General features: G+C 41.8%; 5 protein-coding genes and 1 long non-coding RNA gene across 6 annotated transcripts; 1 reads left to right on the forward strand and 5 right to left on the reverse strand.

Annotated features, from left to right (window-relative positions):
• Positions 1-757: 757 nt before the first annotated feature.
• LOC115689012 (disease resistance protein RPV1-like) lies at positions 758-8,400 on the reverse strand. Its single transcript, XM_056318025.1, has 5 exons — positions 8,282-8,400; positions 3,987-4,527; positions 2,811-3,897; positions 2,222-2,584; positions 758-2,133 (listed from the first exon to the last, which is right to left on the reverse strand). The coding sequence occupies exons 2-5, from the start codon at positions 4,490-4,492 to the stop codon at positions 847-849; spliced, it is 3,243 nt and encodes a 1,080-aa protein (XP_056174000.1). The 5' UTR covers positions 4,493-4,527; positions 8,282-8,400; the 3' UTR covers positions 758-846.
• Positions 8,401-16,910: 8,510 nt separating this feature from the next.
• On the forward strand, positions 16,911-17,414 carry LOC115689019 (uncharacterized). Its single transcript, XM_030614985.1, has one exon. The coding sequence runs from the start codon at positions 16,911-16,913 to the stop codon at positions 17,412-17,414; it is 504 nt and encodes a 167-aa protein (XP_030470845.1).
• A 7,351-nt stretch (positions 17,415-24,765) lies between these two features.
• LOC115689018 (disease resistance protein RPV1-like) lies at positions 24,766-28,848 on the reverse strand. Its single transcript, XM_056317920.1, has 3 exons — positions 27,875-28,848; positions 26,244-26,621; positions 24,766-26,157 (listed from the first exon to the last, which is right to left on the reverse strand). The coding sequence occupies exons 1-3, from the start codon at positions 28,619-28,621 to the stop codon at positions 24,766-24,768; spliced, it is 2,517 nt and encodes an 838-aa protein (XP_056173895.1). The 5' UTR covers positions 28,622-28,848.
• Positions 28,849-32,283: 3,435 nt separating this feature from the next.
• On the reverse strand, positions 32,284-33,028 carry LOC115689017 (disease resistance protein L6-like). Its single transcript, XM_056317924.1, has 2 exons — positions 32,496-33,028; positions 32,284-32,398 (listed from the first exon to the last, which is right to left on the reverse strand). Exons 1-2 carry the CDS (start codon positions 32,711-32,713, stop codon positions 32,284-32,286), a joined length of 333 nt encoding a protein of 110 aa, XP_056173899.1. The 5' UTR covers positions 32,714-33,028.
• Positions 33,029-53,058: 20,030 nt separating this feature from the next.
• On the reverse strand, positions 53,059-53,753 carry LOC130139989 (uncharacterized). The gene is made up of 2 exons (XR_008817997.1): positions 53,577-53,753; positions 53,059-53,491 (listed from the first exon to the last, which is right to left on the reverse strand). It is a non-coding gene; the product is annotated as an uncharacterized LOC130139989 (long non-coding RNA).
• Positions 53,754-62,649: 8,896 nt separating this feature from the next.
• LOC115688990 (probable LRR receptor-like serine/threonine-protein kinase At3g47570) lies at positions 62,650-65,971 on the reverse strand. The gene is made up of 2 exons (XM_030614960.2): positions 63,274-65,971; positions 62,650-63,071 (listed from the first exon to the last, which is right to left on the reverse strand). The coding sequence occupies exons 1-2, from the start codon at positions 65,969-65,971 to the stop codon at positions 62,650-62,652; spliced, it is 3,120 nt and encodes a 1,039-aa protein (XP_030470820.1).
• Between the last annotated feature and the right edge of the window lie 6,118 nt (positions 65,972-72,089).

Below are 72,089 nucleotides of genomic sequence, written 5' to 3' on the forward strand. Positions count from 1 at the left end.
GGCTTGCAGATTGCCTATTTGCACATGTCCTGGTAGAAAGAAAACACACTTTAGGATCATTCTAATCCAAGCCTTCCAAACAAATAAGAAGAAAATGGAAATTTCTTCGTATAGAGGATTTCCAAGATAAAACAAAAAAGACAGACGCTTTGTTTGTGTATGCAAAAGCCACTTTGCAAAAAAGGTTTTACAATCTACACCAGGTCATCGTACTTTCAAATCACCGTACATCTTATTTGGACAGTGTTATTCTTCTAAAATCACCGACTTGTGGTGGACACTATATGTGGGGCTGAGAGTTTACTGAATAATATAATCTTCGTACGTGCTGAGTCTGAATACTTTAGATTGCATGATAGGCAGCAGAGTTCTTGATTACCATGGCAAATCACAGTCATTTAGTCTGTGGTTAGTAAAATCAAACATGTATTCATTCTCATTGTACATTAAGAAGAGAACGGGGGGCAAAAAAAGAAAGACGAACTCCCTTCTTATGTCAACACAAAAAGGAACTTTTTACGTTCTTGTATTGACATGGAACAATTTTTCTATCTCATCGATCAAAGATTACTCATCCGAGTGATCAAACAAGAAAATAGAGTTACGTCAAATTACTTCTTTTAATCTTGTTAAAGCACGATTTCATCCATACTGAGTTACATCAATTAAAAGATTCTCATTCATTTTGTTGCTATGTATTACAGATTTATTTTTTGGTAACCAAAATCACATTACAGTGCTAGAGAGACATGGGCCTTAATACATATATAATTCGAAATACTCAAAAGAAGAATGTGCACATTACAAAAAGGAGTGTTTGTAAATTGTAAATAAATCAAGTCCATTTCATTGAATCAAAACTTTTACATTCTTGAAACTTGATGAATCAGGCAACTTTTGCAGATTTAAACAGTTCTCAATGTGAAGTATCTCCAAAGATCCTGGACAACCTTGGATCTCACTCAGCTTAGGACAAGACCTTAGATAAATTTTCTTGAGCTTCCTCAAGTTAGTCAGATTAGGCAACTTTGCCAACGATGGAAGTTTCACAAACTCTAATGTTCTCAGGTTCTCCAAACCTTCAAGGCCTTGAATCTCTATTAGCTCATCACAACCAGATACTTCCAAATATGATAAAGCTTTCAAATTCGAAAGATCATTGGTTGTTTTTATTCTCCCACAATGCTGGATAAGTAAGTATGACAAATTTGTCGGGAGCCTAGGTAGGCATTGCAAATTAGGGCACTGGAGCTCCAGTTGCTTCAGCTGAGAAAGAAGAACAACATCAGAAGAGAGGGTGGCGATACAAGGAGAACCCAAGTCCAAGACCTCTAGCATGTGTAATCTTCCAATCCACCAAGGACTTGGAGCGTTTTCAAGTTCAGAAGGATCCTTGAGATTACCCCACAATTGCAAACTCAAAGTTCTCAAATTTACTAGGTTCGAGAGGTCGGGCAACGTCTCCATTGAGTGTGTATAAAAACATAGAGTGATCAGACTTTCTGGAAGCCTAGGCACCGCTGAAATTCTGGTGGCAGACAGTATCAAGGTTTTTAGAGATGGTAGCTTTCCAATACTACCAGGAATTTCTCCTCCCAAATATAGACCCCCAGCCTCGAGCTTTTCAAGCTTCTCCAACATTCCAATGGTGTCAGGTAGTTTTCTTACAAGGCTGAAGTTCATCTTTAGTATTTTCAAATTCTTCATATTCACAATTGAATCAGGTAAATCCTGATTAGTGAAATTTTTATCCACAGATGAAAGCTTCCCTGTTGATGCTGCGAGACCTATGAAACTGTATTTATTAAGTGATTTCCATCTGACCAAGCTAAGACTTTCCAGCTTCTTCATCCTTCTCCATTCAGGGATCTCTTTTACAGATGTGTAGTCAAGAAGAAGTTCCCTTAAAGATTCCAGTGCCCATATCTCGTTTGGTAGCTTTTGGAGACTATTACAATACTTCAAGTTTAAGAAGACTAACTTCTTAAGGTTACTAATGGAGGGAGCAATTTGAACCAAACTCTCACATCTTTCAAGAATCAGACGCTCTAAATTCACATGAAAAGACAAGTCCGGAGTTTTATACAATTTTTGGCATCCAGTCAGATTTATGACCTTCAAATTCTTAGCCACCTGAAAAGAAGACAACACGTTGCTCTTCAAGTTAAATCAAGATAACCTACAACAAAACAACTCACATTGATTTCATTTGAAATCGTACCTTGATGTGACTCCATCCATCCCAATTTTCCGTAATGTCACTCATTGAGAGATCAAGGATTACTAGCTTCCTTAGAGAGAAATTGGTCAGGTTAAAAACCATAGGGAAGTAATGCCATGAAAGGTATCTCAACTCTAGGCCAAATTTGGTTGGAAGAAAATTTGACCACTGGTAACATAGAAAACGACCCACTTGAGTAAGGATAAACTCTTTGTTTCCATTGAAGTCTTGGCTATCCACTTGAAGGAACCTTAGATTTGAAAAACTTGCCAGGCATTCTTTTATCAAGGAGTATTGAGATAGTTTATCAAGCTTGAGACATATTGCTTCAATACTTCCAATTCCATGATTGTCCCCTCCCATCTGCCAAAATAAATAAATAAAGAAAACGAAAGGAAAAATCATGATTTACCATATTGATCTTCTTCATGGGGAAAACAATTATATCTTTTCTCCTAATATTGAAAACGACTGATAAACCACATATGTAAGTGCAGAGGAAATAAGCCAACTCTAATAGAAGAAGAAAACAAAAACGAATATGCTGGTGATTAATCTCCTTAAAAAGGACTGAAGCTGTACAATTTACCTGCATTTTCTCTAGAACCTCCAATGTTTGCCCATGAGTCCACAACCATTGTTGCTTCTCTGGTTTCTTACCACTTCCTTGTTGTATAAGATTTCTGCCAATGTCTCTCAACCAATCATGCATCCACAGTTCGTTATCTTCTCTAATCTTTATTAAAGATCTTTGCTGGAGGATTCCAAGAGATTGATGAGGACAAAGTTTACAACTTTCCCACACGTGAATCACGATTCTCTCATCCAACCCAATGAAAAAACAAGCAACATCGAGAAATATTTTTCTTAGATCTTCATTTAATGCCTCAATGCTAATCATCAACTTCCTTTGAACATCCTCTTGAGGAAATTCTTCTAGCTCCTTTAATATGGTATCCCACTCCTCTATGCTTTTTCCAGACAAAAGAGAACCTATAACCTCAAGAGCTAAAGGAAGACCGCCACAAATATTTACTGCTCTTTGGGAGTAAAAGATGTATTGCTCTAAGGGATAATCTCTTCTAAAGGCATGTTTGCTAAAAAGCTGAAGAGAATGATCAAAACCCATGCCAGTAAGTTCATAACTCCCATCAACAAGTGTAGGCACATTGAGAATCCCTTGATCTCTAGTGGTAATAATGATCTTGCTTCCCTTACCCAACCACTCACGCTTCTGCAAGAGCGCATCAAGTTGACTTGCTTCGTCAACATCATCAAGTAAAAGAAGCACCATTTTAGAGCATAACCTTTCCTTGATCACCTTTTTTCCTTCCATGATATTGTTGATATCAGGCCATCTTATTTTCAGAATATTCGATATGAGCTGATTCTGCAAGCGCGTAATCTCTGTTTCTCGGATGTTAGAAAGGAAGTAACAATTGACAAAATCATTAGAGAGTTGATTGTACACTATTTTGGCAAGAGTCGTCTTTCCCATGCCACCCATACCATGGATTCCAACAATCTTTGTTTCAGGGTCGTGTGCACCTATCATCCTCATGATTTCATACACATGATTGTCTACTTCGACTAAGCAATCAGATACTTCCAAGTAGACAGTTTTCAACTCAGTCAAAACATTGTCGATAACTTCTTTAACAAATTCACCTTTGCCTCTGATAGTATTGGACGAAAACACATCAAGACATTAGGTTCAGCTGAACAAAATAATGCATCTGGAACAACTAGACCATACTTTAAATACCTGTTTGGCATGCTTTGGAGGTCCCATCCCTTTAGTGCTCCAACCTCATTGAGAGCCACCTTCCACTTGTTGATAGACTCATCACCAAATCGCTTCTTGTTTGCATGAGATACAATGGCATTGCCGTAGTGGTCAGTCTGGTATTTTACCTCAGACGGTGCAACATCGTAGAAAATGGGCATGATCTTTTGTCTCCTTGTGTTCTTGCTCTCCACCATCTTGACCAACTCCCTAAGGCACCATGTACTGTCCGCATATCCTTTAGAAAAGATTGGTATTGATATCTTTGACTGCTCAATCGCTTGGAGAAGCTGGCTGCCGATCTCTTCCCCGGTCCGGAGCTCTTCATCGTCCTTATATGCCCTGATTCCAGTGCCAATCAAGCTGGTGTAAAGGTAATCAGTAATGTCCTTATGAGTATCTGGTCCTCTGAAGCTCAAAAATACTTCATAATCATATCCTGATGACTTCTCCATTTCTCGATTATCAGAAAAAGCGTTCAACATATTTATTGTTCTCGGTACACGCTCCCCTTGTAAGGCTGCATTAAGTATTAAAGACAAAAAATAGTAGCAACTACTGCCAATGCGAAGTTCAATCACAAAGATTGTTGCAAATTTCCTGTGCAATAAGTATGATGAGGCTGATTTCTATTAGAAGCAAATGTAGAGATAAGTTTTAAGTCATTGTAACTAGGTGTGGTGAGGCTAATTTCTATCAAAAGCAAATGTAGAGATTTGGTTTCAGTAATTATAACGAAGCACTATCCACAAAAGCACATGCTCTTTCATGGCAAATTTTTAGACCCTGTGGAAGCGAAAGTTAGATCTGTCTAAAATCTGCAGGAAGGAAACCGGAAAAAATGCTCAATTATAGGTTGTGGTTCACAAATCACAACTTTTTGTGGTGTTGTTAGCAGATCTCCGTGGAATTTATCTGGGGAGATAATGAGTGTCAATCTCTTCTACGTACAATTCTCCGTTTCTGGTCAACTTTTTTCTTAAATTCTAGGTCAAGTGTGTTTTGCATAGAGATGCTTCTAATGCTTTACTTGTTGCTTCACCATTAGTTTCTTCTGCCAGGAGAGATTGTCTTTTGCAAAAATACTCTTTCACGGCTATCTTGGCCTCTCTCTTTAGTTTCATCAATGAATATTTGACAAATTTCAGAAATCGCAGAAAATAATGTAAAAGTTTCACAATCGAAGATGTTATATTTGATGAACATAAAGCATTGATTAGTGAAATCAAATATCACTTTCAGCGAGCCAATTGCAGAATGGAGCAAATTTTTAGCAATCATGGAAGACCTATCCAACATGTGGCTCGGGTTTGAGTAGGTCGAACATGGATCCGACCAAAATTAATTCATTTAACCCATAATGATCCATTACTATGTAATACAATTATATCGGCCCATCCCAAACCACATTCTTCTTCTTCATCATCTCGTATTGCTCTTCGTCTCCATCTCTTCTTCACCCCCAAAGTCCCCCATACAACTCTCTCCTCCTCACCACCAATGTCGACTATCATCACCCTCCTCTTTTTCACACAAGTAACGTTTTTTGATAAGTAAAACTAATTAGCCGGTTCAAGGGCGAAAGTATGCAATTGTCCAATGAGACAACATCCATCCCTTATAGAACAAAAAAAAAAAAAAATTCCATCCCTTATATATGATTCACAAGCAGAGAAGCCAGCAAATAGGCATTTGTCTAGGCATTGCAATTCTTGAACAAGATGGATAATTATTAAATTGAAACAATAAACTCCCAAAGCATAACCCCTAAACCCTCCCACTTAAATATTTTTCAGAAAGAACATAAGAAAGAAATCATACGGGAACAGACTTAGGATATGTTTGGTTAAAAATTCTAGTCAAGACAAGATTGGATATAATAGGATATGAAATCTAGATATTTTGCTATATCCTATTCATTGTTCGATGAATCATAATAATAAAGCCTTATATATTGTTCGGTAGAAACTGCGTCTCAATGTAAATGGTAAATATACCCTCATGTACTGCCCATGAAATAATACAATTCTTATAATCATAAAAATACCATTCTTATGCACAAATATACTTGAAAACATGCACGATTAATTAAATTTTCAAATCAAGATATTTAACGTCATTATAATCTATTCATTGTGCCCAAAACTGGCAAATATTGCACTTCCTTTTTGTCAATCTGTCTACAAGAATCGTAAATTTCTTTGTTTTCAAACTCGTGTTAGAAATTAATTAAAGAGCCCAAATAGTGATTGCTCATTGTTGAAGAAATAAATTAATATCATAGTTAGATAAATAATATATTGCGATTTTCAACAAGAGGAACTTCTCTATATATGCATACTCAATGATCCAATGCTTATCGATACTAAAGTAAATTAAAGATTGAAATATATTAGAGATTTTACTAGACATTTAACTCCACATCATTGTGGAAAGGCAATATGAATAGATGGTCACTAATAGTCCGGAAGGGTTTTGATTGAATAATGCTACATATTCAATCTCTTTTAACATAGCTTATTTGCTGAGTGATATGTTTGTGCAAAAGAAAAGAACGAAAAAATAAACAGAAAATTGTTGCAAAGAGATTTTTGGCTTATTTGAAATATCTTGTATTTGTGCCGGATAAAATCTATTTCTAATCTTTGAAGTTTGATGTTTGTATTTGTCCTTTCTTTTTTCTAGGTAAGCAAGTGAGTTTTATACAAATAAACAGAGCAGGGGAATCCTACCACAAAGTGACAGAAAGAATTGCAACCAAAATCAACAAATACAGCAACTCAAGTCAAGAGTCTCCAGTTACTACAGATTTGCCTAATCAGAGGTTGAACTAAAGAATTATTGGTTTGATTCTGCCAAGCCTATACAAAACATCACATTTCGCACTGGACTTAATACCACTTCTAGAAACAAGAAAATTATCACCATGAAGCTTTCTATTCCTCTCATATCTGATGTGATAAGAAACAGCACACCATAGCAATCTGGCAAGCAACATTAGCTATACTTTCCCCTTCCAACTAGCACCAACCGACTGCAACTCATCACTCAAAGTCTGCCTAATTCTTTGAATATCACCGCAACTACAAACCAAGCTCCAGACTTCACAAGAAATAGCACATTCAGAAAACAAATGATTCCTAGATTCAGGGAAAGATTCACAGAGAAGGAAAGCATCATCCAAAGAAGGATTCCACTTCTTCAATCTATCTCAAGTAGGCAGCTTATTCAAAATAACAAGCCAGCTCATAAAACTGTGTTTTGGTATGTTTTAAGCAAATCAAACCGGCTTATGCCAGGGCAGTTTAGCAGGTGAAGATCGAAGTTTACCCCAACCACTCCTAACAGTAAAGTTTCCAGCAGAAGGAGGCATCCCAACAATACTATGAGACTGCTCAACATTTGGCTGAGTTCCACATATTCAGATTGAAGAAGAAGTAGGTCCTCAAGCCTAGCAGTAGGCCAATTACATCACACACTTTTGCTGTATCATAGACTACCCGGATAAATCTATTACAAATCTATGACATAATTCACGACTTCACAAAAAAAATATTAAACTATAGCATGTTCTCCTCAATAGATATGGCAGATAGCTATAAGAGCTATAAAATCATTTCAATTCCAGTGAAATGTTTTCAAAACAGAGTGGGTTTGTCCGAAGCAGAGGATTCAAAAGTGTTTAACAAAGTATGAGAATGGTCTGATTATGACCATTCATTATTCCCCATTTCTTCCAAGAAATGAGGTGAAAATCGCTCAAGTCACAAGCAATTTAATCAGATTTGATATAAAACAGGATCAGATAAACATAAGCATCCGAATGAGAGAACATGAATGTCACCAGTCTGTATATATAACATATACAGCAAGAAACGGAAACCCAATTTGGAATAGAAAGGAATGATCATTCTGAAATCACAATCAACGCAAGTAAGACTGTTCATCATGATAATACTGTGAAAATCAATAAAAGAAGGAAAAGAAAAATGAGCAAAGGATCTCATTGCAGATTCGTACTCACTTCTCTCAAACCAAAGTAAGCGAACTCCCAATACCAAGTAGTATGACCTTAGTAAAAATTTTAAAGGACTAAATCTTAAGGAGCAAAGGAGCTTGTTGCAGCATTCGAGAACCACAGAATCGACTACGACAAGAAAGATTAGCAAGAGAATGTTAGATCTAGTAGGAGAGAGCCTGAATACAACATGGATGAAAATAGGATTATTAAAGCTGTGTAAAATCGGAAAAATTTAGAAAGCATGATCATTCACCTTTGCGAGTCCGGGTTGAGATTAGCGTAGGAGCTTCGACTCTGTCGCCGCTGCGTGGTTTGTGAAGCTGCAGACTACAAGACAATTGTTGCTTTGCCGCTATGGTGAGTGAAACAAGAAAGCTGAGGAAAAGGAGGAGGAGGAGGAGGAGATGACTAAAGCAGCTTTTATATTAGGACATGGGAAACACTGTTCACCATCCCACTCTTCAAGTGGGATTTCTTTAATCCAGAGTTTATCCGTGTTCCAGCAATCCACAAGAAAACTACATGAACACTCAACTTCATGTGCATATAGCATAATTTATCACTGAAAAATTCCTTCTTTACACGTTTTGTTGTTATAGTTTCTTATATTTTTCCGTGAATAACTGTCTTAGTGCATATTTAGCACGTCTAGGTTGCATATCTATTTGCATGTCTCACTTTCATTTCATGAAAATCGAGTCCAAAAACAATCATATTTTTCATTTTAGTCATCTTAGATTGCGTATCCACAAAAATTTAAATATATTTAGCATTGCATGTGCTTTTAGGATATTGCATATTTGCGTCATTTATTGTTGATTTAATTTCCTCTTATGCACAATTTGAGAGCAATAAAAAAAAACAAAATTACCATTTTTACATAATAGACTTAGGATAGCATTACCCGTATGATATTAGTTATATTTTATTTTCATATTTAGAAGCTCATTTTAGGTGGGCAATAGTGCGTTGCATACCGTATATTTGTACTTCCTTTCATACATTAGTTCATTTCTATTTACAGTTCAGGGGGTAAATGCTTATACATACATTGTTTGTATTTGGTAACTTCTTAAATGTTTGATTTATTACCGTAAATGCATGGACATGTAAATGCAAGTTAGCAAATAAAAATCACTCAAGATTGGATGAAAATTTTTCCTTCTGGATGTTAGTTTAATCTTTTGGTTCTTAGAGGTAAAGCGCATGCTTTACCGAGCTCCTAGCCTAGTATTGCTGAGTCCATGCGAAGCGTAGACACCACTTGCGAGAGGATTGTTTGCGTCCACCAAATAATCCACTACCTCCATGGGTCACTTTGGGAGTTCGTGACACAAACTGTAAAAAGAAATTCAAAACAATCATTCATCTTGAATCAACCTAATCTGAATAAAAAATTCAAATTTGTTACAGCAATGTATCGGGATTAAACATGACAATGACATCTTACAATCAAAAACAAATATTTCCAAAATCCACAAGAAATTTTTTTACTTAAGTTCATGTACTCCACATGATCAGATTCAAACAGCAGATCAGCTGCGTAACAAAGGAAAAAGTAAAAAATATCAGTCAAAATCGAAAACAAATATTTTCAATTACAACCAAAGGAAAACAGGAATTTTTCCAATAGAAGTACTGAACATTGCCATTCTAGCAAGGAGGATCCGTTCCATAAATGCAACCACACTTCCTAACACGGGATTCACGCATTATATCTATTCTAGAGTCATTCGAACTTTTCTTATCTATGGAACTAGCATACATCTAACATGTCAAGTTGTCAAAGCATCATGTCTGAACCCAAGACACCATCAGCTGACTTTAAAATGTTCTATTGTGTTTTTTAAGACACGTAAGTGCTTAAAATGTAAAAGGGACAAGAAGCAGAAACTCTCAGTAACCAAACCTTTATTTGGAAAATTCAAAAACATGAAGGCTGGAAGATGATAATTACCAATAAAAGAAGAACGATCATTGCCCATCAATCGTGATACACTATCAGCAAAATTGATTAATTTTCCAGAATCAACAACGGATAGAAGAGGCACAAGAACTTGTATATCAGTTCAAAGACGACAAATACTCATGATCACCCAAGAGCTGAAACGATTATCGTAGACTTCAGGTAATAACGGTACTGGCAATAAAATGAAACTAAAGAGAGGGTACAGAGAGATAAAACTTGTTGCGGAAGCCAAGCGATCGAACAATAAATTTGATAGAATTTGAAAATAAATCGGATACCAGATTTACGTGATTCGGTCGCAGTGACCTACATCCACGGGGAGAACAGCACGAAATTTCACTATATATCAAGCAATACAACCGAGATTACAACTACACTCGAGTCATTCAAACACTCTAAAGCTGCGCATGACAACGATTCTGTGCCCGGGAACAGATTCTGCTCAGAAATGATTCTTTTTTATTCTGTGCCCGGAATTGATTCTGAGCATTTTAAGGCGTTTGTTAACGGCCCAAAATTCCATCCCTGGAATAGAAAAAGAGCAGAAATGCATTTGGCAACGTCACAAAATTTCTTTTTATTAATAATATTTTTAAATATTTTAATATTTTAATATTTTTTTCTTTTCTTTTTTTCTTTTCCTCCTTCTTGGCCATGGCCTGCTTGCCGGCCATGACCGGTAAAATAATGTTTCCCAAGCCCCAATTACACCCAATATAGCAAATAATGTTTAGTCCCATAATTCCTTACGAAATAATCTCTCAATCTCACAAAAGAATTGACATAAATTCTTACCACAAGAATTTTCGACTCGAACACAAATGTTGTGAAATTTCCAAAGAAATCAATTGTCTCATGCAACTGACAAAAGAATTCTTTAAGTTTGGCGCAATTTCGACAAGAACTCACGAGAAGAGATCTCTGCACTTCTTGGACACCAAGCACTCTGCACAAATATATATGTAAGTCAATGTAATGCCCCTCGCCGGATCCAACTGAACTTCCGTATCTTTTTTTATTCTTATGTTTCTTTCTTTGTTGGCCGAGTCGGCGCAAGTTCCGTGTCCAACTTTCCTGTTTCAGTGGGCAAAGACTCCGATGCACATTCCACCTTTAATTCGGAAGTTGATTTCGTATATTTTCCTTCGCTAGCTTTCGGACGTCTGTAAATATCCAATTTCAATTCGAAATATTCAAACTTCCACAAATAATATTTAAACCTTGGATTAAGTTTCGTCTACGGGCTTAAACTCGAGACATATTTTAACAAGACCTTTTAAGGAGATGGCGAGAGTGCGAAACATCTCTGCTTGTGACCGTGAGCCGAAGAGGACAAGCATGGCCAGGGAAGGAGGCACCTCACTATGTTTTTTGGACAGAGAGACATGGTCCCGCGTCTCACTCTATTTTTGTGCTTTCCATGATTTTGACTCGCAATGTTTTTGGCACCTCACTAGCGGCTGAGGCTCTGAATTATTGAAAAATATTCAATTTGTTCCTTCGAGTTTTTTTGTGCAATTAGGTTCTGAGATTATATAATATTTTGTTTGAGTTAATCCTTCCATCAAATTTATGCATGGAAATGTTGCTGGTGTATGGTGCTCACTTAAGTGTCAAAATTTTTTTCGCTCACTTAAATGCCACAAATTTGAAAAATTGATCACTTAAGCGCCATCGGCGATTTGCCTTGCCATAAAATCTAACATGGACGCCGGTTGTCCTACGTGGCACCGCCGTGCGCTGACGTGGACAATTTTTGTAATTTTTTTTCTCTCACTTAAGTGCCGCAAATTAAAAAAATCGGATCATTTAAGTGAGTGCCGTACAAAAATAATTGCACTCAAGTGAGCGCCGTATGAAAGTTAGGGCACTCGTACTGTTCTTATCCTAGGTTTAATAATCTCAGTAGGAAAATTTCCTTATGACCAAAACTTTTACCTTGCTTGCACTTCAAAATTAGCTGAAATTGATCTAGTGCTCTTTGGATGATTAAACATTTCTTGATTTATCTGAATTTTCAATCAAACTTGCCTAAGATGAAGGATTAACTTCTCCATTTTTTTTCCTTCAGTCAAATTTGCTCTTTGAATGATTAAACATTTCTTGATTTATCGGAATTTTCAATCAAGCTTGCCTAAGATGAAAAATTAACTTCTCCATTTTTTTTTTCCTTCAGTCAAATTTGCCTCAGATGGAGGATTAAGTTACTATGACAACCACCAAATCCCCTTTGGCCTCACTTTTATGGTATTTCCATATTTTCTTTTTTGTGGTACTTTCATATTTTATTGTCTAGTTATGGCGTATCTCGTATAAAGATGCTTCATGATTGAGATAACAGGTTCCCCGCTCTTGGACCTTCAGTTCAGTGGTGGTGCGAAGTAATTACAATTCAAATCGAACATTTCGTAGCAAGTATGAAATCCTTATTACAAAGTTTGCTAGCAGCTGGTCGAGCTCCCTCATCTTTTGCACTCTCCTATTATAACCCCAAAAGCACTCACAAGATGCTAAACCGTCAAAAGCAATGTTTCCTTCTTATCTCCTACAATAGCACTCCTCCACCATTTCAGTTACCGTAATATCTTTTTTTCAGCTGTCTTCTGCCTCTCATCCCATAATTGTCGTAGGTTTAAGATCATCGTACTTTCTACCTTGAACCTCTGGTCGTCAAAATTCACTAACTCGCTCCATAATGAAACAGAGGTCGACAGTGTGTGGGCGTTGAGAGCTAAAAGGGACTCTTCTGTTATTATCGTGTTAGAGATTATTATTATCATGGAGAAATGGCTTTATAATTCATTTCCAACTCATAATGTGTGTGGGGTCCCTCATGAAAAGTGTGACATTCTGAAATTCGACCCACTTAGGATTTATGAAATGGATGATTTTATGGACGTGCTTGTAGTTAGATCTTGCCCGGAACTGATCATTCCTGGGATACTAACCATTAGGGAATGGCTAATTAGGGATTTAAATTCGCGTGACCAAAGAAACTCAATCGTGAACCGACTTTCGACCATAAAAATTGTCGAGGTGACATTTTGAGCCAATGTAGGCCGATCCAAGGATAGTTAGGGATCAATTCGCCACTGTAATATGAGTGGATCGCGGGTGATTCCGCTTGACCACGAGATGAATTGACGGATGACCCTAAACCTATACCAAACGATCGTGCCCATCGGAACTAGAGATCGATCCTCGCGATTACATGACAACCGAGGTCGTCACGATCCGAGCAAACTTAAACGTGGCTTGATTCAGTATCGACCACGAGTCGAATATGCGAATTTCCCGAAAGTCACCCGTTAGTTTGAGATACGCTCAAGTTGTGTTATTTAAATTTAGTCATCAATTAGAGATCAAGTTTGGATATTGAAAATTTCGAAAGTCACGACAGGATAATTGGACAATGTTGTTATTAGCGTGGTCAGCCTCAGATTTGTCCGGATTCTTCAGAAAATTGAAATTTTTGCAGGAAATGACAAATGACCGTTTTACCCCTAGGACTTTGTTAAGGCCAAGTGTTATGTGAGAAGGGCATTTTGGTCATTTCACACCAACTTTAGAGATAAAAGTTTTTGGACAATTTTGCCATGGGACTTTTTGTGAAATTCCAATTTTGCCCTTGGATATTTTTTGTAAGAGTTGATCTTGGCCGTTAATCTCAAGATAAGATTGAATCATGGCCGTTGATTGGAAAGTAGAGAGGAGGGTAGGATGGTCATTTTGCTAGGGGTAGACACCAATTATTGGTGTAAATAAGCCTTTCTTCTCTCTCTTTCTCTCTTTCACCCTCTCATTTTCTCCCTCACGCCTACCATCTCCCCCACACTCCCTCTCGGCCGATCCCTCTCCCCCTCCTCCCGTGACCGTGGCCAACCGGCAAAGCCAGCCGTCGCCGCCGTTCAGCCACCGTGCATTGCCGCCGCCGCCGCTCACCGGAGTTGCTGCCCTGCCGAGGCCTTTGCTGCTCCTTGTTAGGCTTTTCTTGCTTAGGTTTAAGGCAAGTTTCTCTCTAAATTTTGATTAGGGTGATGGATTGTCGATGGATTGGTTTAGGGGTTGATTGAGGTGATTATAGGTGGATTAGAGGAGAGCTTGATCTTTCATTGTGTTCTTGGATGTTCAAATGGCTGTGGCATGGTAGTTTGAACCTTGTGGAATAAATTTTGAGGGCTGAAGTTCGGTGGTTGTCAACTAGGACTCGGATCCTTGAAGTTTGGGTTGAATCTCGAAATTGTGTTTTCTGTACCCTCCTGGTTTACTATTTTTGTGGAGATTTTTGGAGGCCGAATCAAGGGTGGTGTACTTCACGAAAGTTTTTCCTCACATCCTAAGGTATAACGTATTTTAAATCTGGAATGTTTGGAGGCCATTTGGGTCGCACGAAAATCCATTTTCAGACCGTCTTAAAACTGCCCGGAACACTGTTCATCCCGACCTTATTGTCTTTCCGAATTTTTATAAAATTTTCCAGATATATTTTCAATAAACTTCCTTCACAAAAGTTGTTGGGGACTTTCCTGTCTAGGATAAATAAAAATTTCAAAATCTTTTCAAGGTGATTCGGGTATTGAAATAAATGTATTTTGAGGACAAAACAGTTTATTAGAGCAAACTGATTCTGGTCTGATTTCGAGTGACAAAAAGACATGGTTACAGATTGAACTGGTTTCATGTTCTGCATAAGAAATGTTTATAAATATATTTTTTATGATATATCCAAAATTTAGAATTTTTGGAGTTCGTTTACTATTTATTTTGAAAGGATTTTGGTCACTGTGTAAACTGCCCAGATTTACCCCGATTTTATGGATGTCCATTTTATGAGCGGAATGGTGGGGGTGTCGAGGCTGAATAGTTGCTACCCTCGTGACTGGAATTGATGCTTGAATATGTGTTGTATGTGTTGATTGGAGGGCGGTTGGTGATTACCTAATTGTGACCGTGTTCGTGGAAGGGAATGTGACTGATTCGGCGTGTGTGTGTGGATTGATTTGGTCTCGTGGCTGAATGGTGCTTATGTACATGTGAATTGATATTGAATACTCGGTGTCCATGTTGATTGATGTTGTTAAGACCGAGGATGATTTGGTGGTGATCATGTGTTGTGATTGAGTTGACATGCATTATGTGAGCATGTGGTGTGATTAACACGTGAAGTGAATGTATTGCATGGCATGCGTGATCACTAAAAACCCTAAGGCGTGTAATGTAATGCGGGGTCCAGATAAAATATGGTGTTTTGACGTGTTCGCTTGATCACATAATCCCTGAGGCGTGTACTGTAACGCGGGGAATTGAACCTATCCTGAGGCGTGTACTATAACGTGGGACGATGCCCGGTATTACCGGAAGACCGCCAACCTAATGCGTTTACGCAGGCTGTGCCGTAGGTGGAGGACGTTGAGCCTGATGCGTGATACGCGGGCAAGAGACATAGCCTGAGGTGTGTACTATAATGCGGGTTAAGGAGTGTTGTGAATATGAGACGGTTGTACGTGGACCGTGGATCGAAAGTGGACCTAAGGCGTAATTATGTGGGTCATGAATAATCTGGACACGTGTGCTGGAGTGCATGGATGAATGCGAGGTGTCGAGCTTGAGAATGAAAGTGTTCGGATTTATTGTAAGTGCATGAGCATGGATTGAATGCTTCTTGAGAATGAGTGTGTTCTTGTAATGATTGTCATGTTGTTGTGGTTGGACTAACATGCAGGGCTTGTGTATGTGCCGAAATGAGGTAAGAATGCTTGAGATTGTGTTATGACAGATTTGTTACGGCAGACTTGTATGTTTAGGACAATATGGAGGCAACGTATTCTCCTAAACGAGATTTGGAGAGCTTACTTGCTGAGTTATCTCACCCCCCATGATTAAACATTTTTAGGTTTCGAGTGACGAATAGACGTCACATAAGGATCAGAGATCAGGGGTGATAAGGGCGTGGGATGAACTTTCCGCTTTTGGATGCCTTGCTATAGAGGAGTTTAGATTAATCCGATCCTTTTGTATGTGCAGTTGGTGGCAAGTCGCCCTCAAGTTGGGCTTGTAAATTGTACCGAACTTGGGTTAATAGTGTGTTTATGAAAGTTATTTTGTTGATGTGTATTCCTGTTGTCTCCTTGGCTGCCCCGAGTTATTTGTGATGTTGATAGGGTGTTATAGTTCGCTTCCGCATGCATGCGTATGATCGTTAGTGAATAGATCGGGTCGGCGATGCATCCTGGGACATCGCACCCTTAACGACCGTCGTGGGATGTTCGCATGCTCGCCGGGTTCGGGGCGTGACATCCTCCGTTGACTTGGTATCGGAGCAAGGTCAACCCGATCCAAGATGGTCGAAACCTGGAGTGATAAGGAGCGATGACTTTGGGGTAGATAGTTAGGGAGACCTTAGCAAATCAGAAGAGTGAGTCACGCTACACATGCCTCCAGACTGTTTGTTGTGATTACTGAGTGAATTAAGTGTCCTAACAATTGAGTTACAGGTGCGTCTGGACCTGAGGTAAGTACACGCACCCTGCTGATTGTGATCCTGTACTGCTTGTGATTGATTGCTTACTAAGTGAATTATTGTGGTAATTTACTGCCTAGGACTAGACTGGTATAGTTGGCCTAAGTCTCTAATTCCTGAGTGGAATTATAGCAAGTAGGTGAGTGATAGAAACCTGTAAGGATGAGCTTGAGAGGTAGGGGTACAAGGGGCCAATCAAGTTCTGAGGGCCAAGTAGCAATGGACCCGCGAGTAGATAGGGTCGTGAGGACACTTGAGGAAATTGGTAATCTTATTGGTAGGTAGGCTCAGGAGTGAGCTGCCACTATAGCCCAGGCTGTTGAGGCCGCTGCAGCTGCTGCTAATAGTAATAATGAAAATCATGATTAAGGACAAGTGAATGCGAATAAGCAAATGCACCAGTTAGTTGAGCAGTTCTTGAAGTTGAAACCTCCGAAGTTCGATGGTAAAGGCGATCCCGAGATTGCATCGCTTTGGGTGGAAGAATTAGAAAAGGCCTTTGAGGTACTAGAGTGCACCGAGGAGGAGAATGTGACCCTAGCAGTATACCAGATACAAGGAAATGCAAATGATTGGTGGAAAACCACAAGAGGAAGAGTGTTCCCTGCTGGTACCGCTCAGATTTGGATTGTGTTTGTTGAGGCCTTCAAAGGCAAGTACTTCCCCGAGAGTGCACGAGAACGAAAGTTGGCTGAATTTATGAGGTTCCATCAAGGACAGATGACAGTGGACCTGTATGAAGCTGAGTTGGCTAGGTTATCTAAGTTTGCCCCAAAAATGGTGAAGGACCCATTGTATAGGGCTCGGAGGTTCCGAGATAGATTGAAGCCGGACGTCCATAGTAAGATGATATCGCTGAATCTGAGGGACTATAATGAGATTTATGAACGGGCCTAAGCAATTGAACATGATGTGATAGAAAGGGCTACCGCTTTTGTGATTGGTGATAGGGAAGAAAGGATAGACCTAGCAGTCCTGGCTATGTATGATTTTGACGTGATTGTAGGTATGGATTGGTTAGTTAAGCAGAAAGCCGAAATGTATTGTAGTAGCAGGGTGATCCAATTTAATCCGGTTGGACATCCTAGATTTGAATTTGCGGCAAATCGAGGAGGAACTTCGATCCCTTGGATTTCGTCACTGGAAGTGACTAAGTTATTGGATGAAGGGTGCCAAGGATTCTGGCGACTATGGTTGATTCGATGGCTGAGGAGCCAAGGCTAGAGAACATAGCTGTGGTGTGCAATTTTCCCAATGTCTTTCCTCAGGAATTGCCGGGATTGCCACCTGAAAGAGAAGTAGAGTTTGTAATCGAGTTGGCACCTGGGACAGAGCCAATCTTGAAAGCATCATATAGGATGTCACTATCTGAATTAAAGGAATTGAAGGTTTAGATACAAGAATTGTTAGGTAAAGGTTTCATACGTCCAAGTGCGTCTTCATGGGGAGCACTAGCGTTATTTGTAAGAAAGAAGGATGGGTCGTTGAGGTTGTGTATCGATTATAGGCAGTTAAATCAAGTGACTACTAAGAATAAGTATCCACTACCAAGGATTGATGACATGTTTGATCAGTTACAAGAAGCGTCCGTGTTTTCTAAGATTGATTTAAGGACTGGTTACCACCAATTGAGGATTAAGAAGGAGGACATACCAAAACGGCATTTAGGATAAGGTATGGGCACTATGAGTTTACAGTAATGCCATTTGGGCTAACTAATGCCCCTGCTGCCTTTATGGACTTGATGAACCGTGTGTTTAAAGAGTTCTTGGATCAATTTATTATAGTTTTTATAGATGATATATTGGTGTACTCGAAGAGCCCGGAGGAGCATGAATTCCATCTAAGTAAAGTTCTGCAAACCTTAAGGGAACACGCACTTTACGTCAAGTTTAGTAAGTGCGAGTTCTGGCTCAATCGAGTGGCGTTCCTTGGACATGTGATTTCTGGGAATGGAATCTCAGTAGATTCGGCAAAGATTGAAGCCGTGGTAAAGTGGCAGAGACGACAACGGTATTAGAGGTCCGTAGTTTCTTGGGGTTGGTAGGGTATTATCGACTTTTTGTGAAAGGGTTTTCGAAGATAGCAACACCGTTGACACGTCTGCTAAAGAAGAAAATGAAATTTGAATGGACTAACAAGTGTGAAAGGAGCTTCCAGAAACTTAAGCATTGATTAATGATGGTGCCAGTATTGACTATTCCATCAGGATCTGGAGGTTTTGAGATCTATAGTGACGCGTCGTTGAAAGGATTAGGATGAGTGCTTATGCAACATGGTCGAGTAGTGGCATACGCATCAAGGCAATTGAGGCCGCATGAGTTAAATTACCAACGCATGATTTGGAATTGACCACAATTATTTTCGTCCTTAACATCTGGAGACATTACCTGTGCGGGGAAAGATTTCAGATTTATAGAGGTCATCAAAGCCTCAAGTATTTATTTTCTCAAAATGAGTTAAATATGAGGCAGCGTCATTGGATGGAATTGCTGAAGGACTATAATTGTGATAATTTATACCACCCTAGAAAGGGTAACCGGGTAGCGGATGCATTGAGTCAAAAGTCGAGCATCGCGCACATGATGGTCAAAGAATGGACATTATTGGAAGGAGTAAGAGACTCAGAGTTTAAGTTCGAGATAGGTCAAGTCTCGAATTTGCTCGCTACATTAAGGATAGAACCAGAAATCCAGACTAGGATTAAGGCCTTGCAATCTATGGACCAAGAGATTCAAAGATTCTGGAAATTGACGCTACCAAGAGAAAAACGAACTTTCAAGTATCCGAGGATGGGATCTTGAAGTGTCGTGGACGGTTGTACATGCTCGACGATGCAGAACTTAAGGAAGAAATTTTGTCAAAAGCACATTGTAGTAATTATAGTATCCATCTGGGGAGTACGAAAATATATCAGAACTTGAGACAGTATTATTGGTGGAATGGCATGAAGGCTGACATAACCAAGCACGTAGCTAAGCGTTTGATATGCCAGCAGGTAAAAGCGCAACATTGTAAGCCCGGAGGATTGTTGCAACCATTAGAAATTCCAGAATGGAAATGGGAGCACGTGACTATGGATTTTGTAATGGGATTACCAAGGAGCCAAAAGGGCCATGATTCCATTTGGGTGATCATGGATAGATTAACAAAATAAGTGCACTTTTTGGCAGTGCGAAAGGACTTCGCAATAGAAAGGTATGCTGAGCTGTATATGCATCAAATAGTTCGTTTGCATGGGGTGCCAGTAACGATCACTTCAAATCGTGATCCTAGGTTTACCGCCAACTTTTGGAAAAGTCTGCTGACGGCATTAGGATCAAAGCTGCAGTTTAGTATAGCTTACTATCCACAAACGGATGGCCAATTTGAGAGGACAATTCAGAATCTAGAAGGCATGCTTCGGGCATGTGTATTGGACTTTCAAGGTAAATGGGAAGAACAGTTACCCTTGACGGAATTCGCGTACAATAATAGTTTTCAACAGAGCATCGGGATGGCGCCATTTGAAGTGCTGTATGGCAGGGTCTGCAAAAAGCTCGTATGTTGGGATGAAGTTGGAGAAAGGAGTATAACCGGGCCAGAATTAGTTCAACAGTCAGTTGAGGCGGTTAAAATCATTCGTGAAAGGTTGAAAACAGCTCAAAGCCGTCAAAAGAGTTATGCAGACAAAAGGCGAAGACCTTTGGAATTTCAAGTAAGAGATCACGTATTCCTCAAGGTATCGCCCATGAGAGGATTATCCCGATTTGGCAAGAAAGGTAAGTTGAGTCCGAGGTACGTGGGACCCTTCGAGATTTTGGAAAGGATTGGAGATTTAGCTTATTGCCTTGCATTACCGTCAAATTTGTCGCAAGTGCATGATATATTTCACGTGTCGATGTTGAGAAAGTATGAACCGGACCCGACTCATGTGTTGAACTATGAAGAGATAGAAGTTGACGACAGGGTGTTGTATGTCGAAAGGCCAATAAGGATAGAAGATCGGAAAGAACGAGTTTTAAGGAATAAGACGATCCCGATGGTCATGGTTATTTGGGAACATCACGGGACAGAAGGCGCTACTTAGGAAAGTGAAGAGCTAATGCAACGTCAATACCCCCACTTGTTTGAGTAGTTGGGTTGAATTGTAAATTTCGAGAACGAAAAATTTATAAAGGGGGAAGAGTTATGACATTCTGAAATTCGACCTACTTGGGATTTATGAAATGGATGATTTTATGGAAGTGCTTATAGTTAGATCTTGCCCAAAATTGATTACTCCTGTGATACTAATCATTAGCGAATGGCTAATTAAGGATTTAAATTCACGTGACCAAAGAAACTCAATCGTGAACAGACTTTCGACCATAAAAATTATCGAGGTGACATTTTGAGCCAATGTAGGCCGATCCAAGGATAGTTAGGGATCAATTTGCCGTTGTCATACGAGTGGATCGCGGGTGATTCTGCTTGACCAAGAGATGAATTGATGGATGACCCTAAATCTATACCAAACGATCGTGCCCGTTGGAATTAGCGATCGATCCTCGCAATTACATGACAACCGAGGTTGTCGCGATCCGAGTGAACTTAAACGTGGCTTGATTCAGTATCGACCACGGGTTGAATATGCGAATTTCCCGAAAGCCACCCGTTAGTTTGAGATACACTCAAGTTGAGTTATTTAAATTTAGTCATTAATTAGATACCAAGTTTGGGTATTGAAAATTTCGAAAGTCACGACAGGATAATTGGACGACGTTGTTATTAGCGTGGTCAGGCTTAGATTTGTCCGGATTCTTCAGAAAATTGGAATTTTGGCAGGAAATGACAAATGACCTTTTTGCCCCTAGGACTTTGTTAAGGCCAAGTGTTATGTGAGAAGGGCATTTTGGTCATTTCACACCAACTTTAGAGATAAAAGTTTTTTGGATAATTTTACTCTTGGACTTTTTGTGAAATTCCAATTTTGCTCTTGGATATTTTTGGTAAGAGTTGATCTTGGCCGTTGATCTCAAGATAAGATTGAATCGTGGCCGTTGATTGGAAAGTAGAGAGGAGGGTAGGATGGTCATTTTGCTAGGGGTATACACCAATTATTGGTGTAAATAAGCCTTTCTTCTCTCTCTTTCTCTCTCTCACCCTCTCATTTTCTCCCTCACGCCTACCCTCACGCCTTCCCTCTCCCCCTCACTCCCTCTCGGCTGATCCCCCTCCCCCTCCTCCCGTGACCGTGGCCAACCGGCCAATCCAGCCGCCGCCGCCGTTCAGCTGCCATGCGTTGCCGCCGTCGCCGCTCGCCGGAGTTGCTGCCTTGCCGAGGCCTTTGCTGCTGCTTGTTGGGCTTTTCTTGCTTAGGTTTAAGGCAAGTTTCTCTCTAAACCGTGATTAGGGTGATGGGTTGTCGATGGATTGGTTTAGGGGTTGATTAAGGTGATTATAGGTAGATTAGAGGAGAGCTTGATCTTTCATTGTGTTCTTCGATGTTCAAATGGCTATGACATGGTAGTTTGAACCTTGTGGAATGAATTTTGAGGGCTGAAGTTCGGTGGTTGTCAACTAGGACTCGGATCCTTGAAGTTTGGGTTGAATCTCGAAATTGTGTTTTCTGTACCCTCCCGGTTTACTATTTTTGTGGAGATTTTTGGAGGCCGAATCAAGGGTGGTGTCCTTCACAAAAGTTTTTCCTCACATTCTGAGGTATAACATATTTTAAATCTGGAATTTTTGGAGGCCATTTGGGTCGCACAAAAACCCATTTTCAGACCGTCTTAAAACTGCCCGGAACACTGTTCATCCCGACCTTATTGTCTTTCCGAATTTTTATCCAGATCTATTTTTAATAAAACATCTTCACAAAATTTGTTGGGGACTTTCCTGCCTAGCATATATAAAAATTTCAAAACTTTTCAAGGTGATTCGGGTATTGAAATAATGTATTTTGAGGACAAAATAGTTTGTTAGAGCAAACTGATTCTGGTCCGATTTCGAGTAACAAAAAGACATGATTACAGATTGAACTGGGTTTCATGTTCTGCATAAGAAATGTTTATCAAGATGTTTTTTATGATATCCAAAATTTAGAATTTTTGGAGTTCGTTTACTATTTATTTTGAAAGGATTTCGGTCACTGTGTAAACTGCCCAAATGTACCCCGATTTTATGGATGTCCATTTTTATTGCCGAAATGGTGGGGGTGTCGAGGTTGAATAGTTGCTACCCTCGTGACTGGAATTGATGCTTGAATATGTGTTGTATGTGTTAACTCGAGGGCGGTTGGTGATTACCTAATTGTGACCGTGTGCGTGGAAGGGAATGTGGCTGATTCGGCGTGTGTGTGTGGATTGATTTGGTCTCGTGGCTGAATGGTGCTTATGTATGTGTGAATTGATGTTGAATACTCGGTGTCCATGTTGATTGATGTTGTTGAGACAGAGGATGATTTGGTGGTGATCATGTGTTGTGATTGAATTGACATGCATTATGTGAGCATGTGGTGTGATTAACACGCGAAGTGAATGCATTGCATGGCATGCGTGATCACTAAAAATCCTGAGGCGTGTAATGTAACGTGGGGTCCAGATAAAATATGGTGTGTTGACGTGCTTGCTTGATCACATAATCCCTGAGGCGTGTACTGTAACGCGGGACGATGCCCGGTATTATCGGAAGACCGCCAACCTGATGCGTTTACGCGGGTTGTGCCGTAGGTAGAGGATGTTGAGCCTGAGGCGTGATACGCGGGCAATAGACATAGCCTGAGGCGTGTACTGTAACGCGGGTTAAGGAGTGTTGTGAATATGAGACGGTTGTACGTGGACCGTGGATCGAAAGCGGACCTGAGGTGTAATTACGCGGGTCATGAATAATCTGGACACGTGTGCTGGAGTGCATGGATGAATGCGAGGTGTCGAGCTTGAGAATGAAAGTGTTCGGATTTATTGTAAGTTCATGAGCATGGATTGAATGCTTCTTGAGAATGAGTATGTTCTTGTAATGATTGTCATGTTGTTGTGGTTGGACTAACATGCAGGGCTTGTGTATGTGCCGAAATGAGGTAAGAATGCCTGAGATTGTGTTATGACACGTTTGTTACGGCAGACTTGTATGTTTAGGACAATATGGAGGCAACGTATTCTCCTAAACGAGGTTTGGGGAGTTTACTTGCTGAGTTATCTCACCCCCCGTGATTAAACATTTTCAGATTTGGGATGACGAATAGACGTCACATAAGGATCGGAGATCAGGGGTGATAAGGGCGTGGGATGAACTTTCCGCTTTTGGATGCCTTGCTATAGAGGAGTTTAGATTAATCCGATCCTTCTGTATGTGCAGTTGGTGGCAAGTCGCCCTCAGGTTGGGCTTGTAAATTGTACCGAACTTGGGTTAATAGTGTGTTTATGAAAGTTGTTTTGTTGATGTGTATTCCTGTTGTCTCCTTGGCTGCCCCGAGTTATCTGTGATGTTGATAGGGTGTTATAGTTCGCTTCCACATGCATGCGTATGATCGTTAGTGAATCGATCGGGTCGGCGATGCGTCATGGGACATCGCACTCTTAACGACCGCCGTGGGATGTTCGCGTGCTCGCCGGGTTCGGGGCATGACAAAAAGAACAGTGATAAATAGTTTGAAATAATCACTTAATCTAAAATCCAAATCAAACTTCAGTAGCCAATTAAAATCAGCTACTATTTCAAGCTTTAGGTTTGATTTATTTTGCAATAAAATGAATAATTTGAAAAATGTATTCCTAAATATGATTACTTCCCTTGTATTACTTAAAATAATTAGTCAATGAAATTTTTTTCATTATAGATAATAATTTATGTTTAAATATTTTCAGGGATGATGAAAATATTTTTTGCCCTTTTATTTTTGTAAACGATACTAGCGATCATTTTTAGAAAAATATTTTTTAAATCATTATTTTTCGCAAAATAAATGGAGCTTTAGCGTTCAACTCTATTCTTCTAAAAGAAAAGCATAATCCCATGATTACTTAGATCTCTGATGTTAACAAGCATAAGCGAAAAATACAGAATAAGGGACAACATCAAACTACGGCAGAATGGAATAGGTGGATAAAATATCAAATTTGACGGTGCTGAGTCTGAATAGGATCAGATTGCAAGATGAGAAGCAGAGTTCTAGTATTTCCGTAGCAGATCACGGTCACTTAGTCCGTGATTAGGAAAATTAAACATGTATTCATTCTCATTGTACGTTAAGCGGAGAACGTGGGGAACAAAAAGACGAACCCCTTTCTTATTTCAACACAAAAGAAAGACTTTTTACATTCTTTTGTAGACATGGATCAGTTCCAGGAATCCAAACTTTGAGATTCTTGAAGCTAGATCGCTTAGGAAGCTTTTGCAGATTTGAACAGTTCACAATGTGAAGTATCTCCAACGATTCTGGACCACCTCGAATCTCAAAAAGCTTAGGGCAATCATTCAAATGAATTTTCTTGAGCTTACTCAAGTTAGTCAGATCAGGCACCTTCGACAATGATGGAAGTTCCACGAGCTCTAATGTTCTCAGGTTTTCCAAACTTTCGAGGCCTCGAATATCTGTTAACTCATCACAACCAACAACCAAATCTGATAACGCTTTCAAATTTGAAAGGTCGTTCGTCGTTTTAATTCTTTGGCAAAGCTTGATACCTAAGTACGACAAATTTGTCGGAAGCTTAGGTAGGCATTGCAAATTACGGCACTGGAGCTTGAGTTTCTTCAGTTGAGAAAGGAGAACGAGATCGGAAGATATGGTTGCAATATAAGGAGAAGACAAGTTCAAGAACTCGGGCATGCATAGTGTTCCAATCCACCGAGCACTTGGAACTGCTTCAAGTTTAGAAGGACCCTCCATATTAAACCATAAAGTCAACCTCAAATTTCTCAAACTTAATAGGTTCGAGAAGTTCGCCAAAGTCTCCATCGAGGTGGTTTTACAACATAGATTGACTAGACTTTCTGGAAGCCGAGGCACCGCCACAATACTAGGGCTACCCAATAATAGAATATTCAGAACTGGTAGATTCCCAATATTAATAGGAATTTCTGCAAAAGTACCCCAAGCCTCTAGCACTTCGAGTTTCTCCAACATTCCAACGGCGCTAGGTAGTTTTCTCAAGGGGCATCTCATCTTTAATACTTTCAAATTATTCACGTTCCCAATTACTTCAGGTAACTCCTGCATATTCAAACTCGATACATTCAACTGAATTAGTGAATTGAAATTTTCGATCGACTTAGGCGGTTGAGTCGAGTGGCTATCCACTAATGAAAGATTCACCACTGATGGTGTGCAACCAACGAAATTGAACTTATTCAGTAATGTACACTTGACCAAGCTGAGAACTTCCAGTTTCTTCATCCTTCTCCATTCAAGGATCTCTTCTATAGCTCTAGAGTCAAGAAGAAGTTCCCCCAAAGATTCCAGTGCCCCCATCTCATCTGGTAGCTCTCGGAGATTACAACAATCCTTCAAGCTCACGAAGACTAACTTCTTAAGTCGACTAATCGATGGATCAATTTGAACCAAACTCTCACAACTTTCAAGAATCAGTCGCTCTAAATTCACATGAAAAGACAAGTCCGGGGTTTTACGCAATTTTATGCATCCAGTCAGATTTAGGACCTTCAAAGTCTTAGCCAGCTGAAAAGAAGACAACATTGGTCTTCAAAATAAATTAAAATTACATACAACAAAACAACTCACACTGATTTGAACTGAAATCATACCTTGATGTGGCTCCATCCTTCCCATTTTTCCGTGATTTTACTCATTGACAAATCAAGGATTAGTATCTTCCTCATGGAGAAATTGGTCAGCGTAAAAACCTTAGGAAAGTAATTCCATGAAAGCCATCTCAACTCTTCTGGAAGGATAAATGGGCCAAATGTGGTATGAACAAAATTTGAGCACTGGTAACATAGGAAATCACCCACTTGAGTAAGGATAGACTTTGTTCTTCCATCAAAGTCTTTGTTATCCACTTGAAGGAACCTTAAATTTGAAAGACTAGCTAGGCATTGTTTTATCAAGGAGTATTGAGATATTTCAACAAGCTTGAGACATATTGCTTCGATATTTCCAATTCCATGAACATCATCTCCTATCTGCCAAAATAGAAACAGAAAATGAAAGTTAGAAAAAAAAATGATTTACTAAGTTAATCTTCTTCAAGGGGAAAATAACGGGGGAAGAACAGCATTGGTGCCAAAACTTGTGTACGGAGGCCACTTTGGTGCCAAAACTTTCAATCGGATCACTTAAGTGCTAAAAGTTGTGAAAAACGATCACTTAAGTGACACTTCATCGGAAATCCGACGTGGCATTTTTTTATTAATTTCTCAAACTGATGTGGCTCGTTGGAGGCTGATGTGGCTCGCCGGAGGCTGATGTGGTATTTCTTTTCTTTTCTTTTTCCTTTTCTTTCTTTTCTTTTTTTTTTTCTTTTCTTTCTTCTTATTTCCGATGGCCGGCGTCCGGCCACCGGCCATGGCCGGCCTCGCCGGGCGTCACCTTCCTCCGGGCGAGGCCCGGCGAGGCCGCCGTGGCCTCGGCGAGGGCCGGCCTCGGCGAGGCCAGCCTCGCCGGATCTGGCCTAGGCGAGCCCTCGCGGGGCTCGCCCGCCCAAGCGACCTCGACCCTCGCACAGGCGGGACGAGCCCCCGGCAAGGGCCGTGGCCTCGTCGAGGGCCGGCCTCGCCGGATCCGGCGAGGCGAGCCCTCGCGGGGCTCGCCCCGCCCGGGCGAGGGTCGAGGTCACCTGGGCAGGGCGAGCCCCGGGGAGGGCTCGCCTCGCCAGATCCGGCGAGGCCGGGCCTCGCCCGGAGGAAGGCGACGCCCGGCGAGGCCGCCCATGGCCGGTGGCCTGACGCCGGCCATCAGAAATAAGAAGAAAGAAAAGAAAAAAAAAAAGAAAAGAAAGAAAAGAAAAAAAAGAAAAGAAAGAAAAAAATCAGAAAAAAATATTTAAAAAATTGAATTATACACGTGGAAATGCCATGTGTCATTAAAATTTAAATATAAAAGCCACGTATTAAATTTGGTCGGAATTTCTCGCCGTTGGCACTTAAGTGATCGTTTTTTCTCCGATTTGGCACTTAAGTGATCGCCGGCGTAAACTTTTGGCACTAAAGTGATCCAAATGGAAGTTTTGGCACCAAAGTGGCCTCCGTACACAAGTTTTGGCACCAATGCTGTTCTTCCCCCGGAAAATAACTATATCTTTTGTCCTAATGTTGAAAATAATTGATAAACAACTTATGTAAGTGCGCAGGAAATAAATCAATTTTGATAAAAACTAAATCAAAATGAATATGTTCTGATCAATATCCTTCAAAGGAATGAAGTTGTACGATTTTACCTGCATTTTCTCCAAAATCTCCAATGCTTGTGCGTGATTCCACACCCATTGTTGATTCTCAGGTTTCTTACCGCTTCCTTGTTGTATAAAATTTCTTCCAATATCTCTTAACCAATCATGCATCCACAGTCGGTTATCTTCTCTAATCTTTATCAAAGATCTTTGCTGGAGGGTGTTAAGAGATTGTTGAGGAAGAAACTTACAGCTTTCCCACATGTAAATCACAATTCTTTTATCAATCCCAATGAAAAAACAAGCCACATCCAGAAATATCTTTCTTTGGTCTTCATTTAAAGCCTTCAAGCTGATCATCAACTTCCTTTGAACATCCTCATGGGGAAATTCTTCTAGCTCCTTTAATGTGGCATCCCACTCCTCTATGCTTTTTCCAGATAAAAGAGAACCTATAACTTCAAGAGCTAAAGGAAGACCGCCACAGATATTTACTGCTCTTTCGGAGTGAAAGATGTATTGCTCTATGGGATAATCTCTTCTAAAGGCATGTTTGCTAAAAAGTTGAAGAGAATGATCAAAATCCATACTGGTAAGTTCATAAGTCCAATCAACAAGTGTAGGCACATTGAGAATTCCTTGATCTCTAGTTGTAATGATAATCTTGCTTCCCTTGCCAAACCACTCACGCTTCTGCACGAGCGCATCAAGTTGACTTGCTTCGTCAACATCATCAAGTAGAAGAAGCACCATTTTAGAGCATAACCTTTCCTTGATCACCTTTTTTCCTTCCATGATATTGTTGATATCAGGCCATCTTATTTTCAGAATGTTTGATATGAGCTGATTCTGCAAGCACGTAATCTCTGTTTCTCATATGTTAGAAAGGAAGCAACAATTAGAAAAATCATTAGAAAACTGATTGTACACTATTGGGCAAGAGTCGTCTTTCCCATGCCACCGATACCATGAATTCCAACAATCTTTGTTTCATGGTCGTGTGTATGTATCATCCTCATGATTTCATCCACATGATTTGTCACGCCCCGAACCCCATCGAGCACGCGACATCCCGCTCTGGTCGAATGGTTGCGACGTCCCAGGAACATCGCTGACCCAACCCAAACATCATAAACACATGTGGAAGTGAATACAAAAAAAAAAACCCTGACTATAAAGACGACGATGGGGTAGCACAACAACAACATTCGTTTATATACAATGCCATTACACCTAGCATACAAATATCATAATACAAACGTACTATTCAAGCCAGCATTCGAGACTACCGACATAACAAAAAGGATCAGGCGGCTTGGTTAACTTAACTTCACTATAGGTCGACCTATTCTGCGCAACCCCTAAAATACCCTAGGGGGAAACTACTGGTCGCCCTCTTCCAATTCGCTCCTGAATCTTCTGGCTTCTACTCCGAAGGATCACCTGCAACTCCACTGGACACCATGGGCGGCTCTTCAAACTTCAAAAAGAGGAGGCGGGCCTCCTGGGTCTAAGGCTGGGGGTCTGAAATTGTAGATTATACAACTATGAGACGAATCTCAATAAGTGTATAACCCTAAACCCCACATAGACTTTCACGTACCGCCAGACGGAACACACACAACACACAACAATTAACCAGACTAACAATCACATGCGCTCCTACCTGGAACCCATCATGCACGTTCCTGCACATTAGATAACAACACAGCCAACATACCACAGTAATACATCACAGTCGTGCGTACGCCCCGATTATAAGGCAAAACCTACTTGAGCACGTCCCATACCATGCTTAGCAGATTTTACCCCATAATCGAGCACTACAATACACGATACAACCACACTCGTACACGAACTCACACCACCACACATCAGCATTCACCATCCTCACACGTCTTGCCAAATCCCACTCATTCTCAACCTTTCCACCACTACCGCGCCCGCGTAAAACACATCAGGCCAACGGTCTTCTGACCTCGTCAAGCATCGTCACCCCGTCAGACCGGGCATCGTCACCTCGTCAGGGACAACATCGTCCCGCATAAACGAACACGCCTCAGGACGGAATCCTACACTCAACTTTCCTTCTACCGCACCCGCGTAAAATGCATCAGGCCAACGGTCTTTTGACCTCGTTGGGCATCGTCACCCTATCGGGTCGGGCATCGTCACCTCGTCAGGGACGGCATCGTCCCGCGTAAACGAACATGCCTCAGGATGGACTCACCCCGCGTAAACGAACACGCCTCAGGGTATCACCTTCCCAACCGATCCTACATTCTCGTACCTTCGTTCCAGTCATACCACACATACCACACGGCCACATATACACATGGCCACACACAATCGCACACTTCACATATACCTCACAAATACACATTCTCGCCTCATGAACACCACAAGATCACCCGTGCTTGGCACGCGAACTCAATGCGCAATCACACCATCACGCCTCATGGCCACACACTCTCGGCACACAATCACGCCACATTTAGCCCAAGACACAATCCATAATCAACCAACAATCACAAACCATACAATCGTATATACGAACTCCAAAAATTCTAAATTTTGGATATATCATAAAAAACATCTTGATAAAAATTTCTTATGAAGAACACAAAATCAGTTTCAATCTACAACCATGCCTTTTTGTTCCTCGAAATCAGACCAAAATCAGTTCGCTCTAACAGACTGTTTTGTCCTCAAAATACATTTCTTTCAACACACAAATCACCTTGAAAAGCTTTGAACTTTTTATATGTTATAGAAAAGAAAGTAGCCAACAACTTTTGTGAAGGAAGTTTGTTGAAAATAAATCTGGAAAATTTTATAAAAATTCGATCAGACAAGAAGGTCGGGATAAACAGTGTTCCGGGCGGTTTCAATACGGTCTGAAAATGGGTTTTCGTACGACCCAAATGGCCTCCAAAAATTCCAAATTTAAAATATGTTATAATTCAAGATGTGAGGAAAAACTTTCGTGAAGGACACCACCCATGATTCGGCCTCCAAAAATCTCTACAAAAATAGCAAACCGGGAGGGTACAGAAAACACAATTTCGAGGTTCACCCAAACTTCAAGGATCCGAGTCCTTGTTGATACCCACCGAACTTCAGCCCTCAAAATTCATTCCACAAGGTTCAAACTACCATACTACAACGATCACGGCATTACACGGCAATTTCACACAATTAATTGCCGAATCAAACTATCCAATCTACGCGCCGAACAGAAAATCACAGCCCTTATCAGAGCCCCAAAACAGCCGCTTAAACTACCCAAACCGAGCCATAAACATGTCTAACAATACCCGAGGTTCTAGGGAGAGTTTGGGGAAGTCACTTACCCTAAAAAGGCGGGACAAACTAGCTAGATGGGTGGCTGGAACGGGCGGAACAGCAGCAGCAGCAGCAGTAGCAAAGCCGGCGGTGATGGCGTCCGAACAGCTAAGGAGGAGAAGAACGCGGGAGAGAGAGAAGGGAATGGAGTTGTGGCCGGTGAAGGAGAGAGGAGGAGAGAGAGAGTGAAGAGCTGGTCAAAGGGTCTCTAGTGGGGATCCATGTGTCCAAAATCTAGCCCACTTGACCATCTTGCCCCTTATCCAATGGTTGACACTAATTCTTATCCAATAATTAATGGGCATAATGGTCTTTTAGCTCAATTATTGTGGCTGACCATATTAATATAATTAAAACCTTAATTTAATCCCAAAAATTTGTTTCAAAATTCGGAATACCCCAAATTAGGCCTATGGGCAATATGGTAATTTTCCAATTTCGGACCGAAATTCCAATTTTCGGCTATAACAACCTCAAATATATGTGGCCACTCAAAAATGGTGTCGGCCTCGCAAAATAGTCACTTACGACCTCAAAAATCGGCATTGAAGTCTTGAGGGGCAAAATGGTAATTTTTCCGGTCCCGAACCGAAATCCATTTTTTTTGCAAAAATGGGTGGCCCCAAGGTTGGTCAAGCCAAAAACGTCATCAGCCGCTCAAAATTGTCAGTTTCAAAATTCTCGATTCCCGGGTCCGAATTCCAAGAAATGACTAGGATCGAACAATCGCGACTTTAGCTTATCTCTTGCTAACGGGTGGTTCATTGGGATTACGGGCTCTCGACCCGTGATCAACACTAAGTCAAATCACGTTTAAGTTTGCTCGAACCAAGGCGACCTCGATTGTCATGTAATTGCGAGAGTCTGTCGCTAGTTCCCTTCGGACACAATTAATCAAATAGATCGCTCTCTGTTGGCCCAAAACATTTCCTCGACAATCCTTATGGTCGAAGGTCGAACTAAGGTCGAGTTCTTTGGTCGTACGAACTCAATCCCGTAACGGCCTTACCCGTAAGGTTAGCATCCCGAGAATGCGCGGTTCTGGGTGAGATCTCACTATAAGTGCATTGGCCAACTATTCATTTCATAAATCCCGGGAAAGGATCGAAAATTCAGACTGTTACATGATTGTCTATTTCGACTAAGCAATCGGATACTTCCCAGTAGGTGGTTTTCAACTCAGTCAAAACTTTATTGACAACTTCTTTTACAAATTCACCTTTGCCTCTGATAGTATTAGAGGAAAAAGCATCAAGACATTATGTATAGCAAAACAGGATAATGCATCTCGAACAACTAGACCGTACATAATATAATTCAATACCTGTATGGCATACTTTGGAGGTCCCATCCCTTTAGTGCTCCAACCTCATTGAGAGCGGCCTTCCACTTGCAGATAGTCTCATCATCAAACTGCTTCTTGTTTGCATGAGAAACAATGGCCTTGCCATAGCGCTCAGTCTGGTTTTTTACCTCGGATGGTGTGACATCATAGAAAACGGGCATGATCTTATGTCTCCTTGTGTTCTTGCTCTCCAACATCTTGACCAACTCCCTAAGGCACCATGTACTATCAGCATATCCTTAAGAAAAGATTGGTATTGAGATCTTTGACTGCTCAATCGCTTGGAGAAGCTCATTACCGATCTCCTCCCCGATGCGGAGCTCTTCATCGTCTCTATATATCCGAATTCTAGCATCAGTCATGCTGGTGTAAAGGTAATCAGTAATGTCCCTACGGGTATCTGGTCTTCTAAAGCTCAAAAATGCTTCGTAATCATATCCCGATGACTTCTCCATTTCCTGATTACTAGAAGAGACGTTCGGCATATTCATTTGTTCTTTGTACACGCTCCCCTTGTAAGGCTGCATTTAGTACAAAAGACTAAAAACATAAGCAACTACTGTCAGATGCGAAGTTCAACCACAAAGGTTGGTGCAAATTCTCTGTTCAACAAGGATTAGAAAAGCTGCCCGAAAATGATACCCACGTGCAGGAGGATGAGGCTAATTTCTATTAGAAGAAAATGTAGACAGAAGTTTTAAGTCATTGTTACAAAACCTTATCCACAAATGCACACGCTCATATCGAACATCATGGCGGTGTCGGCACCATCATCAAGCTCATTGTTGCTGGAGGTATGCGATCTTGTGCGTGTATAGTTCGCTATTCAAGCGACACGACGATCATCAACCACACATCCGTTACTGATCTTCGTTTACCCCAACAGCTTTCTCCTATAAAGAGAAGTTCACAAAAGTCGACCATGAATGCTGTGTGAAAGAAGTTGGGCTCATCTCGGTTCAGTCGTTGAAGCGGCCGACAAGGCTTCCGTGCAACGAGGATTTGAAATGCTACCCGAAAATGACGACCACGTGCAGGTTGATGAGACTAACTTCTACTAGAAGCAAATATAGAGATAAGTTGGAAGTCATTGTAACAAGGTGTGGTGAGGCTAATATCTATCGAAAGCTTGATATTAAAATAAAATAAAAAAGCACCTACTGAGGGAATAATATTTTGGGTCTTTTGCTCAAGTCATGACATTTTTCTATGTCCAACTAAACCCAGCTTCACTAATGCGGTATCTCCATGTTGAACTAACAATAATGCTGATAATTGGCACACAAACAACAGTCATTGATAGAAATTACTTGAACATGAATAATTTACTTAATGCAATCATTTGCAGACATTTACATAACAATTAATTTTATAAACTGATCCAATCATAACATAGTATCAAGATAATCGCCACGATGAAGTCACTGAAAATTGTAATCTCGAACGGCCTTCCTCTTGGCAGTGGAAGTAGAAGAAAATACAATGATTAGTTTCAAACAGTTTGTTACGTTCGCTTTTTCTCTCATTTCAGGAATTTGTATTAAAGATATCTAGTTACATTGATCAATGCCTGTACAATGCACGATAGCAATGTGCTTATATGAATAAAATTATGTTAAATATCTTATGTTGGAGATATGATTTGATATTATTGGAGATTCCGATTATGAATTATGATCTTATTTGCAGACTCATTGATTTAGCCAATCGATGATTGATTTGATAAATAGGATGTTCTAATCTCTTGTATTCTATTTTTCTTCTCATTTGTACACCATAAATAGACCATGTACATATATACAAAACATCAATACAATACAATCAGAAATTCTCCAATTCTTTCAATTTATGTCATGGTATCAGAGCCATCTTTCCTGGCCTAGCTTCCGCGATTTTGATATTGCCTCTGGTTTTGTCTCGGATTTGTTGTTACAATCCTAACCTTGCAAAACAAATTAGCCACTCAGGTAGGAATTCAATTTTCTTTTGATACCATGTCAGGAAATCCGATTGCAAATGAGGAAGCCCCAACTCACCTCAAAATCAAACTCCAACACCATCAGATCAAATTAATCCGATTGATGATGGGTGGTCTTCTATTTAGCACACCGACTGTATTCGGCATTCAGCTAGATTTACACTTGCTCCAGTCCAGGCTTCCGGCCCATTTCAGTGGCCTCTAGTTCATTTGTACACCGTCCAAGGCCAATGGGCCACCGGACCAAGACAGGCGTGGGCCCAATAGTATCAACATGGTCCACCTAGAGAAGAAAGCGTACTTGGGCTAATAACTCAGCCCAATGGAGATGGGCCAGTTCACGCTTCACACGAGACCAACCCGGATGGCGGATCGGGTTGGACAATTCCAAGTCGTGGACTTGGACCCACCCTACCGGGTCTAGGGACGGATCCCTACCCAATTCTTCAACTTGGATACCTACCCTATGCGTTTCCAATTGGCAGTGGCGGCCGGCCCGGGCCCAGCGATCCACTCTACACCTCGCCGGCCAATGGAAGAGAGTGACGACTCATTAGCTTGCAACTCACCGACTCGAAGAACTATAACACTTAGCTTTGGGACTTTCGGTGAGCCCTTGTCACTAACGACAAGGATGGCTTCCTTGACGGAGCCATTCCCTTTTCGGCTGATGAACGATTTTAGAGGCACTAGCGCAAGTGCAACCAATTAGTTCGCACTTGGATCGGAAACTGTCTACCTACCGACGTCACGACTGGCATCCCACCCACTGAAGACACAAAGAAACTACGGGAGAACATCCGTGAGATGTATGGACAGCTGGATCAGGCAAGGCTACTCACAATCAGCCAAGCTTTGTCGGAGTTGAAGTAAGGGAACCTTTCGGTTGCCGCTTGCTTCAATCGGCAATCGGCTATCGGCTTTGTGGAATGAGCTCGAGGCGGCCGAGGAACGTCTCGAGGGACCTGAGACCACACTCTGACAGTACCGAGAAATAAAAGAAAGGGAAAATGCCACGAGATTCTTACTGACACTCAACAAGTCGTACTTGTCCTTCTGGTCGCAAGTTCTTGCGATGGAATCGGCACCTCCACTCGGTCGGATCTACCAATTGGCAGTCTAGGAGGAGAGCCAATGGCTAGCCACGACCGAACATGCAAAGGTGGGTGAAGGAATCAGCCTTACTACCTTCCCATTTGGCTTTGTTGCAGCGGAGATGACGATCGGAGGATAGGAAGCTCTCGGGAACGTTGGGACTAGAAGTATTGCTGCAGCGTCAAAGGAAAATGAGGGATGCCTTAGGGTTTCTCGCACGGACAGGTGGGATTCACGCATGGAATCAGACGGCTCACCTTATTCCATCATTCGGGCAGAATTTAATGGCCATCAGCAAGCCACGTCAGCACCAGCTTATAAAGGATCCTTTGGCTCACGAAGTTCCACGTCATCGGGAAAGGTTCGTGGACAAAATTCAAAATCCAAAAATAAATATTGTGAATTTTGCAAGCGACCACACCATACTATTGACACATGCTGGAAACTACATGGGAGACCAAATGATAAAGACAAAAAGGAAAAGATATTTTTGGCTTATCAGGTTTCTGCGCAAAAAATTGATGGAACACATCAAACAATTACTCAAGAGTAATATCAAAATATTATGAAAGCTTTGAGTCAATTGAAGACCAGTGACAAGAATGCAAGTTTCTTAGGTATCTTACTTTATAAGATGAATTCAATCTCAGTTGATGCATGGATAGTCGATTCAGGAGCCAGTGATCATATAATTTGCAATGAGCATTTATTTTCCCAAATTTACAATGATTCACAATCCTCTGTCTCTGTACTTCTTCCAATTGGGAATGTCACCTATGTTACTAAAATTGGCATTGTTTATCTTGGTCCCAGTTTATCCTAAAATATGTCCTATATATTCATGATTTTGAATTTAACCTCCTTTCTGTCTCAAAAGTGTGCGGGAACAATTCTTGTCGTGCCATATTCAGTTCGGAAAATTGTTTCTTTCAGGACCATTCGACTGGGAAAATGATGGACTTGGGTAGTATTGCATAGGGACTTTAGATTTACTAAATAAATGCATTTCTTGTAATGCAACAATAAAAATTTCCTTTTTCATCAACGCTTGGGTCATAGTGTGCATATCCCTCATCCAAAATGTCAAATATGCCCTTTGGCTAAACAATCTCGGACATCTTTTCCAATCAGTACATCACGAGCAAATAGTGCTTTTTCCTTATTACATGTGGACATCTGGGGTCACTATCATACCCATCATCGTGATAGGTCTCATTTCTTCCTCACAATAGTTGATGATTATACCCGTGCTACTTGGGTCTTCCTTATGCACTTTAAGAGTCAAAACTTTTCTTATCTGTCGAATTTCCTTTCTTTGGTTAGAAATCAATTCGATAAATCTGTCCAATGAATTTTTATAGACAAGGGACGTGAATTCTTCACTTCTGATTGTGTATCGTTTCTATCTTCCCATGGAATTATTCATGAAAGTTCTTGTACTTACACTCCTCAACAAAATGGAGTTGTTGAACGCAAGCGTAGACATCTCTTAGAAGTAGCTCGAGGACTACAATATCAAGCTTCAATCCGTGAGACTTTTTAGGGAGATTGTATGGTCATGACAGCCTATTTAATTAATCGCATGCCAACTCGAATTCTTAATGGCCGAACTCCCTTTGAAATGCTTTATGGAAAGGAGCCAGATATTGATCACCTTCGAGTATCTGGCTGTTTATGCTATGCGACGACTGTGGGGCCTCGGGATAAAATGGGTCCTCGAGCCACTCAATGTATTTTCATGGGATATCCCCCTCTTCAGAAAGGATATAGGGTTATGGAAATATCCACAAGGCATTTCTTTATAAGCAGGGATGTTGTATTTCACAATGATGTTTTTCCATTCCAGGAGATGGCATCTTCATTCGACTCATCTTTATCATTATCAAACCACCGTCAATTCTTATTAGATGAGAATTTATCTATGGCTCCCCAATATGTCCTTATTACACCAGAACAACCTGTACAAATTATGAGAGATTCTCGAAGACAAGTAGTTGAATTACCAGACCACTATCTACGGAGAATCATTCATCCGCATCACCCATGGTGGCCTCATCTCCACCACAGCTTATCCAATAATACTCTTCACAAGTACCAGAGCAACTACTAGTTGAGCAACCTCAACGCTCTAAATCGCATATTCGTCCACCTACATGGACAAAGAATTACATATGTTCTGCATTGAGTTCTCTAGGTACTCAATATCTTGTATCGTCATATGTCTCTTTTAGTCGACTATCACCAGAGCATATGTGTTGTATTAGTCGAATTAAGAAGAACATGAGTCATCTTCATATAATGAAGCAGCACGTGATTTTCGATGGCAAAAAGCCATGGCATTTGAATTTAATGCCCTCATGGAAAATCACACTTGGGATATTGTTCCATTACCCCTGCATCAAAGCCAATTGGCTGTAAATGGATATACATAATCAAATTCAAAGCCAATGGCTCTGTTGAATGATACAAGGCTCGTTTGGTTGCTAAAGGATTTACACAACGAGAAGGTTTTGATTATCGCGAAACCTTTCTTTTATTGCCAAAGAGGTAACTGTCCGTTCCTTCTTGTCAATTGCTGCCATTCAAAATTGGCCATTACATCATATGGATGTACACAATGCATTTCTGCATGGGAATCTCGATGAAGAAATCTACATGGAACTTCCACAAAGTTTACGTAGACATGGGGAGCCTCGAGTATGACATCTCTGTCACTCCCCGATCCCCATCGGGCACGCGACACCCTTACCCGGTCGATTTATGCGACATCCCAGAGTTATCGCCGACCTCACATAACCATCAGAGGTTTAAATTCACAGCGAAACTACAAATAACCCGGACAATTAAAACTGGGGAGAATAGGGAGAATATACATATATTCGTTTACCAACTTATAAACTATTTACAACTTACAACCGCCACGATTTACATCCATCACATACACTTGCACACCGCATTACAAACCATCGATATACCAAAAGATCGATGACCTGGCTTTCTGTCCCCAAAAATGTTACTTTCCCAGAAATCTACTAGGAACCCCTGAACTAACCCCTACGCCCCTTGCTAGGCGTCCATTCTGAGTCTGACTCATCATCACCAGAGTCTGAACTCCCCTGATCCGATTGCTCCTCCGAAGACTCCGGCTCCGCCTTAATCACAATCGAATGATCAATGTCACCCGACTCAGCAGGAACGGCGTTCTGGTACTCTTCGGCTAGGAAATCGAAGAAATTATATTCTGGCACGAAATTGGGATCCATCTATTCCTCAAAGGGGAGTATATACTCCGGGTCTCTTGCCGGCTCATCCGACTCCTCAGACTCGTCCTTAGGCTCTACCTCGGGCTCCACCTCTTCTGGTTCCTCCTCCTTTGGTTCCTCCTCGGGGATTGGTTCTAAATCTATGTCCATCGGGTCATCCTCAGATTGCGATGCTTCGGGCTCGGGCTCATACTCAGCCTCCGAAGATCCCTGAGCGGCGGTTGCTGGATGCATCCCAGACTGCGCTATGCTAACCTCCGTACTAGTCAGCTCTCCATCAATCGGGGGTACTGCAGTCGGGTCCCAATCCCCAACAAGATCAAAAGGAACATCGAATCCTCTAACGGGCCCGAACTCAGTCCCGTCAGCATCCCGAAAGAACCAGGCAGTGTACTTCTACTCCTCCCAAAGGGGTAAACCTACGTCTACGAAAACGGTAGTAGTGTGCTTAATCCAGGTCATACCATCACCCATCGGAAACTCTAAGACTTCTAGCTCGGTGTGCACGGGTACTCCAAAACGTTCTGGTGGCGGTGGCGGAGGATTCATGAATCCAGCCGGGGTTCTGAAATTTGTTGGTTGAAACAACCATGAGAACACTTCTCAGCAAGTTCACCCGTAAACCCCATCTAGGCTATCACGTACCTCCAGACAATCACCCAAACACGCAATCACACACATACCATTGTCACACAGCAGGCACATCAACACAATTGCAAGCACGCACAATTCTCATGTCATACACTCGTTCCGTTCTCATCATATCTCATCTACATTCCTCGCCAGTGACCCGCATACACGTACACGCCTCAGGTACACTGTGACCTCTTTCCACAACACTTCCAGGCCCGCGTAAACGTACACGCCTCGGGCCATGTTTCTTGCCCGCGTAAACGTACACGCCTTAGGCTCAACATCTACCACCCACTGCGCAACCCGTGTTGAAGTACACGCCTCAGGCTGGCAGTTTTCCGGTAAAATCGGGCATCGTCCCACGTAAACGTACACGCCTCAGAACGGCACAAATTCCACGATCACACATGCCATCTCATTTTCACTTTCTTACTTATGCACATGCTCAACAAGCATTTGCCATACACAATTGGCCCTTCACACGCGGCCCGTGCACGCATTAATTACACGAAATCCATGCACACTCAACATTCGACATGGCCAGTAATAATAATTAAAATAGTCTGGCCCACGCGTGCACCCAACAAACATAATTAACTCAATCAATTGAACAATCACACATTTAATTTCACCACCACAATCTAATTATTTTCAAATGCACGTAAAACACAGAAATCATTATTTTTGTCCCACCAAACAACGCCAAATCGATTCCGGTCCTTCACGGGACTTTTTCACCATAAATTCCCGGTTCTAAAAATCCAACTTGCGTCCCGATCGGCCCATCACGGCCCCATGAACAGTAGACCACAGCCACTGTTATCCTCAAATTTCCAATAAATATTGCCCGAATTAAATCCTAAGGCCCGCCACAAAATTTCCACTCCCAATTCATGCAATTCCGAACCTAACTTTAACCAGATTTCGCCCAAAAATCGCCCGTCAATACCCGAAGTCCTAAGTTGGGTTTAGAGCGCGACTTACCCCGCGTTCTAGGGTATCGCGACTAGAACGGAAAGTGGTAGCACTTAATCGGGAACGGCGACGACGACGTACGGCTCCCGGGTGGCGGCGATCCGCTTGGGCGGCGACGGCGCGGCTTGGGCGGTGGCCAGTGGAGCTCACGGCCAAAGGGGGACCGAAAGGGAGAGAGAAAGAACGGCAGCTTGGGGGGGGGGGGGGGGGGCGTGAAGCTCGGCGGTGGCGCGGCGGCGATCCAGGGGGCGTGACCGGCGGTGGTGATGGCGCGGCGGCGACGGCAAAGGGAGAGAGAGAGAGATCGGTGGAGGGGGAGGGGCTCACGGCAAGGGGGGGAATTTCACGGGGAGAGGGGGGAAAAGAAGAGAGAGAGGAGAGACAGAAAGGGGGTCAAGGGCTAATTGTCCAATTTTAACCATTTTTTTTGGGTAATTTATCAAAATACCCCTCTCTAATCTTTTTAATCCGACGGCCGAGATTCGATCCAATCTAAAAATCAACGGTTAGGATTGAATCTTACTTAAAAATATCCAAGGGTAATTATGCCTTTTCCAACTTTGGGCCCAAAATGACCAAAATGCCCTTGTCCAACAAAACTAATCCTTTATTAACTCTTAGGGGCATTTTGGTCACTTTCTCTGTTTCTCATCAAAATCAAGTTTTTCTGAAGGTTCGGGCACAACAAAAATTGCACGTTACAACCGCAACGTCGTTCTAATGTTCCGTTGTGACTTTCAAATTTTCCGGTGTCCGATTTGGGCTGAATTAAATAATTAAATTCTATTAAACCTAACTCGAGCGTTTCTCAAACTAACGTGCGGCTTGTTGGGGAAATTCGCTTATTCGACCCGTGACTGACACTAAATCGAGTCACGTGCAATTTATTCAGACCGTCACGATTTCGGTTGTCAATAAAATCGCGAGGATCAATTACTAGATCCGTGGGGCACGATCGTTCGATATAGGTTCGGGATCGTTCGTCAATTCATTTCGTGGTCCAGCGGTATCACCTGCGATCCACTACTGTGACAGTGGCGAACTGACCCCTGATTATCCTTAGATCGGCCAACAGTGGCTCAAAATATCACCTCGACGATTTAATGGTCGAAAGTCAATCCACGATCGAATTTTCTTTAGTCGTATGAATTTAATTCCCCGATTAGCCTTTTCCTAATGGTTAGCATCCTAGGAATGATCAGTTCCGGGCGAGAACTAACTATGAGTACATTCATAAAACTCAGTATTTTACAAATCCCAAATGGACTATTTTTCAGGATGTCACAACTCTTCCCCCCGTACAGAAATTTCGTCCTCAAAATTTACAAATCTTACCACTACTCAGAAATTACAAATCTTACTACTGCTCAAACAACTGGGGGTATTGACGTTGCATCACCTCTTCACTTTCCCAAGTTGCGCCTTCAGTCTCGTGGTGTTCCTAAAAGACTTTGACCATCGGGATCGTCTTGTTCCTTAGAACCCGTTCCTTCCGATCTTCAATCCTTACCGGCCTCTCTACATATGACACTTTGTCATCTATTTCGATCTCCTCATAATTCAACACATGAGTCGGATCCGGTTCATATTTCCTTAACATCGATACGTGGAACACATTATGCACTTGCGATAAATTCGGCGGAAGTGCAAGACGATAGGCTAAATCTCCAATTCTTTCCAGTACTTCAAATGGTCCCACGTACCTCGGACTCAACTTTCCCTTCTTTCCAAATCTGGATAGTCCCCTCATGGGCGATACCTTAAGAAAAACGTGATCTCCGACCTGAAACTCCAAAGGTCTTCGCCTTCTGTCTACATAACTCTTTTGACGGCTATGCGCTGTCCTCAGTCTTTCACGAATAATCTTAACTGCCTCAATCGACTACTCAACTAGCTCTGGCCCAATTATAGTCCTTTCTCCCACTTTATTCCAGCACACGGGCGTTCTACAAGCCCTACCATATAGTGCTTCAAAAGGCGTCATTCCAATGCTCTGCTGGAAGCTATTATTATAAGCAAACTCTACTAAGGGCAGTTGCTCTTCCCACTTACCCTGAAAATCCATCACGCATGCCCTGAGCATATCTTCCAGAGTCTGAATTGTCCTCTCAGACTGACCATCCGTTTGTGGATGATAAGCTGTATTGAATTGCAGTTTCGATCCCAATGCCGTCTGCAGACTTTTCCAAAAATTGACGGTAAATCTGGGATCACAATCTGACGTAATCGTTACTAGTACTCCATGCAAACGAATTATCTGCTATACATACAACTCTGCATACCGCTCTAATGCGAAATCCTTTTGCACGGCCAAAAAAATGTGCCGACTTGATCAACCTGTCGACAATCACCCAAATAGCATCATGACCTCTTTGGCTCCTTGGCAATCCCGACACAAAGTCCATGGTTATATGTTCCCATTTCCACTCTGGGATTTCCAACGGTCGCAACAATCCTCCAGGCTTACAATGTTGCGCTTTCACTTGCTGACATGTCAGGCACTTAGCCACGTGTTTAGCGATGTCTGCCTTCATACCATTCCACCAATAGTACTGTCTCAAATTCCGATACATTTTAGTACCGCCCGGATGAATACTGTAATTGTTACGATGCGCTTCAGACAAAATCTCTTCCTTAAGTTTTGCATCGTCAGGCACACATAAACGTCCACGAAACTTTAATATCCCATCTTTAGATACTTGAAAATCTGGCTTTCTCTTGGCCTCCTCCATCTCTACAATCTTTTGAATGTCCTGATCCGAAGATTGCAACATCTTGATCTTAGCCTGAATTTCCGGTTCAATCCTAAGCGTAGCCAGCAAACTCAAGACTTGACTTACTTCGAATTTAAACTCCGAGTCTCGCACTTTTTCTAATAGTGTCCACTCCTTAATCATCAAGTGGGCTATGCTCGACTTCCGACTTAAAGCATCGGCTACCCTATTAGCCTTTCCGGGATGGTATAAAATTTCACGGTCGTAATCCTTTAGCAACTCCATCCACCTACGCTGCCTCATGTTTAACTCATTTTGAGAAAACAAATACTTGAGGCTCTGATGGTCTGTATATATCTGAAACTTCTCTCCACATAAATAATGTCGCCAAATCTTCAGGGCGAACACTATGGCGGCCAATTCCAAGTCATGCGTCGGATAGTTCAACTCATGCGGCCTTAACTGCCTTGAAGCATAAGCTACTACTCGCCCATGTTGCATGAGTACACATCCCAACCCTTTCAACGATGCATCGCTATATATATCATACCCTCCGGGTCCTGACGGAATCGTCAACACTGGTGCCGTTGTCAATCTATACTGCAATTCTTGAAAACTCCTCTCACATTTGTCTAACCATTCAAACCTCGTTTCCTTTTTCAACAAATGCGTCAACGGCATTGCTATTGACGAAAATCCTTCCACAAAGCAACGATAGTATCCTGCTAAACCCAGGAAACTACGAACCTCTGTTACCGTCGTTGGCCTAGGCCACTTCATCACAGCTTCGATCTTCAAAGGATCTACTGAGATTCCTTCCCCTGAGATCACATGCCCAAGAAACGCGACTCGATTGAGCCAAAACTCGCACTTGCTAAACTTAGCATAGAGTGCGTTCTCCCTTAAAGTCTGCAACACTCGAATCAAATGAAATTCATGCTCCTCTAAGCCCTTCGAGTAAACCAATATATCGTCTATAAAAACGATCACAAACTGGTCTAAGAATTCTTTGAACACCCGATTCATCAGGTCCATAAAGGCAGCAGGGGCGTTCATTAATCCGAACGGCATTACTGTAAACTCATAATGTCCATACCTTGTTCGGAATGCCATCTTCGGGATATCCTCCATCCTAATCCTCAACTGATGATATCCCGTTCTCAAGTCAATTTTAGAGAACACCGAAGCCCCTTGCAACTGATCAAACAAATCATCAATCCTCGGCAAGGGATATTTATTTTTAATCGTCACCTGATTCAGCTGCCTGTAATCTATACACAATCTCAACGATCCATCTTTCTTCCTCACAAATAACACCGGCACTCCCCACGAAGACGCACTGGGACGAATAAACCCCTTGTCTAATAATTCTTGCATCTGCACTTTTAACTCCTTTAATTCTGACAACGACATCCTATAAGGTGCCTTCGAGATTGGCTCAGTTCCAGGTGCCAACTCAATTACAAATTCTACCTCCCTTGCTGGTGGCAGTCCCGGCAATTCATGAGGAAACACATCGGGATACTCGCACACCACAGCTATGTCCTCAAGCCTCGGCTCCTCAGCCGTCGAGTCAACTACTGCCGCTAAGAACCCTTGACAACCTTCACTCAACAACTTCGTCATTTCCAATGACGAAATCCATGGAATCGAGGATCCTCCTCGACTTCCCACAAATTTGAATTCCGGATGTCCAACTGGATTAAATTGGATCACCATACTACCACAATCCATTACGGCCCTCTGCTTAGACAACCAATCCATACCCACGATTACATCAAAATCGTACATATCTAGAACCGCTAGATCAATCTTTTCTTCCCTATCTCCAATCACGATCTTACAATCTGGACACCCCATTAAGACTAACATCTTTTCATCTAAGGGAGTCGTCACACATAGCACAACATCAAGCAATTGCGGTTCTATTCCAAGCAACTCAACAAATTGTTTCGATATAAAAGAATGCGACGCCCCGGGGTCAAATAAAGCATACGCAGCATGGTTGCACAGAGAAAACGTACCTGTGACAACCCCTGATGCGTTCTCGGCTTCTCTTCTGGCCATGGCATACACTCGTCCTTGTGCCGGTGGCCTATTCTGATTTGCTGTCGGGGCCGCTCCAGTCTGATTCCCATTCCGAGGTGGCGGCAATGCCGGCGGCCTGTTCTGCCTGGGATTGGGGCAATTCCTTATATGATGACCGAATCCCCCACATCCAAAACACGCTCCACCCCGGGTTGGACAAGGTCCACTCTCGTGTCTACCTCCACAAATTCTACACGGTCCATTGAAATTCCTAACTGGTTTCCCAATATTCCTTTTAACAGAAGGAGTGAAACGTCTATTATCTATCATCGGCCTCTTTCCAGGATTACGATTATCCCTACCTGGGTTAAACCTCGACCCAGAAGCGACGGCCCTATCCATCTGATCTCGCTCTAGAATCTAGGCCCTATCAAACATTTCCTCATAAGTTCCCAAATTTACCAGTAACAACTGGCTACGGATATCAACCCTCAATCCGTCTCGAAATCTTCGCGCCTTGTCATCGGGGTGCTTTACCATTCTCGGCGCAAACTTCGATAATCTAGCAAATTCCGCCTCATATTGATCCACCGTCATCAGACCCTGGCAAAGTCTCATAAACTCTGTTAGCTTCTTCTTCCTAGCATTTGCAAAGAAATATTTTTCATAGAACTTCTCAGTAAAAATAGCCCAAGTCCGGTCTGTTCCTTCCGGAAATATTCTATCTTTGGTGGCCTTCCACCCATCGTTTGCGTTATCCTGCAACTGGTAAACCGCTAGAGTTACTCTTTCATTATCGATACACTCTAGCACCTCAAAAGCCTTCTCGAGCTCCTCTACCCATCGAGGTGCAGCCTCAGGGTCACCTTTCCCAGAAAACTTGGGCGGTTTAAGCTTCATAAACTGCTCTACCAGTTGATGCATTGGCCTATTCATATTCATTTGCCCCTGCCCCTGGTTCTCATTATTATTGACAGTAGCAGCGGCCTCGGCAGCTTGGGCAATCGGAGCAGCTCTTTCCTGAGTCTGCTGTTCTAACAGATTTCCGATCCGTTCCAACGTCCTCATAACGACTTCCATTCGAGGATCTTCAGCAGGTCTAGCTTCCACTCTGGGTTCTGCTGCAGCTCCAGCATTGACCCCAAGATTTTCTATCGCTCCTGCACCCATTCCGAGGTCCTCTACATCCCTAGCTCGAGCACGACCTCGACCTCTCGTTCCTCTTCCTGTGCCCCTTCTTGGGACTCTTCCTACGCCTCTTCCTTCACTACTCATTATCGCAATTCTACCACTCTCCTACCTGCTATAATTTCATTTAAGAATTAGCACTCTAGGCCAACTAGATTAATCTAGTTCTAGGCAGTGAATTAACACAAGAATTCACTAAACAAACAATTCCTCGCTACCAACCACAAGACCACAATCACAATAGTCTGAACACTTACCTCAGGTCCAGACGCACCTGCATTCAATTACCACAACAATTTTCTCACTCAATCAATCACAACAAATAATCTGGAGGCACGTGTAGCTCATTCCACCTAACAACTCGCTAAGTCTCCCTAAATTCTACCCTAGGGTTTCTGCTCCTTATCACTCCGAACTTCGACCAGTCTAGATCGAGCTAACCTTGCTCTGATACCAATTCAAACGGGGATGTCACACCCCGATCCCCATCGGGCACGCGACACCCTTACCTGGTCGATTTATGCGACATCCCAGGGTTATCGCCGACCTCACATAACCATCAGAGGTTTAAATTCACAGCGGAACTACAAATAACCCGGACAATTAAAACTGGGGAGAATAGGGAGAATATACATATATTCATTTACCAACTTATAAACTATTTACAACTTACAACCGCCAAGATTTACATCCATCACATACACTTGCACACCTCATTACAAACCATCAATATACCAAAAGATCGATGACCTGACTTTCTGTCCCCAAAAATGTTACTTTCCCAGAAACCTACTAGGAACCCCTGAACTAACCCCTACGCCCCTTGCTAGGCGTCCATTCTGAGTCTGACTCATCATCACCGGAGTCTGAACTCCCCTGATCCGATTGCTCCTCCGAAGACTCCGGCTCCGCCTTAATCACAATCGGATGATCAATGTCACCCGACTCAGCTGGAACGGCGTTCTGGTACTCCTCGGCTAGCAAATCGAAGAAATTATATTCTGGCACGAAATTGGGATCCATGTATTCCTCAAACGGGAGTATATACTTCGGGTCTCCTGCCAGCTCATCCGACTCCTCAGACTCGTCCTCGGGCTCTACCTCGGGCTCCACCTCTTCTGGTTCTTCCTCCTCTGGTTCCTCTTCCTCTAGTTTCTCCTCGGGGATTGGTTCTAAATCTATGTCCATCGGGTCATCCTTGCGATGCTTCGGGCTCGGGCTCATACTCAGCCTCCGAAGATCCCTGAGCGGCGGTTGCTGGATGCATCCCAGACTGGGCTACGCTAACCTCCGTACTGGTCAGCTCTCCATCAATCGGGGGTACTGCAGTCGGGTCCCAATCCCCAACAAGATCAAAAGGAACATTGAATCCTCTAACGAGCCCGAACTCAGCCCCATCAACATCCTGGAAGAACCAGGCAGTGTACTTCTGCTCCTCCCAAAGGGGTAAACCTACATCTACGAAAACGGTAGTAGTGTGCTTAATCCAGGTCATACCATCACCCATCGGAAACTCTAAGACTTCTAGCTCGGTGTGCACGGGTACTCCAAAACGTTCTGGTGGCGGTGGCGGAGGATTCATGGATCCAGCGGGGGTTCTGAAATTTGTTGGTTGAAACAACCATGAGAACACTTCTCAGCAAGTTCACCCCTAAACCCCACCTAGGCTATCACGTACCTCCAGACAATCACCCAAAAACGTAATCACACACATACCATTGTCACACAGCACGCACATCAACACAATTGCAAGCACGCACAATTCTCATGTCATACACTCGTTCCGTTCTCATCATATCTCATCCACATTCCTCGCCAGTGACCCGCGTACACGTACACACCTAAGGTACACTACGACCTCTTTCCATAACACTTCCAGGCCCGCGTAAACGTACACGCCTCAGGCCATGTTTCTTGCCCGCGTAAACGTACACGCCTCAGGCTCAATATCTACCACCCACTGCGCAACCCGCGTTGAAGTACACGCCTCAGGCTGGCAGTTTTCCGGTAAAACCGGACATCGTCCCGCGTAAACGTACACGCCTCAGGACGGCACAAATTCCACGATCACACATACCATCTCATTTTCACTTTCTTACTTATGCACATGCTCAACAAGCATTTGCCATACACAATTGGCCCTTCACACGCGGCCCGTGCACGCATTAATTACATGAAATCCATGCACACTCAACATTCGACATGGCCAGTAATAATAATTAAAATAGTCTGGCCCACGGGTGCACCCAACAAACATAATTAACTCAATCAATTGAACAATCACACATTTAATTTCACCACCACAATCTAATTATTTTCAAACGCACGTAAAACACAGAAATCATTATTTTTCTCCCCCCAAACGACGTCAAATCGATTCCGGTCCTTCACGGGACTTTTTCACCATAAATTCCCGGTTCTAAAAATCCAACTTGCGTCCCGATCGGCCCATCACGGCCCCATGAACAGTAGACCACAGCCACTGTTATCCTCGAATTTCCAATAAATATTGCCCGAATTAAATCCTAAGGCCCGCCACAAAATTTCCACTCCCAATTCATGCAATTCCGCACCTAACTTTAACCAGATTTCGCCCAAAAATCGCCCGTCGATACCCGAAATCCTAAGTTGGGTTTAGAGCGAGACTTACCCGCGTTCTAGGCTATCGCGGCTAGAACGGAAAGCGGCGGCACTTAATCGGGAACGGCGGCGACCACGTACGGCTCTCGGGTGGCGGCGATCTGCTTGGGCGGCGATGGCGCGGCTTGGGTGGTGGCCGGTGGAGCTCACGGCCAAAGGGGGACCGAAAGGGAGAGAGAAAAAACGGCGGCTTGGGGGGGGGGGGGGCGTGAAGCTCGGCAGTGGCGCGGCGGCGATCCGGCGGGCGTGACCGGCGGTGGTGATGGCGCGGCGGTGACGGCAAAGGGAGAGAGAGAGAGATCGGTGGAGGGGGAGGGGCTCATGGCAAGGGGGGGAATTTCACGGGGAGAGGGGAGAAAAGAAGAGAGAGAGGAGAGAGAGAAAGGGGGTCAAGGGCTAATTGTCCAATTTTGACCTTTTTTGGGTAATTTACCAAAATACCCCTCTCTAATCTTTTTAATCCGACGGCCGAGATTCGATCCAATCTAAAAATCAACGGTTAGGATTGAATCTTACTTAAAAATATCCAAGGGTAATTATGCATTTTCCAACTTTGGGCCCAAAATGACCAAAATGCCCTTGTCCAACAAAACTAATCCTTTATTAACTCTTAGGGGCATTTTGGTCACTTTCTCTGTTTCTCGTCAAAATCAAGTTTTTCTGAAGGTTCGGGCACAACAAAAATTGCACGTTACAACCGCAACGTCGTCCTAACGTCCCGTTGTGACTTCCAAATTTTCCGGTGTCCGATTTGGGCTGAATTAAATAATTAAATTCTATTAAACCTAACTCGAGCGTTTCTCAAACTAACGGGCGGCTTGTTGGGGAAATTCACTTATTCGACCCGTGACTGACACTAAATCGAGTCACGTGCAATTTATTCAAACCGTCACGACTTCGGTTGTCAATAAAATCGCGAGGATCAATTACTAGATCCGTGGGGCACGATCATTCGATATAGGTTCAAGATCGTTCGTCAATTCATTTCGTGGTCCAGCGGTATCACCCGCGATCCACTACTGTGACAGTGGCGAATTGACCCCTGATTATCCTTAGATCGGCCAACAGTGGCTCAAAATATCACCTCGAGGATTTAATGGTCGAAAGTCAATCCACGATCGAATTTTCTTTAGTCGTACGAATTTAACTCCCCGATTAGCCTTTCCCTAATGGTTAGCATCCCATGAATGATTAGTTCCGGGCAAGAACTAACTACGAGTACATTCATAAAACTCAGTATTTTACAAATCCCAAATGGACTATTTTTCAGGATGTCACAATCTCCGTAAATCTCTATATGGGTTGAAACATGCCAAATTCGCTACAGTAGTAACAAGTGCAGGTTTTCAGCATTCCAAACATGATTATGCTCTATTCACATGGACTATAGGTACTTCATCAATTTATTTGCTGATTTATGTTGATTACATACTTATCATGGGAAATAATGACTCTCATGTTGCAAAATTCAAAGAGTATCTGCACTCTACTTTTTACATCAAAGATCTTGGACCTCCCAAATATTTTCTTAGCATTGAAATCGCTCAATCCGACAGAGGCATCAATCTTAGTCAATGAAAATTCATCTTGGAGATTGTTTCCAAAGCAGGATTGTCAGGATGTAAATCAGCTGTCATACCAATTGAGTAGAACACTAAACGGACAACACATGAGTATAATATGGGTTCATCTGCTTCTATCGAGGATCCATTACTTAAGGATCCATCAGGATATCAGGGACTTGTTGGGAAACTAATATATCTCACCATGACAAGACCTGACATATGTTATGCAGTGCAAATACTCAACCAATTCATGCATAGTCCGAAACAATCCCATATGAATGTAGCACTAAAGGTAGTTAAATAATTAAAGGGATGCCCAAGACTTGGTATATTTTTGTCTTGTGACTACAACATGAATATGACAACTTACTGTGGTACAAACTATGCTACTTGCCCGATGACCAATAGATCCATCATTGGTTTTTGCATCAAATCGGGAAAGTTTTTAATTTTGTGGAAACCAAAGAAACAATCAATTGTATCGTTGTCATTAGTTGAATTGGAGTATCGAGCCATGGCAAAAATTGTTTGCGAAATAGTTTGGATACGAGGTCTACTCTCGGACCTTGGTGTACAGGTCAATGGACCAAGTGAACTATTTTGTGACAATGATGCCGCACTCAAACTAGCGGCAAATCGAGTCTTTCATGAAAGAACAAAACACATAGAAGTTGATTGTCATTTTACTTGAGATAAGATTCAAGAAGGGATCCTTGTAACGAAAGAAATTGGAACTATGGAACAACTTGTAGACATCTTCACTAAGCCACTATGTCAAAGACAACATGCATATCTATGAAGCAAGCTAAGTGTCCTCGACATATATAGGCCACGAGCTCGAGGGGGAGTATTGGAGATATGATTTGATATTATTGGAGATTCCAATTATGGATACTGATCTTATTTGGATACTAATTGATTTAGTCAATCAGTGATTGATTTGATAAATAGGAAGTTGCAATCCCTTGGATATTGTTTCCTATTTTTCTTCTCGTTTGTACACTATAAATAGACCATGTACATGTATACAAAAGATCAATACAATACAATCAGAAATTCTCTAATTCTTTCAATTTCTGTCATCTTAATTTACCAACATGCTCATGGGTTGAAATGCAATAATGGTGATCCATTAAGAAAGTGTGTATCTCTTATTCTTTCAGTTTTTAATGTAGGGTTGGTAAAAGCCAATCAGAGGCCTAAGCTAACGTCATTGCCTATTATGTTACTCATAAAATCGGACGGCTAGTATTTTAAACCACACATGTTCTTGATGTGTTAGTTCAACATGGAGAATGCTGCTTCAGATTTCTTTTAGCAGGTACAAGGAACAATCTTATGTCCGTTCCCCCTTCACGAAGTGCCTTGAGTTGAAGTTGAAACAGGGCTTAGCTGGACATATAAAAATGTCTTGACTTGAGCAAAAGACCCGTAATATTATTCCCGCGAATGGGTGCTATTTTTTTATTTTATTTTATCTGATTCAAGTGACCCACTGATAGAAATTAGCGTGTTCACAAACACATTCTCTTTCATGGCAATTGTTAGAACCTATAGTAGCGAAAGTTAGATCCATCTAAAATCTGTACGAAGGAAACTGAATAGAATGCTCAATTATGAGTGGCGGTTCTCAATTCCCGGTTAATGTTTAGGTCAATTGTTTTTCGCATAGAGATGCTTATCTGTCATGCAAAAATACTCTTTCGCGGCTATCCTAATGTTACGGGCTTGTTGTTCTAGCGTTCCCTACTCGTGCGGTCTTAGAAATTACGATCCTGAGTTAACCTTTTCTCACATTGACACAAGAAGTCTAGAGAAGGCAAACATCATTCAAAGAAGGATTCCACTTCTTCAATTTATCTCGAATGGGCAGCTTATTCAAAAAACTGGGTTTTACTATGTTTGAAGTGAACCGGTCCAGCTTATGCCAGGGCACTTTAGCAGGTGAAGATCAAAGTTTACCCCACTTATCAATAGTAAATTTTCCAGCAGGAGAAGGCATTCAAACAATACCATGATACCGCTAAACATTTGGCTGCATTCCACATAATGCAGATTGAATAAGAAGTAGGTCCTCAGACTTAGCAGGAGGCCAATTACATCACATACTTTTGCAGTGCCGAAGACTACTCAGATAATATCTATTACGAATGTATTACGTAATTTACAACTTCACAAAAAAATGAATATATGGCATGTTCTTCTCATTAGATGTGGCAGATAGCTATAAGAGCTATAACATCATTTTAAGTGCAGTGATATATTTTCTAAACAGAACATGTTCGTCTGAAGCAGAGGATTCAGAAGTGTACAACAAAGTATGACAATGGTCTGACCATGAGCATTCATGCCCTATTTCTTCCAAGAAATGAGGTGAAAATCACTCAAGTCACTAGCAATTTATTCAACTTTGGATAAACAAACAGGAACAGATCAACGTAAGCACAAAATCTCATATCCAAATGAGAGAGCAGGAATGTCACCAGTCTGATATTCATGTTACATAATCAGCAAGGAAGAGAAAACGAATTTGGAATAGAAAGGAAGGATCATTCTGAAATCATCATAACTACAAGTAAAAATGTTCATCATGATTATCCTGTGCAAATCAAGGGAAAAAGGACAAGAAGAATGAGCAAAGGAGCAAAGGAGCTCATTGCAGACTTGTTCTCACCTCTCTCCACCCAAAGAAAACGAACTCCCAATACCAACTTCGTAGTATAAGTAGCATGCCTTAGTCAACGATTTTAAGAACTAAATCTTAAGTAGAAAATTAGCTAAGGGGTTGCAGACCGACCATAGAATCCTATGGCAGCATTCGAGAACCACGGAATCAACTACGACAAGAAAGATTAGCCGTAGAATGACATATCTTGTAGGAGAGAGAGCATGAATACTACATGGATGCAGATAGGCTAATTAGAGCTATGAAACTGGAGGAATCAGATCTACAGAAGATGAGAGAAATTATGGTCATGCACCTTTGCGAATCCGAGTAGAGATTGGCGTAGGAGCTTCGACTCTCTCGACGTCACGAGGTTTGTGAAGCTGCAGACTACCCGACAGTCGTTCCTTTGCCGCTATGAAGAGTGGACAAGAGAGCTAAGGAGAAGGAGAAGGAGATGATAAGGTTTTCGTAAATTGTCAATACATGTGCGAATGCGCCAACCAAAGTCGATGCTCTGTTTGGTTCTGTTTTCCTATTTCACATAAGACACATTTTTTTTTTGTCGAATACAACTACCATTTCATTCATTCAAAGACAAATTACACGAGTGAAGCTGACTAGCATCATTACACATTAAAATCCAGAGAGGTTGGGGGGGGGGGGGGTTTGTACAACCATTTAGAGGGAAGTATCCCTTTGCGATAGGACTTGGAGATCCAGTCCGCAACAAAATTGGTTTCTCATGGACAGTGGGCCAGAAAAATACTTTGTGATTGGGTAAGTAGATGATTGCAATCTTCAAATAGCTTTCTCAAGGCCCATGGGCTGAGGGACGGTTGCTCTATATACTTCATGGTCGCCACATTGTCTGTCAAGATAGTCACTTTCACTACGGGTTTTCTTCCTTTCTGTGCTTCTTCACGCATATAGCGTAAAGCTTCCATCACCGCTTTACCTTCAACTTCCAGAGGAGAATTGGCCGTAGCCCCTTTTGCGAACCTAGAAATTATCAAGCCCCTGTGATCTCTGCAAACGCCTCCAACCAATCCCTCAATTCCGCCTTCGTTCCACGAGCCATCCACATTGAATTTCCACTGCCCTGTTTCTGGTGAAGTCCAGTGTTCTGTTGATGTCTTCTTCGACCAGGTTTTGCGATCGGGGGAGTTCTACGTGCTGTAGAGTCTACACAGATTGATGGCATCGTCAACAATAGCTCCCGATTTGGGGTTAATTCGGTGGAACACTTGGGTGTTTCTGGCTTTCTAGATTTGCCATAAAATGCCAACGATCAGTTCTCGATGGGGTAGATTGCCGCCTGTGAGTTCTTCCTCTAACCACTTGTCCATTCTTGTTATGTTTGTTGGTGAAGCATCTACCTGTATTCTCTGATCGGTCCAAATTTGCTTTGTCCAGTCGCAAAGGAAGAAGATGTGCTCCGTGGACTCTGGAATTTGCCGGCAGATTGGACAAATCGGGTCAGTAATTGCCCTTCTTTTGTATAAATTCTCAGTAGTGGGTAGAGCATTTTGGCACACACTCCACAGGAAGAATTGAATTTTTGGTTCGGTATGAATCTTCCATATCTTGGACCACAGAGAACGGGGCTGCTGATACGATGTTGATGCTTGTTCTGTATGTTGCTTAGTATGGGATTCTCGAAGTCTTGAGTAACCCTACTTGACCGTGTAGTCCCCTAATATACTGCCATTCCATATTTGCTTATCGCCTTCCGGATTAGGTAGGATATGTGTGTCAAGAATTTCTCTTACGACCTCTTCCTAGAACAGCCTTTGTAGCTGGTTTTCGTTCCAAGTTCTTGTGCTTTGATCGATCAACTCTATGACTGTTTGAGGGTCTTCTCGATTTGCTAGCCCTCCTATAAGATTCTGACTGAGCCACTTGTCCTCTCTGATGTTGATACTCTCGCCATTCCCCACCACCCATTTAACCTCGGAGCTTAATGTATCCCTTCCCATTAACAAGCTTTGCCACCCCACGACGGTCGGGAGCCCTTTTTTGCTTTCCATAAACAAACGTTTGGGAAGTAGATACCTTTTAGAAGCTGGCTCCATAGTGCATTCGGTTCTTGAGCAAGTCTCCAAGCTTGCTTGCCTAGCATGGATTTGTTGAAGGTTACTAAGTCCTTGAAGCCCAAACCATCGTCTATTTTCCTTTCTTTGAGGGTGTCCCACTTCTTCCAGTGAATACCAGATTTGGATGAGTGCTGTTTCCACCAAAATGAAGCAATTTTCTGCTCTATAGATTTACAAACCGAAATTGGGATTTTGAAAATAGACATTGCATATTGTGGGATTGCTTGTACCACTGTTTTGAGTAAGATTTCTTTACCCGCCTTTGATAGCAACTTTTCCTTCCATCCTTCCAGCTTCATATTTACCCTGGCCAAAATTCACGTAAACATTTTTTTTTGTCTGTCCCCAATCTGATGGAATGCCAAGGTATTTCCCTATTTTCTCCATTATTGGTACTCTCAGTTCAGCTGCTAGATTGTTTTTAAGGCTGAGAGGGCTACCTGCACTGCAGAATAGACCTGATTTGTTCAGGTTGATCGCTTGACCCGATGCAAAACAATATTGGTTTAAGATATTTGCTAGGTTCTGACACTCACCAATAGTCCCGTCTAGGAAGAATATAGCATTGTCGGCAAATAGTAGGTGTTTGTCACACATAAGACACATGAAACACGGGATTCATGAGACTTTTATTAGTTGCCCTGTCGCTGCTTTTTCGTGGTCAAAGATAGGTACACGAACTACACTACACCACATTGCACAATTCACAAATTCTCTTTTTCTTTCTTTTTTCTCCTTATTCGTTGGAGTGTCTCTTACTAGAACACCATCGCAATGCCCCAAAGGAGATAAAAGGATTTGGTTCTCTTCTTGAATTTCATGCGATTCATTAAATAAAAAAACACAAATCCATTTTATTGAGGGATTTTTAAGTGCTTTTGAAACACTCTATGAGCAAAAATTGGATGCGCTCAGATCATGTGAGCCAAGCTCACTTCTACCAAGATCACGTGGGGCCCACCATATCTAGTATTGCGGGGGAAGAACAGCAGAAGTGCCAAAAGTTGTGTACGGAGCTCACTTTGGTGCCAAAAGTTCCATTTGGATCACTTAATTGCCAAATCGGAGGAAAAATGATCACTTTGGTGCCAACGGCGAGAGATTCCGGCCAAATTAATACGTGGCATTTATATTAAAGAAAAATAAGTTGACGTGGCAAATATTTTAAATCGCAGTCCACGTGGAATGGCATAAACGACGTTGTTTTCCATCCTCCACAAGAAACGATGTCGCTTCATTTTCCTACGTGGACTGCGTTTAAAAAACGACGTCACTGAAGAACGGGGACTAAAATTAGGGCTCGGATCTTGAGTTCTCACGTCACTCCCTCGCTCGCCGTAGCTCCCTCGATCGCCTTCCGTCGCTCGCCCACCGTCGCTCACTCGCCGTCGCTCGGCCGTTGTCGTAGCTGCACCATTGTTTGCTAGCCCACCGTCACTCAGCCTCTTCACTCAGGTTTGTCATGTTCTCACCGTGGGTCAGTTGAGTGGAGAATTTAGGGTTTCGACAGGCAAATTGGGGCACGGAGGGCAAAATGAGGGCTCAGCTTGGACTACTTTTATGAGGAGGGAAAAATGGTGGGGACCTCACTTTTGTTTAATCACTTTTGTAGGGAGGGCAAAATTGTGGGGACCGAATGTGACTGAATTGAAAAATAGGGCGTGGAGGGGAAAATGAGGGCTCAGCGCAGAGGGAAACCGGTTGAAGTGCTGGGGACAATGGTGGGGACCTGACTTTATTTAGTTAGTTAGTGTTTCTGTGGGGACCGAATGGGGTCGAATTGAACAATGGGTGTTGGGGACCTCATGTTGTTTAATCAATTGAATAAATCGGCTTCCTTTGTTTCTTTCGATAATTGTGTAATCAATTAAATGTAAAGTTGTTGATGATTCTGCTATGTGGTCTCAATGAATGACTTTTTATTTTTATTCTTTGGGTGCAGCATCGAAATGGAGGAGAATCATGTAGGCATCATTGTTTGCTATGATGGAGAGTTTGTTATTGGCCCTGACGACTGGGAATATTGTGGTGGGAACGAAGGTACTATTTACGTCAATGTTGGAAAGCCATCATATATTGATTTTGTGAAGGACTTGGTGTATTTTTGTCGATGCAAAGTGCAAAAATTGCACTAATGTGTTCCTGGGAAGGAATTGAAGGATGGTTTGAGATTTTTTAGTGACAATAATGGTATTAAGGATATCATTTACCATTATCTTCATGACGATGAAGCTAAGGTCTACGTTGAATATTATAGTGATGATGAGGCTGATGAGGATGATGGAAATGATGATCATATCCAAGCGAGTAATTAGGTTGGGGATGAGTCTACGTTAGATGGAGGGCAACAAGAGAGCCAAGTGAGGGAGGAGAGGGAGACAGATTTTGATAGAAATGTGGGTGAAGTCTCAGTTGAAGATGTGGCTGATGAAGACTTAGTTGGATTAGAATGGGAAGTTGCTCAATATAGTGTGCACAAGTTGCACAAGGACAGGGAGCCCCATAGGTTGCTCCCCCACAAGTTGCACAAATTGCTTCCCCACAAGTTGCTCAAAGTGATGCACCACAACGAACAAGAGGGGTTCTTGGAAAAAGAATAATGCAATATGGTTATGGGATTTACACAGATGAACATACTGGAATGACTATTTTCAATGTAAGATTTGTAGGACTCATGTATTTAATTTATGGTATTTCAATTCATTTGGTTAATAATATAATTATGTTCTTGTAGCTTGGAAGAAGTTCGGAGGTGCTTATCTCTCAAGGTGGGCCAACTCAAGAGTCAAGGGCACAGCCAAAGAAGAGCACAAAGAAGAAGAAGAAAACAGCGAGTACAGCTTCAAAACAGCCACCAACAAATAACGTTGCACCAGTTCCATCTCAACCAACGAAACCAGTACTAGTTCCATCTCAACCGACTGATCATGGGACCAATGTTCCTACGGAGAGGTCCCTACACATGACACGTGCTACAAAAAAAAATGTTGATGCTAAGAAGAATGTGACAGAAATGCCAGTTAATGAACTTACGTGTCCAGTTCGAAAGAGTGCCCGAATTATGAATCAATTCAAAAGTGCAAAAGGAAAAGGAGCTGGGGGTGTTGTGCATATTGACTAATGGGAGGGTGTTGGACATGGTATCTTCACTGATGGGGATTGCTGCCATTGTTTTTATGTGTTCGCTTTGACATATTAGGTGGGAGGGGATCGTTAACTGATTGGGGGACTGATGTTTTTTATGGACATGTTTATTTTTGTAAAGAACGAATCAATGTCAATGGCAACAATGTTTTTATTATTTTCTTGTCTTGCACCTTGTTATGAGGCTGATGTTGTTTTTGGAAGTGGTTGGTTGATTATTGTTGCTGGTTGAAGTTGTGGGTGCTGGATGTACGTGCTGGTTGAAGTTGTGGGTGCTGCATCTTCCTCCACTAGTAAATACAAGTACTGGTGTAAGAACAAGATGCACTAGCACAGCACTAGTGCAATTGTGGCTGTTGGTGCATCATGTTGCACCAACACAGCTCTCGGTGCAACTCTGGGTGCTGGTGCGTCTTCTTGCACCAACACTTGTATGAGCTGGTGCAAGAACAAGATGCACCAGCAACTCAACTGGTGCAACAACATGCACCACGACTGGTGCAAGCCAATGGAAACATAGTTGAAACTGACTTGTTCTTATTTTTAAACTCGTGCAACACGAGTGAGCACTTTTTCATCTCGATTGACACTAAAATGATCACTTTCAGAAAAACTTGGCACCGAAACGATCACTATTTACAACTTATGGCACTGAAATAGTCACTCGTGATTTGTTACCACCCCTTAATTTCTTCATGGTTTGCAGTAATGGTTGCAGCAAACCATTACATCTGATGCAAAAACCAAGCAAACCAATATATACAATACAGAACCAAGCAAAAATAAATTGAAGTGCTCACAACCAATGAATTCCAACTCCAACCTTCCATTTCCACCATAGATTGGAACAAAACCTTTTGTTCCATACAATTTGCAGCAAACCAGTAACACACTTTACTTACAAATGACCCAATACAAGTAAATATTCAACATCTTCGATTATGGTAGACATACAAACTTCTTCTCATTGCTCACTTCAAATTTGAATATACTACACAAGAGAACAACAACACAATCAATGCTCGATAAAAGTTTCTTTCAATTTTCAGCCTTGAAACTTCCCTCTTCAAATGGTCAACTAAAGATGTTAAACCCTTCATTTGAGCTTGCATTGAGTCGACATCATCTAACTCGTCCATTAATGTAGATGGAGGTTGATGTCGTCCTTCAAGTAGCTGCAAGATCACTTCTGTGGCTCGACCGAAGAATTTGGCATCAACCCATTTGAAATATTTACACTTTGAGCCTTCTCTATACCTGCCGCATCCATGGAATCTTCTCCCGGGATTTAACTGAGTCCAAGATGTTCTTCTCGGACTCGGTAACCCACAAAACCAGTAACACTCACCATCTAATTCACTTTTTTTAATCGAATGTGAGCCGCTGCTGAAGCTTCCGCCCTCCATCTGCAAGCGCGAGCTGATAATTGGGGATTTAAGGTTATGATTTTTACGGGTTAGGTATCCCGAATGTGAGCCGCTGTTGAGCTTCCACCCTCCATCTTTTAATTTGGGGATTAGGGTTCTTATTTTGGAGAGAAGAAGCTAAATAAAACGGCGCCGTGTAGGTATCGTGAATAAAACGGTGTCATTTTATTGTTTGCACGCTGACTGTACTCTCCAGCGAGCCACGTCGGCTTCAAATACTAATAAAAAATCGCCACGTCAGATTTTCAACTAATCATATCGGAGTTGGCACTTAAAAGATCGTTTTTCAAATTTTTTGGCACTTAAGTGATCCAAATGGAACTTTTGGTACCAAAGTGAGCTCCGTACACAACTTTTGGCACTTCTGCTATTCTTGCCCCCTAGTATTGCATGTGAATTGAGCTCACATATACCGTATTGGCTAAAATTTTTGTTGTTTCTATTTGCTCAAGTCAATTGTTGTGTATAAAATTATTGCCATTCTAGGAAGAGAATAAAAAAACATTCGGACCATTTACCATAAGGTGATTCATTTGGGTGAACTGAGATTCATATCCGGAGAATGCCGAGTTGTTGATACTTTAGGGAAAATTTTATTATATTTTTGCAACATAGTGTTACTATGATCATGTGTGTACATATATATTGTTACAGATTTTTGTCATGTTCCCATTTGATTTTAAATATCTGATCAAAGTTGATATGTGAAATCATCACATTTGTGGATATATGGACTCACTCCTTTTTCAAGTTTGATAGGTAATTTCTATAATTTTAGGCGTCTTATTGAATTGATCTTTTCTTAGGCTCCGTTCGTTTGGCGGAAAATATTCTCCCGGAAAATATTTTCCGGGTTTTCCGGTGTTCGGGGGGCGGAAAACGTTTTCCGTGGGAAAATATTTTCCTTCCCCCTTCACAAAATAGCCTAAGTCTATGGAAAATGATTTCCGCTTCTTCAAAAGTGGAAATCATTTTCCGGAGCTTCTTCTTCTTCTTCTTCACTAAGGTCGGCGGCCGCCGTCGCCGCTGCCGCCGCCGCCGCCGCGATCGCCGGCCGCCGCCGCGTCGCCGGCCGCCGCGCCGCGCCGCCGCCGGCCGCCGGCCGCCGGCCGCCGTGCGGCCGCCGGTCGCCCCGCCGCCGCCGCCGCCGGTCGCCGGCCGCCGGTCGCCGCCGCGCCGCCGGCCGCGCCGCCGGCCGCCGCCGCCGCGCCGCCGGCCGCCGCCGTTCGCCGGCGAAAAATATTTTCCGAAACTTTTTCATATTGGTTGCCGAACACCGGAAAATTATCTTCCGGGAAAATATTTTCCAGGAAAATGACTTCCGGGAAAATATTTTCCAAAAGAAGAATGTTTTCCGCCAAACGAACGGAGATAAATTCATCATATTTTGGAGAAATGAACTAGGAAACGGTTTCTCCTCTGTGCCTGTATTATTGATATGGATTTGCGTCCATCTCGTTACAAATAAATCATCTGATTAAATTATGTAAATAAAACTATGTAAATTAACATAGCTAAGTACCCAAAACTCATGTGATTTAAGTGTACGTGCTTCTCAATGAATTGAAAATGATTAGCGAAGAGAACTCAACTAGATTCTTTTTGCCAGATAAGACAAATAAGAGTTTAGTTTGAAAAAGAAACACGAATCACAAAGTAAAAGCAAAGATTCTCTGCCAAACCATTGAACTCGGAATTAAGCATGCGAATGATATCTGAGCTCTCGTTGTTGACGATTGTCTTCAGCTTCTTATCCCATAGAACCCATCATAATGCGCAAATCATGTGTCGTGTAATTTCAAATCACTGACATATAGTGACCACTACGCTTTCATTCTGCTAATCTACCCCAAAATTGTTGTAGGTTTCAAATCACTGACTTGTTCAATAATGAAAGAGTGGCGGACGAGCTGGAGGTGAACTTGATGATCGTTTGGACGGTGGCGTAAGCAAGGGCCAGGCCGAGGACGGCGCCGTCTAATAGGAGAGGAGGGAGAAGTTGGAGAGGAGAGAGACTATGGTGTGCTCGTGCGAGGACATGGTGCGGTTTTGGGGATTTCGGTGGTGCTAGTGGCGGTCACATGTGAGCGGAGCGCGGTGGTAGCGAGTGCCATCGGAGTTGAGGCGGTGGCGCGTGGGGGCGGAGGGAGTGGCTCTCGGCGGTGCGGAAAAGAGACGTGCTGCGAGACAATAAAAACATCCGACTCTCCACGATGATGCTTCATAATGGGAGACTGAAACTGATAATTGGGATGATGGGCCGATCCTGGGCCCGATATCTGATTGGGCCAAGCCCAATTTCGGACAATCATATCTTAGTGACCCGTCTTCACATTAGAAGAGCTATTTGACATTCAGGTTATGTCCTGTGTGGTCAAAGCCGAAGCAAAAAGGGCCCTTTTTTTTTAAATTTTATCAAAATCATTTGTAATTTAGGAAATTGATGACAAGATGCAAGGTGACTTTGAAGGCTATTATTCATCTCAATTAGATTAAAGTCTGATCTGAAGCCACAAAAGTCAAAAGAGAAAGTCAGGAACTGAAAGTAAGAGATAGATGCAACTTAAAAGCACCTTGAGCTTGGGCGAGCCTACTGCCATGATCTGTCTCATTGCAAACTTCTCAATGTATTGATAGAAATTGAGCTCTGCTCAGTTAAGTTATTGTTAAAAATACTATATATCAATGGAATTAATAATGACATTACACGTATGATAGCTAATTAAGCTATTGGTGGTTCATATTTTTCTTGTAAACCCAATGTAAAGAGTTTCTCCCTAATGTGGCGCAGGCAATCTGCAACTTTGCTAATGCTCATCCGTCTTTCTGGCACTTGGTTCGAACAAGCAACTCCAATCTTATACACCATAACTAAACATTCTTGAAATATGGCATCGCTTTTGGAAAACCAATGCGGAAGACTTATCTTATGAACGCCTATATAGTTCTCTCTTTCTTGAAGCAAAACGTTATCCGTAATTTCTAGCACTCGTTCAGGCAAAGCTTCTGTGACAAAATTATGAAGAATCAAACTGCCTCCCAATGTGTGACTAGTGGGACTCAATCCTGTGAATATCTCCAATAAGAGAATGCCATAACTATAGACATCGCCTTCTCTTGAAGCGTTGTATCCCATTGCATACTCTGCCACCCATTTAGATCATAGTGCAAATCAAATTAAAGTGTGGATTGTCAAATCAAAATGTAATGTGCATAAGACACTATAAGAGTTATCATTAGCTACCAAACTTCACACAGAAAGACCCATCAATAATTTTTAGGTGTATAAACTTTCTTGGAGAGAGAGAGAGAGAGAGAGAGAGAGAGAGAGAGAGAGAGAGAGAACCTGGTGGAGCATAACCATTTGTCCCTCCAAGTCCCACTGAGGTCATCGGATTAGTTACAGTATCAAGGAATTTTGCCAATCCAAAGTCGCCAATATGTGCGACCATCTTAGCATCTAAGAGGATATTGCTCGGTTTTAGATCACAATGAACGATGGGGATGTGGCACTGATGATGAAGATAATCTAGTGCAAAAGCAACATCAATAGCAATATTTATCCTCCGAATGAGATTCAACTTTTTTGGAAGCTCATTCCCATGAGATGATGTTGCGCGTGGGTGTAGCCACTGTTTCAAGCTTCCATTGTCCATGAATTCATAGACTAAAGCCTTAAAATAATTTCCTTGACGATCACCATAAGAGCAAACTCTTAGTATTTTCAAAATATTTCGATGTCTGATGTTCTTTGACACCTCGCACTCGACTATAAAGCTCTTCGGAGCACCCCGACGGAATAAATGAATCACCTTCACAGCAACAACCATTTTATTGTCCTCGAGTATCCCCCTATAAACAGAACTAAAGCTTCCACCACCGATCAAATTCGTTGAAGAAAAACCTCCAGTTGCTTTTAAGATTGTTTCATAAGATATTTTCAGACGCGAATCATCCATGAAACTTGGAACCGAACCATCCATGAAACTTGAAATCGGTTTATTTCCTTTCTTCTTCACCCAACAAAGATATATAGAAGCTGCATTTAGAGCCATCCCAAGAACTCCGGAAATAACAAAAGTGAAAAATATCATTAAATTGATCTTTCCGCTCTTGGTGATTTTGAAAATGCAGTTGGGGAGGTGAAATTCTGGCAATCCACCGCAGAGTTCATTGTTCCCAACAATAGAAGTAATGGTAGCATTCTTAAAGACTCCTTCACGTGGTAGCATTCCTTCAAACTTATTGTACGACAAATTCAGAAGTTTTAAGGAACGAAATACCGCTAAGAATTCTGGAATCTGACCCGACAAATTGTTGTGTGAAAAATCTAGTTCTTCAATGCCCCCTAGCAATCTGATTGATGGTGGAATCGACCCGTGGAAGAAGTTGCCCCCCATCCTCAGTGATGTCAATGCAATGCAATCACCTAAACTACTTGGGATTTCACCTACCAGCATATTGTTAGAGATGTCCAACACAGTCAAAGTACTCAAGTTGCCAACTTCCATGGGTAGAACCCCAGTCAGATGGTTACGAGACAAGTCTAGAATGATGGCTAACGACGAGAGACCGATAAGTTTTGGGGATATGGCACCACTAAGATTGTTATTAGACAGATCAAGCAGAGCAAGAGACCGGCAGTTTGATAAGTGTGAAGGAATTTTCCCATGAAAGTTGTTCCCACCAATATATAGTTCAATTAGCCTGGTTAGATTTCCTAAAAAAGATGGGATTATCCCTCTCAGATTATTATCACTGAACTGCAGCATCCTTAGATTTTGTAGATTTGCAAAATTTGAGGGGATAACACCTGAAAGCTGGTTGAGATTCATAAACAATACTTCCAAGTTGACAATATTCCCGATTTCTTCTGGAATCTCACCATATATTTGATTCATGGCTGCAGAAAATGTTTTGAGAGTGGTGGATAAATTACCTAGGCATTTAGGTAACACCCCACCAAACTTGTTCTCGTCGATACTCACGTACTCTAATTTGGTGCTGTTAGTTAACGAGCAAAAGAAGCTCAAGTCTTCAGGTTTTCCACTTCCAAGATGATTACCAAAGATTTCAAAGCGACCAAGCTTATACAAATTTTCCAAAGAAGGTACTTTCCCGGAAAATTTGTTACTTCCAATTTGAAGCACATCTAGCTTTGTGCAATTCGATATCAAAGAAGGAATCAGCCCCTCAAGTTGGTTCTTTGTAACACTAAAAAATTCAAGATTCAGGAGTTTGAGGCCTATACCTGTTGGAAGAGTCCCCTGTATCCGGTTGTCTGTAACATCAAACAAAATTAGTGAAGAGAGATTGAGTAAGGAAGATGGAATTGTACTCGACAATCCGTTAAATCCAACGCCAATGAATTGCAAGTTTGTCAGCTGGCCTAGAACTTGGGGAATGCTCCCGCCCAAGTTGTTCCAGGTTAAATAAAGGATCCCCAGTGAAGATAAGTTCCCAATGGAGGAAGGCACACTCCCGGTTAGGTTGTTAGCATACAAATTCAACCGCCATAGCTTCAGCAATGAGCCGAGCTCTACTGGAATTTCTCCAGTTAGTTGGTTGTTCCCAAGGGAGAGAACGACCAAGTCCAAGCAACCCGATATGTTACTGGGAATTTCGCCAACCAATGAATTGTAGTGCAATCCTAGAATACGTAGGCGGCGCAACTGACCAACTTGTGGAGGAATTTCATGATCAAAACTATTGTTTTGGAGCAGCATTTCCCTTACGAAACTGAGGTTTCCGATATAAGGAGAGATTGATCCAGAGAGTCCTTGGGATGACAAGTCCAAGACAGTGACCCTCCGGTGCCTCCGGCCACACGTAACGCCATACCATTGGCAAAACCCAATGCTTTTGTTCCATGAGTTGAGCGCACCGAAAGGATCTCCAGTTATGCTGGCCTTAAACTGGAGAAGCGCGAGTCTATCTGTTTCATTGGTGGTGGAGGAGACTTGGTTAAAACAAAGTGCAAGAGAAATACAAAGAAGCAAATGGCATGATTGAAACTCTGGAAAACCAATGCCCACGAGTTTCATGACTCAAAGCTCAAGGAAGCGGGTAGAGACGAAAGCAAGGCAGGAAGAAGCAAGAGGCAGCATCAGGGCCAATGGAAACTGTGAAGAGATTTACAAGAACGTGTCCATTATTGAGGACAGCTTTTCGAAGCGCTTTTCTTTTTCTTTTTGTAGCGCTTTTCTTCTTTTTGAAGCTCTTTTCTGCTTCTAGAGAAGATTTTGTCTGGCCATCTGCGGGGTAGTGGGGGGCAGAATGTGAATGGAGGAAGGGAATGTTGAAAACTCGCTTGGGAGACCTGTGGCTGCGATTGGCGTGGGTTTAGGAGTGAGAAAGGGACTGAGTTTGAGGGCCATTTTCTTTTTACTCAAATGTGATGAGTCAGCTTTTGGCTTGGCTTGGTTTTCTCTTTGAAATCTCAACGTACTTCATCCATGCTGCCTTTAGGGAAAAAACGTAGTAATTATAGTCCATGATTTTTGTCTATTTAATATTTTTTTAACAATAATTGGTTTTTCGGAGCAAAAAAAAAATGGTTTTCATAGACTGTTTGAAAGGAAAAATTTGCGGTTATGGTCCGTGGATATATGTTATTATAGAATAATTTCGCTAATTTTTGGGAGCAAAATGTTGCTCTCTTGGGGCATGGCATTCATACAATTTTCTCTCTCTCTCTCTCTGATGCAGATGTGGTTCCCAGTTGCTTTAATCCTCAACCATTAATATCAATAGATTAAGGGAAAATGTACATAGAGATACACAAACTTGATTTAATTGAAAGTTATAGTGCTCATATGTAATCTACGATATTCTTTGAAAGATGACTTTACTCCAAGGACTCTAACCCCGGAAAGACACTACTCCATAGCATCAACGATATTAGATCTAAATGTAAAAATTAAAATCTAATTGGATGTTAAATTAAGAAATATGTCTGTCCATGTTGTCCATATAGGAAATTCTATTAACCTCTGGGATCTTCACTAAGATCAACATCGACTTGTTCTTTCCAAACTGCTCTCCATTGGACATCACCCATCTATTATTAATTTGGCCAAAATAGGTAGCATGTGGGAAAGTCAAAATGAATCGATAGACAACTGCAAAATTATGACATTGTAAAATGTGTCAATCTTAATTATCAATTTTGTTTTTCACTTGCTGAAATGAGCAAATCCCCATTACATTTAGAAAAAAAAAGAACTCAAGAACAGAAACTACATACATCAACCTTAATCTTCTCTTTCATCACAATCCATGGAAAAAGTAACAAAAAATCAGTTATTTAACAATCACAAATACCAAAAAAATGTATTGCACACTTATTAGTTATGTGGATCTCCAAACGTTGAAAATCTGGTTCCGTGCACATTAGAGGGTTTCAAAAGCACTTAAAAAACCTTCAATAAAATTATTTTATTTATTGAATCACAGGAAATTGAAGAAGAGAACCAAATCCTTTATCTCCTTTGGGGCATTTTGATGGTGTTCTAGTAGGAGACACTCTTAACGAATAAGGACGAGAAGAAAGAAAATAGAGGACTTAGATAATTTGTGCGGTGGTGTGGTGTGGTGTGCCTATCTCTGACTCTGACCACGGAAAAGCTGCGACTAGGCAAATAATAGAAGTCCCAAGCATGCACTTTCTTTTGCCCTTCCGGTGTCCTGTGATTTTGATTTACAGGTCGATTACCCAGTACACACCGCCAAGAGAGACAAAAACAATTGACACTACAAGAGAGAGACAGAGACAGAGACAGATACAGAGACAGAGCCATGTTCATGTGTCATACTTGGACATGTGTGAATAAGGTATTATTTACATGGGAAAACGGAAAAAAAGAACACTAACAAAGCCCTAGAAGGCTGTGTAAGAACTAGATAAGAAACATACAATGAACTAGCTGAACACGGAAGCATGGTTTTAACGCCAGATTCTACAAGTACTTACTTTTTTTAAGACGTTACTATGGTAATGGCACCGGTTCCCTGTTGACCAGAAATGACCTTGGCCGTGGCCAACGACTGGCTATAGGCGAGCTTGAACCTCTCCACAAGCCGGCGAGGCTTCAGGTCGTTAGAGCCTCACCCAGCTCACCGGATTTGGCAAGGCTCGAGCTTGACCTTGCTGGATCAAGCAAGGCGGAGCCTTGCCACAGGCCTGCAAGGCTCGAGCTCGCCGAAATCTAGCGAGCTCGAGCCTCATCGGCCTATGACGAGGCTCCAGCTCGCTTGTGGCCGGTCGCCGGCCATCACTAAGGCAGGCAACCAGCCGAGGAAGAACCAAAAAGAAAAAGAAAAGAAAAGAATTAAAAAAATTAAAAATTTTGAATTTTTTGGTAATTTTCCTCAGAAAATCAAATCAGATACCAAATGGCGAAAAATATTTTCTAGTTCATTTTTAGGTTTCAACCAATCTCCGAAAAATATTATCATTTTCCTAAAAAATGACTTTCTGGATCAGAAACGTCACATTTTTTGCTAAATGAGCGGAGCTTAAAAACAAGATTATTGTACTTGTGAACTATGTTGATCCATTCTTGAAAGAAGCACTTGAGACTGCAAGGAGTAAGAAATAAGGATTAGAAATTCTTCAATCGTGCCAAATCCTTTTGTCATGCCCTCTCCTCTTGAACGTGGGAGTCAAGTGCTTCTATAGGTGTAGAGTTTTCTTGTAGGTAAGGTTCTCATGATGAACTTCATCCATTATGATGCAAAATTAAGGGCGATTGGTTCCCGATCTGGTCCGATTCCAAGGTAAAACCGAGAACCACACGAAGAGGATCAATTCCCAATTTTGAGAAACGGGGACCAGACCAGTTGGTCCTAGAACCGGGAACTGGACTGGGCCAATGGTCCGGATTGGTCCGGTCTGATTCAATGGAACCGGTCACTATTTTATTTTTATCCCACCATAACGAGAGAGAGTGACAAATGTCAATATAAATCTCAATATATTGACGGAAGCGGCAATAAATGAAGAGTCATTGTAGTGCGGCAATAAAGGGAAAGCGTTGTACGTGAATTTAGTTCACTTTTACTAATTTTTTTGAAGAAATAACAAATAAAAAAAGTACATGTAGTCAGTCCGGTCCGGTTTCCCCTTGGAATCTGGAACCAGACCACCTGGACACCGGTTTCACTTTTAGGAATCGGGAACCGAACCAAACCAAGCAGTCTAGTCCCGACGGTTCCCGGTCCAGGCGGTCCGTTTTGCACACTCCTATCCAAAATTACCCGTATCACCAATTTCACATAGGATGCATTTTGAGAAACAGTTTCCCGTCCAATGGAAGCTACTTCCTTACTTTAAGAAGATAAACCACTCAGATATATTTAAGAAAAATTGGCTTAATTAATTGAATGAACTTTTTTTTTTAATAATGCAGTAGCAAGAATGTGGAGATCCGACTACTTGGACATCCTGAAACACCTTGCAAACTCCATAAAACGGTTAAGTCCGAGTTTTGGCCTTTGCAGTTGACCCTAACCAAAAGAAATTTGCATGCAATTATGGGATCTGAGCATATGGCCTTGATTGAATGATTTTCATATCACCTCTCTAAAAGAACAACACGGAACAGATGGCTATGATTGAGACGGAATTGGAAGTCGGTTTGTTGCCCCCTTTTCTAAGAAGTTAACCTATCTATTCTTCCCTTTACCAACGGAAAAGCCAGCTATTAGAAACATTGTGCTTCGACGAAATTGCTAACGAATTTCTTGTCGCTGTTTCGTTGATGAAATTTCGCCGAAAAGGCCATTATGATTAGACCAAAGAGGCAACAGTGGTCGTCGGAAATATCCATAATAAATGTTTTTTGTTTGGTTCTGGTTTTGTCGTCGCACATGTTTGAATCTCTCCAACTCTAACCAGAAGTCCGAGTTTTGGCCTTTGCAGGTGACCCTAACCAAAAGAAATTTGCATGCAATTATGGGATCTGAGCATATGGCCTTGATTGAATGATTTTTCATATCACCTCTCTAAAAGAACAACACGGAACAGATGGCTATGATTGAGACGTAATTGGAAGTCGGTTTGTTGCCCCCTTTTCTAAGAAGTTAACCTATCTTTTCTGCCCTTTACCAACGGAAAAAGCCAGCTATTAGAAACATTGTGCTTCGACGAAATTGCTAACGAATTTCTTGTCGCTGTTTCATTGATGAAATTTCGCCGAAAAGGTCATTATGATTAGACCAAAGAGGCAACAGTGGTCGTCGGAAATATCCATAATAAATGTTTTTTGTTTGGTTCTGGTTTGTCGTAGCACATGTTTGAATCTCTCTGACTCTTATCACCTGCAACACCATAACGTAAAAATAAATTTTCACAATCAATTTAGGAACCGAGCTGGGACCGATAGGATTTGGGAAAATCATAGCTAAGTATTAGCGCCACCTCGCAAGAGGCATATCTGGGCTCTCTTAGTAATCCGTTAATCACTTCGAGGAACACCCTCAATTTGCCTTGGGAGGGTTGCCACCCTATCTTCCGATGTCACTCACCTTTCTCAGCTGAAGCAACTCAAGCTCCGGTGCCCTAATTTGCAATGCCTACCTAGGCTTCCAACAAATTTGTCATACCTATGTATCGAGCTATGCAGGCGAATAAAAATAACGAATGATCTTTCGAAGTGGAAAGCTTTATCAGATTTGGAATTTTGTGGTTGTGACGAGCTAACGGAGATTCAAGGCCTTGAAGGTTTTAAGAACATGAGAACATTACTGCTCTCAACAATTCCATCATTGGCGAAGTTGCCAGATCTGAGTAACTTGAAGAAGCTCTTTTTCTGTTTATTTTTGCTAATGGTCTTCGTTTCCCTTTCACCTCCTTTTCTGTAGCCATGTTGATAAAGAGTCTTTGACTCTTTAGGTTGAGTGAGTGTGAACATGGGGTAGGGACCATAAGCGATGGCGCATTGCATTTGCCTTGCGAGAAAACTTAATGAGACAACAGTTAGTGGTAAGATAAGAAATTTACAAAAGCAAGAAATAAATGCAAAAGAACGATCATTCGCATGCTTAATTCTGAGTCCAATGGTTTAGCAGAGAATCCCGATCTTGACCTTTATCCTCCTAACTTGCAAGCCCAGATAGACGAAGCTAATGGATGGATATACGACTGCATAAACAGTGGTGTTTATAATTGTGGGTTTGCTAAACAGCAGGCGCCTTACGAAGAGGTACTATCTTCACTACTGAATCGTCACTTGTTATATGTGAAAAATAGCAATTTCTATATTTTTTTATTATTCTCATTATAGCGGTAGAACATCCCTCTTGTTTTACGTTGACAACATATAGACTAGCAAATGACATGGTGGACATACTTCCCCTCCTCTTCTGATGACAGATATAGGAATGTCAAATATGTTCTTTGACAGAGTGATAATGTGGAAATGAATAAGGTGAAAAACAACTTGCCGATGGTAATTCTCTGACGGCTAATTGAAAAATGTTGGTAGTAAACGTTGCATCAGACTGAGGTTTCAACCTCTCTGACCTAATTATAGAATAGAGTCACAGATGGTCTGTTCAATTTTTCTGGGACCCAAACAAGGCTGCCCCCATGTTTTTCACTCTAGTTGGGGACGTATCAAGCAAAATTCCATGCTAATCCAGATAGGCTGCAAAGATTGATTTTCAGAACGGGTTCGCGTATCTAACTAATCCATGTTACAATGATCTTATCAACTTTTGCTGATAACAAAATGATCCTATGCACCTGAGACATTGTGGATGTGTTGTATAGATCAGTTTTTCTTGCTTAGACGCATATTTGGGGCTTAAAGTCAAGCTTGCAGAAGATCAACTTACCTCTCTGGGGGACCACATGGATGATCAAGATTCTTTTACATGATAAGGAAGTAATGCTTAGTTGATAGAGCACCAAGGGTGGTAACCTATAAACAATCTCTTGCGAGAGAGGGATTCGAACACCTCTCGGACATTGAAAAGGTCTTGGCTTGGGTAGTACGACCACTAAACCAGAAGTTCAAGGAAAAAAATCAAGCATCCTAATCATTACAAAAGAAACATCATCCGAGAATCTGCCAGAGTTTCCAAGACTGATAGGCCTCCACAAATAATTCGTTTCGATGGCAAATTGATTCAAACTCAGTGAAATTGGGTCCCTTGGGT

The sequence above is a fragment of the Syzygium oleosum genome, unplaced genomic scaffold (genome assembly GCF_021117445.2).
Source record: "Syzygium oleosum isolate NSW1041296 unplaced genomic scaffold, Sole_v2.1 Sole_v2.14, whole genome shotgun sequence".
NCBI classification, from domain to species: Eukaryota; Viridiplantae; Streptophyta; class Magnoliopsida; order Myrtales; family Myrtaceae; genus Syzygium; species Syzygium oleosum.

Bases quoted from the DNA above. Each gene is read 5' to 3' on its own strand.
- LOC115689018 (XM_056317920.1), bottom strand. From the start codon at position 28,621: ATGGAAGGAAAAAAGGTGATCAAGGAAAGGTTATGCTCTAAAATGGTG. The intron at 26,622-27,874 runs GTAAAATCGTAC...CTATTTTGGCAG, and splicing joins AGATTTTGGAGAAAATGCAG to ATAGGAGATGATGTTCATGG. The intron at 26,158-26,243 runs GTATGATTTCAG...TCTTCTTTTCAG, and splicing joins AAGGATGGAGCCACATCAAG to CTGGCTAAGACTTTGAAGGT.
- LOC115688990 (XM_030614960.2), bottom strand. From the start codon at position 65,971: ATGAAACTCGTGGGCATTGGTTTTCCAGAGTTTCAATCATGCCATTTG. The intron at 63,072-63,273 runs GTTCTCTCTCTC...AATGGGTGGCAG, and splicing joins AAATGGTTATGCTCCACCAG to AGTATGCAATGGGATACAAC.
- LOC115689012 (XM_056318025.1), bottom strand. From the start codon at position 4,492: ATGTTGAACGCTTTTTCTGATAATCGAGAAATGGAGAAGTCATCAGGA. The intron at 3,898-3,986 runs GTATTTAAAGTA...CAATACTATCAG, and splicing joins CTCCAAAGCATGCCAAACAG to AGGCAAAGGTGAATTTGTTA. The intron at 2,134-2,221 runs GTACGATTTCAA...TCTTCTTTTCAG, and splicing joins ATGGATGGAGTCACATCAAG to GTGGCTAAGAATTTGAAGGT.
- LOC115689019 (XM_030614985.1), top strand. From the start codon at position 16,911: ATGCACCAGTTAGTTGAGCAGTTCTTGAAGTTGAAACCTCCGAAGTTC.
- LOC115689017 (XM_056317924.1), bottom strand. From the start codon at position 32,713: ATGTTGGAGAGCAAGAACACAAGGAGACATAAGATCATGCCCGTTTTC. The intron at 32,399-32,495 runs GTATTGAATTAT...TAATACTATCAG, and splicing joins CTCCAAAGTATGCCATACAG to AGGCAAAGGTGAATTTGTAA.